Here is a 72,089-nt window from a genome sequence, read left to right as displayed (position 1 = left end):
AGTTTAGAACTTGGCTATAGATTTTTTTAGTCAGACACAATTATTCAGACATTAACATTCTTCCCATGATCCTGAAAGTTCATATCCTTCAAGTAGGAAAATTGAATTCTCTTCCCAATCCGTTAAGTCTCAATTTATTATATCATTACCTCTAAGATCCATAATGCAAAGACCTCCTAAATAGGAGGTTTGTCTTCTTATCTTAAGGTACAATTCCTCACTCTTGATCACCTGTACAAGCCAGTAAGTAACACGCTTCCCATTAGACATCTCTTTCTGAAGGAGATTAGAAACTAAGGAAATGGCTGTTTCTAAATAGACCCTAAGCCTAGTAGGAGAAATACCTTCAGATCTTAGGGCTTTGTAATAATTCTTTGATTTTCACCGCAAAACTGCACTGAACGGCACCAATCATCATTCTGAGTTATGGAGGGCACCTGCCTCCAAGTACACAACCACTAAAGACGGGGATTTCCCCTTAGGAATTGAGGAGTGCTAATGCCATCACCAGGTGATGTGTGTGCACAGCCCTAATGATCTCCAAGTGATCTGTAGAAGGGCCTGTCCTCTTCTTGCAAGGCAAAGCAGAGTTTTATCTGATTAGATTTGTTGCCCTATCCTGTAGACTAGACGTCTGATTGATTGTGTGTAACCTCTCTAGTTCTCTCCAGTTCAAACTCGCAGTGGTAAAACCCAGTCTCCACCCTTTAATTCTAATTGTTTGGCTGGTTAAATCATGGAGACAATCCATGGACCCTTTATGTAATGGTGATTCTGCTACATTCTGATTCCTCTATTCAGTTCTTTCTCTCTCTCTCTCTCTCTCTCTCTCTCTCTCTCTCTCTCTCTCTCTCTCTGTGTGTGTGTGTGTGTGTGTGTGTGTGTGTGTGTGTGTGTCTGTCTGTTTGTATGTATGTATGTATGTATGTGGTCTTATGTGTGTTTATGTGTGGACAAAAATATTTTCCACATCGATAAGGTAGAAATACTTCCAGCTATACTGACTCTCATCGAATTTTCTGGATCACCTCATGCCTTCCTACAAGTTGGGAGAAAACACAAATCTGCTTCTGCAGAGCTGGTTTAGAAATTCCTGAAACTAGATACTTAATTCCATCACTCATGTGCCTTGCCTTCTACAGAGCAACAGGACATAGCACAGCCATGTTTTCCAACTGTATCCTGATATTAGAGGTCACCCTGTCCTGGAGGATCCGGTCATCTGTTCTTCTTTGCTGGTTCCATCTGAACCATGGCATTTCCACTTGGCTGTCCATATTCCGAGATGTCTCAGGCTTCTTACAGCATATGCCTAAGCCTTTACCGTTCACTCAGTTCTCAAACCACTTCTAATTATTTTTAGGTATTTAATATAGCAGCAGCCTGCTTCTCATACTAATCTTTGCTTTTCTAAGACTTTTCCAGAGAAACTACATGCGTAAGACCCTCAGGTTTTGTTTCTTATACCTCTCCTCAGTAAACCTGTTCCACATAATTTTTTATTAGAACAACTAGACTCTGGGCCGTGACAGGATTTCTGGAATCCAGGGGGTACATAGTCTGGAATGACCAGGCCTTCATTTGTGTTTGTCTATTGCAGGATATTTCAGTACAGATTATACTCAGTGAATATGCAAAATTGTCTGCAAGTGTTACTAAGTTTTAGTTCCCTTGGTTCTTGTCTTGTCAAAGAAAAGATTTGGCCAAGAGACATAGTACTTGAGCTGAAGTGTTTTATTATTATTATTATTTTTAGATATTTTCTTCATTTACATTTCAAACACTATCCCGAAAGTCCCCTATACCCTCCCCCCACCCTGCTCCCCTACCCACCCACTCCCACTTCTTGGCTCTGGCATTTACCTGTACTGGGGTATATAAAGTTTGCAAGACCAAGGGGGCTCTTCCCAATGATGGCCAACTAGGCCATCTTCTGCTCCACATGCAGCTAGAGACATAAGCTCTGGGGGTACTGGTTAGTTCATATTGTTGTTCCACCTATAGGGTTGCAGACTCCATCAGCTCCTTGGGTACTTTCTCTAGCTCCTCCATTGGGGGCCCTGTGTTCCAGCCAATAGATGACTGTGAGCATCCACTTCTGTATTTGCCAGGCACAGCTATATCAGGGTCCTTTCAGCAAAATCTTGTTGGCATATGCAATAGTGTCTGCGTTTGGTGGCTGATTATGTGATGGATCCCCAGGTGGGGTAGTCTCTGGATGGTCCATCCTTTCATCTTAGCTCCAATTGGTCATCGTACTTCCGGAAGATCCAGCAATATCTCTCCTGAGTATATACCCAGAAGATGTTCCAACTGGTAATAAGGACACATGTTCCACTATGTTCACAGCAGCCTTATTTATAATAGCCAGAAGCTGTAAAGAGCCCAGATGTCTCTCAACAGAGGCATGGATACAGAAAATGTGGTACATTTACACAATGGAGTACTACTCAGCTATTAAAAACAATGAATTTATGAAATTCTTGGGCAAATGGATGTATCTGGAAGATATCATCCTGAGTGAGGTAACCCAATCATAAAGAACTCACATGATGTACTCACTGATAAGTGGATATTAGCCCAGAAACTTAGAAGAGCCAAGATACAATTTGCAAAACACAAGAAAATGAAGAAGGAAGACCAATGTGTGGATACTTTATTCCTCCTTAGAATATGGAACAAAATACCCATGGAAGGAGTAACAGAGCTGAAGTTTTATTTATCAAAGTGATGATTTTCTTCAAAGCGAACAAGAGCACTTACTCAGGGTTGCTTGTTGTATGATACCTAAGCTTTGTTATCTTTGTAAGACTTTTGAATTAATATTGTGAGGTGGGTTGAGTACTCACGACATAGTGTGACCTTTTTCTCCTTCTAAATTAGGGTGGACTGGATCTCCATTTTAGGCTATATTCCCCCATGATCCTTTTGAAATACCAGTGAAAGAGTGAGTCAAAACTACCATGTAAATAATACTACTATAAAGCTGACACCTTTTGAGAATTCACACTCTTCCTTAGTCCATACCCACGGTAATTAGTACCATTCTTTGGTGCCTTAATTTCTGTTTTAGTGAAAAGGACCTAATTATAACTTCAAGCATGCTGAACCCTAGGCATTTGCACCATCGGGGGAAACAGGTACCATGTTACTGACACCTTTTCTGGTTACCTGGCTTCTAACTCCATGCCTGCTGGGTTGTGACATCACTTCAAGCTGCATGGATAAAGATGTTACACTTGTGCTTGAAGTATGCCATCATTGCCTTGACTGGATGAGGGTGCGGGTGGCCTCAATTCATCTCCTGACTCTTAGGTAAATGGTACAAGAGATTTCAAGTCCTGAATGGAAGGTCCTGTGTGTGAACATTGCTTTCTGGCTACTAGAATTTGTTAGACATTGAGCAGATGGGAAGACTGCAGAGGACGCTAGTTGACGATGACAGTCCCCACTGTGCTGGTAACAGATAAGATGACCCTGTGGATGCAGGCTAAGCAGTAAAGAGGTCGCTTTCCCCAGGGCTCGAGGATGCTCAGTAGGAACTAAATGTGTTCTGGGGTGGAGAGATGAACATGGCAGATTTCTTTTTTCTTTTTTTTTTTTTTCTCATTGTAGAGAGCTTTATTTATTTATTTTTTAAGGCATGTTTTATTAGATATTTTCTTCCTTTACATTTCAAATGCTATCCCCAAAGCACCCTATACCTTCCCCTACCCTGCTCCCCAACCGATCTACTCCCGCTTCCTGGCCCTGGCATTTTCCCTGTACTGGGGCATATGATCTTCACAATACCAAGGGCCTCTCCTCCCATTGATGGCCGACTAGGCCATCCTCTGCTACACATGCAACTAGAGCCAGAGCTTTTTTTTAGGGGGGGGGGCTGTACTAGTTAGTTCATATTGGTGTTCCTCCTATAGGGTTGCACACCAAGAACCCAAGGAGCTAAAGGGGTCTGCAACCTTATAGGAGGCAGATTTCTGATAGTCATCTTGGGGTTTATTTCTGAAGATGGTCTCATTTAGTGGAACACAGGACAGGTTGGGGGATCATACCTGAAGGGTAACAGTGAGTGGGCATTAGAGTAATGTGGAATTGGTTTCTATGATGGTTGCTTGACTAAATTTAGGATCACCTAGGGACACATTTGAAATTTCTAGGAGGGCATTCCATGGAGGTTTAACTGAGTAACCTACACATAGGCTGAGTGTCAAGGCTAAATGAGGAGGGAGAAGACAGCTGAAGGATCAGAATTCCTTTCTCTCTGCTTCTTGAGTGCCCACACAGTGCCATTTATCACTGGAGTAGGCTGGAGATTTTCCAGCTTGCTCTCCCTGCTTTATTCTTCCTGTAAAAGGTGTGATGCCACCATTTCCTGTGCTTGCCTGTTGCTTGCTCCCATGCTTCTCTACCAGGATGGACTCATTCCCCTTCAACTATAAGCTAAAGCAAACTCTCATTTCTATAAGTCACCTTGAGCCTGGTGTTGCCATGGCAGTCAGAAAAGTATCTGATAGAGTGCTTGTGCAGTAGACCTTAGAAGCACACCAATGGTGGTGACCAGGCTTCTAAATCAGCTGAAGAGCTTAAAAATTATGTTTGCTTTTCAAAACTATCATTCCTTATTATAGGCTAAGTGTATGGTAGAGATATTCAGGCAATCACAAGTTCTGCTGCAACTGCCATAAAATGCTCCTTTGGACTGTGTCTCTGGGCTAGAAGCTTTTCTAAATGCTTCCTTACAGAGAAGCTCATGACCAGGGTCTAATAGGCTAAAATTGACACAATTATTTTCAACTTAGAACTACTATAGTAAAATAAAAGGAAAGTGAAACATTTATATGCATATACTCCAACACTGATGGTGCAGTGGTGCTAGCTGTCTCTATCTACAGTCTACATGAGCCTCCATCACAAGGAGGACCATCCTATTTTGAGGATCAATACTTGATCCTCTTTGGGTTCTTGGAAGCTGGCATCAAATGGCCTCTGGAGCTGTTATCAAGTGAAGAAGTCCTTCTCAGGCTGGGGAGGTAGACTGATCAGTTCCACTTGCTTAAATCCTACCTGGAAGCAAAGGTTTATGTAAGTCTTCCTGAGCTGTCTTCTAAAGCTCAGGACCCAGAGGGAAGAACAACTGTGTCATTGGTCAGTCCAAAGACCTGGATTTATACCAATCAGCCTCAAAGTCTGTATTTGCCAATCTTTGTGTGAAAGCTACACATCTCAAAAAGAGCTCTGGAAAAATAGGGCAGCCTCTTTCTGTCATACAAAGAGAACCCGTTCACTTGAATTAGACCTCTACAGAGTGACACAGAGCAGGGCACCATTTTTCTGCAGCTAAACCAAGATGTGCTCCAAGGACACATGCTGATCTCAAGGTGCTGATGCGATAGTCAGGACCATTGACCACAGGATGCAGGTAAAGGCACATCCACGTCAGCACCTCTTCCTCTTTGTCTCGCCTTCGTGATGCCTTTGAATCTCCATTTCACACACTGACTGGTGAAATGATCTGCGCCCATCAATCATAATTATCACTCAGCCTTGACTTTCCATTTGGATGAGTGAGAGAGCAATATGAAGAGTGCTTTGACAAAGCACACAGACTCCTTTATTTAAAACCTTTCTAACTCACTCAAGAAAATCACTTGCAATATAGAAACCTGATATTAATAAGCTTTTGGTGGCAAGGAATTAAAAAAAGAAACAGATTCACTTTAGGAATGCCTTTCTTGTTTTAAATGGAAAGAGTATAATATCAACAATAATTCCTTCAGATATTTCTTAGTGGGACAGGGTTGGGAAGCCAGAAGAGCGCACCTTACTGATTCTGTATGCAGAACACTTGACAACTCTAAAAGGCGCTTTCTGTCCCTACTGCCATCTGGGGCAAGGGCTGCATTTTATAACTGTGCTGATATCTTCCCATCCAGTCACCTCTACAGGTTATGACTTTTTGAGGTGAGAGAACCCTGGGTTTTGCCTCAAGCTGGTCATTAACTGTTGCTAATGATAGACCTCCTGAGGAAATTGGAAATAACAGGAAGTGATTTGGTATAAATACAAGATGTCAGAGGCTGTCCCCCCACAATGTCACCGTTGAGGTGGGATACATTGTGCGTCTTGCCCTATTTTCAAACAGAGTGGAAGAGAACTGTGAAGCCCGAGAGCACCTTCCCCCTGTCACATGTGGTCAGTGTCCTTCAGTGAAGCTGCGGGCTGTATTTCACTCTGGCTTTGGGCTGGGACCCTGTGATTAAGCTACATGGCCCCCCTCATGCTGGCCTAGGACACATATCAGGCTAAAGTGGCATCCTAATCAGAATCCAGCCCCTTCTCACAGGAAATCAAATCCACCAGCAAGCAGGTAAAAACATGAATCAAAGCTTTTCAGAGGTTAATATTTTAGGCTATATTAGAGTGGGATTTGGGGTTGATGACTTCTGTTTCCTGGTCACAGAGAGTATATATTCTCTGAACCAGAACTCTGCCTCCCAAATAAAAGTCCCTAATCAACTCATGTATGTATGTATGTATGTATTATATATATTACATATATAATATATATATATATAAAATTTATTATGATTTAAAATTTTAACAGTGATGATGTTGATATGTGTATGTGTATAATTTCTATGTTTGTCTCTTAGGTGATATGCATAAACTGGTGACAGAAATCACTTCCAGGTAAACAAAGCCATTGATTTGTATGGACAGCTTCCTGGGGTCTCCACCCCTCAGCAAACTCCACACTCAGTTACTTCTGTGCACACGTATGCATGATAGATTGACAGCCTTACCCAATTCACATGCTCTTCCTTCAATTTATAAAGTTGTACTATTAACAGCCACTTGCAAAGACCAAATTCAGTAATATCTGAAGCTCAGTACATGGTGAATATTCCTAATGAATGTTAATTAAATATGGATTGAGACAGCTCGGTTTTGCTTAAGGGCTTGCTGGATTTACTGAAGTGTGAACCAATCTATCTGAACTCTCCGGCATATAGAAAATGTAGCATCCTCTGACTAAATGGCCTTTAAATACTTACGAACTTGTTCGTGATCCTCAGACACCAGTGGGCCAATGAAATTAGGGTGTTGGGTCACCCCGTGTGTCAGCACATCTCCATTCCCTGCTTCATCTGTACTTCATCAAACTGTCACATAAGAGAATACAGTATCCCACAATTCCCTCTTTCTTATTTGTTCATCACTCTGCAATAGAATGTCATGAGTTGAAAGGTTATAGTTGTTTACATGTTTGCTTTCCAAAGTTCTGGTTAAATTGGAGGCACCCTGCATAGGTTGGCAGGGTGCAGCCACCAGGGACTTGATGCTCCCCAAGCTGAGGGAGGTGAGGAAGATTTTTGATCATAGTCCTTGGAGGAGGAACAGACAAGAGCCAAACAATAAACAAACTGAAACAAGTCTCAGGATCTGTGGAACACTTTATCAACTATATATGTACATCAACTGTATATGTTTTTTTTTTTTTTTGTATCAGACACTGATATATAGATCACTCCTGGGTTCTGATTACACGATAAAAACTCTATAAAAACCATTTTTATGAGACCAAATGGAACGGTATCTTTGATGATTTCTCTAAGACATTTAGTAAAGCCACAATTTCAACTAGTCCTGCCACTTTTGAACTGTAGTTTATGTGCACTGGCATCCAAAGTGTTTGAAAAAAAATCACACATGTGATTTCTGATACCTGAGATATGGGAAAGAACTGCTCACACACAGATACATAGTAGCTTGGGATTTGAAGTGGGGTGGAAATTTACCTTGTTGTTCTGGGAATACTACTGCATTGTTAAAATGTAACCCTGGCTGATCATGCTGGAGCCAGCATCCAGGGTGTACAAGTATCTCATCCCTGTCTCCATACTTTGCAAGTTTTGAAGCAAGGTGTGTGGGTGAGGAGAGTTGGCTCAGGATGCCCAGGTAGCAGAGGAAGGGAAGGCCTGGTTATATATATCTGTGCTGCAATGCTTCCTACAGCCTTCTCTCTATGGCTTCCTCATCATGGTTTGTTCTCTTACAAGCCCCTTCACCCTAAGCATCCATACTCACCTTTCTATGTCTCTGCCACCTCTTTTTCTAGCTGCTAAGAAAGGAAGTGTCATGCACAGTGCTGGAGGCTGGGGCAAGTGCCAAAAGCCAGTGTCACAGCCAATGTCTTCAGAATGCAAAGAGTTGCCCCAAATAAACAACATGCAGTACCAGCCTCTCCCTCACTCTGAGAAGCTGCAACTCACAAAGTGTTCCTTCATTCCAATCTCAGCTATATCTATATCTATCTATCTAATTTTCTCAAGTCAAAAAAATGCACTGGATTTTGAACATTCTCATCAGATCTCAACCACATCAGCATATACACTGATAAAATTTAATCAAACAGTATATACATTTCTCTAATATGCATTTGGATGACATTTTTCCTGTAGTGTTCTGCAATTTTATATACCTCACCCATAACCAATGTTTCTTCCAAACATATACTAAAATCCATCATTTCGGCTAGTCAAAGACAGATTTTTCTCAAAATCTTTTCTAAGCTCACTTCACGCACTATTCCCTAAAGACATTTACAATATGCACTTGATAATTTACTCCTAGGTCTCTGGTACTTGTTTCAGTGTGTGTATCAATTAACTCTTTATTCCTGTGACTAAAATAACTGACAGAAACAATCTACAGGAGGTAAAGTGTCTTCTGGTCTCTGTTTTAGAGGTTTTTTTTTTTTTTTTTTCCATTTTTTATTAGGTATTTAACTCATTTACATTTCCAATGCTATACCAAAAGTCCCCCATATCCACCCACCCCCACTCCCCTGCCCACCCACTCCCCCTTTTTGGCCCTGGTATTCCCCTGTACTGGGGCATATAAAGTTTGCAAGTCCAATGGGCCTCTCTTTCCAGTGATGGCCGACTAGGCCATCTTTTGATATATATGCAGCTAGAGTCAAGAGCTCCGGGGTACTGGTTTGTATCTGCAGTTGCTTGGCTCTGTGCCCATGGCATCCCCTTGGTATCCCAGTACCACAGCGCTGAGTGTGTAGCAGAGGAGAGCTACTCACCTCATGCATGATGAAGACATAGTAAACAAGACAGGAAGTGACCAGCTAACACAGCCTTGAGAACCCTCTATCAGTGACCTGCTTCTTCCTGTAGGCCTCTATCCTAGAGTCCCCATGACCTCCCCAAATAGTAATGCCACCAGCAGGCCAGACATTCAAAACAGGAGCCTGAAGTGATATTTCATATTCCAACAACAATTGTATAGACTGAAGAAACAGAGAGAGTGTAGCGATTATGCATGCACAAAGAAGAATGCCTGATCTTATTGATCTTATCCTCAGGTCCATTCCCAAATCTGGGATGCCCAAATTACATCGTCTGCCTTTCTGTAACATCGAGAGTCATAGGGCTCTCTGATCCTCCTGCAGCAAGTTGAGTGGACACAGTTTACAGTCTTCTTTGCTGACTGCTCTGTGTTTATTAACAATGTGAGAACTCAGTATTAAAAGGGGAGACACATGAGCATGCTCACTTTCCAAGACACACTGCAAATATTACATCTCTGTTTTTGTGAGAGCCTGTGTCCTAAGCTGGTCAGAGATAGTTAGGACCTAGTAGGCCAGCTGATTAGGTGCCAGGACATGGACCAGCCTGTCAGTCTCAGACAACACTCACTCTGGTACTAAGTTGCCTTCTAAACAGGTCAGAAGATGGCGACTTCTTCTTCTCCTTCTCCTTCTCCTTCTCCTTCTCCTTCTCCTTCTCCTTCTCCTTCTCCTTCTTCCTCTTCCTCTTCCTCTTCCTCTTCCTCTTCCTCTTCCTCTTCCTCTTCCTCTTCCTCTTCCTCTTCTTCTTCTTCTTCTTCTTCTTCTTCTTCTTCTTCTTCTTCTTCTTCTTCTTCTTCTTCTTCTTCTTCTTTTTTCTTACCTGTTTGCTTTTCTGTAGAGGGCCAATTTAGCCTGTGGATTGCTCTATAGGGATCAAAGACACAGTGAAAGCCTCCTGACAAAGGTGCTCTCAGGTCCTTTGCCACCACTCAAGGACAGAGAGAGCAAGTGAGTTAAGACACAATGACCGAACAAAGACTTAAGAACTGGGATGAGAAACCAGGGAAAGAGCTTGCTGACAAGGAGAGTCCTGGAGCACAGAGCAGAGAAAAAGCCATGGCCAGGTAGGAAGAAACAGGCCAGTGGCATTCAGGAAAGCTTCCTCTTCCTGACACAGCAGGAAGGGAAGCCAGAAGAAGCAGGATGGACCAGGGTGTCGAGGGAATCGAGGGCTCAGGATGGGACATGTGTGCTGTAGGCTGTGATGTGGAACTGTCCAGGCAATGCTGAAGACTGCTGATGTTAGAAAACTCCTCGAGACAGCTATGTCAGGGTCCCTTCAGCAAAATCTTGCTGGCATATGCAATAGTGTCTGAGTTTGGTGGCTGATTATGAGATGGATCCCCTGGTGGGGTAATCTCTGGATAGTCCATTCTTTCATCTTAGCTCCAAACTTTGTCTCCCAGAAGTGGATGCTCACAGTCATCTATTGGATGGAACTCAGGGCCCCCAATGGAGGAGCTAGAGAAAGCACCCAAGGAGCTAAAGGGGTCTGCAACCCTAGGTGGAACAACAATATGAACTAACCAGTACCCCCAGAGCTCGTGTCTCTAGCTGCATATGTGGCAGAAAATGGCCTAGTCGGCCATCACTGGGAAGAGAGGCCCCTTAGTGTTGCAAACTTTATATGCCCCATTACAGGGGAATGCCAGGGCCAAGAAGCAGGAGTGGGTGGGTAGGGGAGCAGGGCAGGGGGAGGGTATAGGGACCTTTCAGGATAGCATTTGAAATGTAAATAAAATATCTAATAAAAGAAAGAAAGAAAGAGAGAGAGAGAGAGAGAGAGAGAGAGAGAGAGAGAGAGAGGAAGGAAGGAAGGAAGGAAGGAAGGAAGGAAGAAAGAAGGAAAGAAAGAAAGAAAGAAAGAAAGAAAGAAAGAAAGAAAGGAAGGAAGGAAGAAAGAAGGAAGGAAAGAAAGAAAGAAAGAAAGAAAGAAAGAAAGAAAGAAAGAAAAAAGAAAGAAAGAAAGAAAGAAAGAAAGAAAGAAAGAAAGAAAACTCCTTGAGCCCCTTGACGAAGGAAACAACAAGGCTTAAATGCCTATGTGTTTCCAATAATAAAGTAGACTCAGGAAGAGAGTAACCGTATAACTGATGATTAACCATGGCATTAATAACAGCACACATGACAACAAAATGTCAGGCTTGCTATTGTATATTTGAACCAGTACTAACTGTAGTGCTTAGTTTAACACAATCCCTGTAGTAAGGAACAGGGGATACAATAGCTAAGACAGCCATCTCATTAAGATGGCAGTAAGTTCTAGTGCTGATGGTACTAAGTTGGGTTATAGAAATTGGGTCTGTTGGACTGGTGGAGGGTTTGCGACCATCCAGGATGGAGCAGGACAGACAGAGCTTGGCCAGAAGTATCTGACACTACAACTACACACATACTCTCATGTGCACACTCCCACAGGAGCACAGGCACCCATGTACACACACACACACACACACACTAAAATAAAACCGCATATCGAGGGATGGCTTCTGAACCCAGGCTGGCTTATAGTTGATAAATTCTCAGTGTATCTTCCCAGCAGCAGTCACTACACACATTTCAGAACCATTTTCAGGTTGTAGTGTCCTGGGTTGGGATGCACGTGAACTTGGTCTTCCCGTCAGCACGGTGATGACCTCATAAAGAATCAGTATATTCTGGCCTGGGAGAACCCCTAAATTAGAAGCCAGATGCCCTGACCATTTCCATGGGAAGATGAAAAGTTGAAGCTAGTCTGTAGGGGGTGAGATCTGAGTCTACCTAACTGAGGGAAGAGGCAAGAACACCCATCTCAGGAGCTATTGAAGAGAAAACTAATAGCACAGAATTTTGAGTGTGTGTGTGTGGGGGGGGGGGGGGCTGGATTGAGACAGGGTTTCTCTGTGTAGCCCTGGCTGTCCTGGAACTCACTCTGTAGACCAGGCTGGCCTCAAACTCAGAAATCCTCCTGCCTCTGCTTCCCAAGTGCTGGGATTAAAGGTATGCCCCACCCCTGCCTGCCTAGCACAGATTTATAATGGGAGGGAAAAAAGTGTGCTTGAAAAGGGACTAAGTGGGACTGTGATTTGTGCGATCTAAAAAACAGCAGTAGCTTGCAATTTAAATAAAATAAAAGTTGTTTAGAATTTAGTTTGTTCTTCCTGTCCTGATATAAGATCAAATTCTGACTCTGACATAAAAGAAAAACAAAAAAACAAAAAACAAAACAAAACAAAACAAAAAACCTCAAGGGTCTACACATAGGAGAAAGATTCTGTGAGCCACGTCACTACTTCAAAGGCAGACAAGGCTCCAGACCAGACAAAGCCTTCCATCTTCAGGATGAGGCTCCTAGAGATGACTCATCCTCACTCTCAGCAAGAGAACCAAAGTAAAGCAAGGAGAATCCATAAGAATCTTACAACAAAAGTGTAGGTAGGAAACTGGTTGAACACACCTCGGAGTTACAACAGAACACACAGTCCAGAACAGCAACCGAGAACCAAGAAAATAACAACAGCTACTCAGGTCCTCATGATCAGAGGCAAAGCCACATGACACTCCTTTGAAAGTAGATCCACGGAGCCTATGAAAACTCAGATCACATGATTTGCCTCCGAGTTCCTACTCTGGCACCCACCAGAATCAAAAACACAGCCCGGGAGGAAATCGAATTCTCTGCCTGCTGCTACTGCTGTTAGACGTGACGGGGTAGGTGCTAGGCGAAATACGCTCTTGATGGAAGTTGTGAAGTTAGTCAAGACCAAAGAGGATGGGGACGTACCCTCTGTGGGGTGAACAAAACCCAGTAATTGGCATAATTGCGGATAAAATCCACTGCAGACGGGCTCAAGGTGAAACGTTCTGGAAGGAATAAATTAAATGCCTCATCTAGGCTGAAGGGCTCTGAATTAGTCGGCTCCCCCTGAGAATAAGATCTAAAACTCATCACAGCTCAGTGAGAACATCTGCTCTGTGCACAGTCCCAGTCAGAAGGAGGAACAAGATGTCAGGCCGCATGAAGAAGCAAGATGAAAGACACAAGAGTGCTGTGAGTCACTGCAGTGAGAACGCCTTACATAATCCTTTGTAAAATCCAAGAGAAGAGAACATGAAAGAGGGGGTGGGACGGCAGTAACAGGGGTCAACGGGCTGTGCATATGTTAAGACTTCAAAACAAGGGGGAGAGAAACAAGCCAAAAGCATCCCCGGCTTTCAATTTCTATAAATGGATGACAGAATGTGGTGTATGTGAGAGACCAAAGTAAGCCTGAGCCATCCTCACTCAGGAAGCGATTGCAGGAGACAAAATGTGTCATGAAATTCCGGGGAAGGCATATTTCAGGCGAAGTCAGTGTGCACGTTTCCTTCTAAGGAAAAAGGGTCCCTTTCTGCAGGTGGTGAGCAGCTTCGGCTGAGGCCATGCTTTTGGGGATGGAGATGAGGCTCCAGGGGTTTCTGTCTGCACATCTGGCCCACACTATACTACAAAGTCCATAGAGAGCTTCGGTTCAGGGTGATGTGCTGCATTTTCCAATTCCCCTCAGGGGACAAGCCTTCTTGGGGCCCCCTGCACGCACGCGCACAGATCCTCGGCCCTCCCATCCCCCCTCCCGCCGCTGCCTCGGCAAGTTAGACACAGATGAGCTTGGTGGTTCTTTTTAGGTGGACTCCTTTCCTCAGAAGCCTCTGGGGATTTTATATACCCAAGTCTTGTTACTTGGGTTCTCCCCGGGTGACACCATGTTGATTTTTATTCTGTGCAATGACTCCTCCATGAAGATGTGTCCCCATTTACCAGTGATTGACAAAGCAGAGATTGCCATGGAAGCATTTGACTTACCATAACTGCCTCATTAGAAGCCCAGCGCTCTCAGATATTCTTTTCTGAGATAGGGCCTCTGTGACTGTCATGCTGTGCCTCAGTTGCCAGAACTAAGCTCAGCTCTTGCCTGTGGAAGCTATGAGCACCCATGCCAGTCTTCTGGGGACAAGCTGGTGTTGGTCTAGTTTGGGGAAATTTCGAACCAGATAGTCTATGTGCTAGAATCAAATCTTAATGTCTAATAGCATCAAAACCCACACTCCCTTGGACCATTATATCCTAATACAACAGCAGACATTGCCAACAGATTCTGTTGTTCGCTTGGTCCCTAGATTACTCCCAGCCTGAGCTCCTCTCTTCCCTCTGCACTCAAAAGTTTGCCAGACAACACCCTAAATTTCTGTGGATCTGATGATCTGATTTGTATCTTGTTTTTTTGTTTTGTTTTGTTTTGTTTTTTTTCTGTACACAAAAGCACAGAGGGCATGCTGTGAATTTTAAACCCTTTTAAATAGAGTTGCTAAAAGTCTTGCCTTGCCTTTTAATCTCTGTCTTCATCAAAGACATGGCTTTAGATGGTCATGGCTGAGTATACCTAGTGATCACACAAGGAAACTGATATAACTGACAGGCATATAGTTCATGTGAATCAAAACTATTCTTCTTCGTCCTTCTCCAGCCTTCTATGGTAGCCAAAAGTAACTCGATCCTAGGCTAGTGGGGTCCTGGCACAATCATTGACTTTGGAAAAATCATAAATCAGTATTTTTATACTTATTTGAGTGTGTACATATGCATTCCATGGCACAGATATGGAGAGAGAAGACGACCTGCAGGAATCAATTCTCTCCTGTCTGGGGATTGAACCCAGATCATAAACCTTAGCCACAAGTGCCTTTATCCACTGAGCCACCTCCCTGGCCAGGTGGTATCCTCAAGTACTTCCTGTTTTCCTCTCTCCATGTGAATTCAGTTTTCTCCACAGATTGGCTTGGCCCTTAGTAGAGATTCAGAAAATAGTTTGAATGTCAGGATTAGTAACAGTCAATCAGTTTGGGCTGTCAAATAGCTCTGAGTTTAAATTGTTATGTTTCGATCATTTCAAATTTTGGTTGGATAAAAGCACATATACCCTTACATACACATACATACATGTATGCACATAGCATGTGACCACAAATGACTACATGTGAGTACTCTTTAGAGCTATGTTCTTGGCATGTGGGGAGCAGGGGTGTGGCAAGGATGCTTCTCTCCATGGGATGCAGAAAGAACAGTGGCTGTTACTTTGAGGTTATTTGGCTCTAGCTGTTTTTCACTGCACTGTTGCAGAAACTGCATGTGGAGAGTCCTTTTGCTCTCCTTCTGTGTTCTCAAATAACAAAAGTGCTGATTGTGATCAGGCCAGACCCTCCACAGAAATATGCTGAATTGATTCACCCTTCAACAACTAAATTTTCTGGAAAGGATTGGAACTTTATATCAATAGAAGACCTAGAGGTTAAGCTTTTTTTTTTTTTTTTTTTTTTTAATTTGCCGCTTCCAGAACAGCAAGTTGCAAATTGAAGAAATTGAGAATTAGACATAACTAATCTATTAAAGGCTGGCTATTAGACTATAGACAGTTTTCTCTATAGTCTCGAGCCCAGACCTTCTCCGGACTTGTTCATACTTACTATAAGAGAGCCAAACTATGAAGGAAACCTTCTCATCAAAGTTCTTCCATATTGAACAACCTGCCAGACCATCTCCTAAGTCATACCCAGAGCTGCAGGGCTCACCCAGTCATCACAGTCAAAGTGGGGACCATTGCTCTCCTGGCTCCCCTGTAACATCCAAACCTACTCTTGGACTAGGCACTACTAATGGCTCTGACTAGGACCTGAGACTTTTCTGTTCATTCCTGAGTCTAACTCTGGTCCAAAAGTGTCTGCCTCTGCCAATTATTTTAATAAAATGTGAAGGCAGAGCTTGCAGTTACAATTATTTGCATATAGCCAGTGTGTAGTATGCTTCCTTTAAAAGGAGATTCCACTCTCTGTTCGTTCACCACCAGGAGCCCACTTCCTCCAGAAGTGTTTCTTTGCTTCTAGGTCCATGCCCTGCTCTGTTCAGGAAGGTGTATCACCCTTGGAGGTTCTCTTGCTTCTGGCTTCTCTACCTGCCTGAACAGAAAAGAAAAAGGGAAAACTGGAAGAGAGAGACTAGCCTTCTCCTTCTGCTTCAGTGAGTATGTATTCTCACCCAGAAGATCTGGCTTGATGCTTCTGGGAAACATCATGGCATCCTACCTCCATCTTCAACTTCTGGACCTAGTGGTATACACCTTGTTAGTTTATCCAAGTTGGAGCTTGAGGGCCTTTCTGAAATGCTCAGCCACTAGCTACCCTGCCTGGTACCACCGAGTCCGTCTGCAGCGTCACTCCATAATGCCTTCTGCTTCCTCTTCTCTGCTAGCAACACACCCAGTGTTTTTGTATCCTGGTTTTTCCTGTCTGGCATAAAGCAACTACTTCTTGCCATTAGTCCAGAGGAGATTGGGTGCCAGAAAAATATAAATGTCTCATAGCAATTGGGTGTGAAGGTACAAAGCTGCAATTCCTTGATAGCGTGGAGGGTGAGTAAAGACAGCCATGAGTTTGAGACCAGCTCACACCACACAACAAGACAGCCCAATAAAACCAATGAAAAGGAAACAGAGATGGCATTATCATCCATAACAAAAAGCCCTGGGTGAAGAAGCATGTTCATAGAATGTGGTAGCTGAGGTTTGACGCCATGTTTGTAAACCTCTTGAGACCACTCTGCTATTGCCTTGGCTTATGACCATGATGAAGGCTTTGTCTTCCCCATAGCAAGTGAGGACTACTGTCTGATGCCAGCAGCTGCAGACAAGGAATAAATGTGTTGGCCCTTGTTTCTTGAGGACCGGTAATAATCCCTCTGTAACCATGTTAGATGGGTCAGTGGGCAGCAGTGGACCTGAAAATGGTAACGCACACCCAATTTGGAGATATGCAGCTGGTGTCAGTGACTAATGGAGCTTAAGGCTAAGCAGGCAGGACTTAGAAACATGTCAGGCAAATAGACATTTTTGGGTACTATAACTAATTCAAAATGGAGGACAGTCCATGCTACCAGCTCACTATTTCCCAGTACACATAAATCTATAGTCATGACAATAATTTTGGACAGTTGCAAACTCAGCCAATTTTTATTCCTTTCCCATTCCATCTTACCCTGTGCCCTGCAATTCTTTCGGGATGTTTACTGTTTTAATGAAGCAAGAATGTTAAGACCGGCCATCCCAACATCTACCTCAAGTCTTTCAGACCGTGTCTGAGTATAAGGAATCTATATTGGTTAATAAGCCAGATCAGTGTTATTGGTATTTTTTACAGCTCTGGCATACCTCATTTTATGTACAGATTGCCTATGAAAACTTGGACTTAGGTCTTGTCTAGACAATGCCATACACGGCCACTCAAATTAATAATGTGCCAGAATTATCTTACTCTTAATGCAGCTGGCTCTATATTGACTCTGTAAATTAAATTTACTGCACAGCGCTATTGACAGCTGGGTCTCTGGCTTATGTAATGGATTTGAATGGAGACAGGGTGGTGTCTTACACCTTGAGCAAAATGCTGATAACCTATCATTTTCATAAAAAGTGGGAAAATGCTTTGTCTATCGTTATTCCCTCTCTCAGTAGAGTAAATCAATGTGAGAGGTGGCTGCAATCTGCCGAATTCACCTCTGTGTTGGAAAGAGAAGGAAACTGTCCCAGGCAGCCTGTAAGACGACTGACTGTTGGCGGGCTCATCCATTGTGCAGTTTGAGAATCCCCCTGCATCTCAAGGAAGTGTTCTCATCTCAAGGAGTACAATTGTGCCCTGTGAATTTGATTTGAATGTAATGAAAATTCTCATAAATGTTTATGTCCAAAACCCGGCCTAGACATGATGCCTTCTACGTTTAAACTGCTTTACTTCAGGCATGACCGAATTAGCCAGGAACCTGTTCTGTCACCTGCTTGACTTGGGAGAGAGACCACTTCAGTGCAAACCATATAGACCACCATAATAACAACTGGCTATCCCTCCTGTGGGGCTCATGGGTATGAGTTAACCAAAGAGGCTATTAAGAAAAGAAGCTTTCAGTGGCCTCCTTTTTCTTTTTTGGTTCTTGCTATGAAATGCTTAGAAGACATAACCTTCCTCACTCCTTTGCTATCTACTTGATTTTGAGACATTTCTTCACATATAATCTTTAAAATAATATAACCCAGTTCTTATTGAGGTCCAAGGCCAACTAAAAGCCATGCTGAATATTAAGAGCTAAGACTTGTTGGGAGGGATTTATAGGCAAGAGTGGCCACTCAGGTCACCCGATTACAGAGTATTGTGTCCACGTGATTAGTTACATAGGCATTTGCCTGAAACCTCTGTTCTTGGTTAGTCATGAATAACTTTACAAAAAGGCATTATTCTATTCTTCTGAGTTAATTAGATTCTCAATCATACTAATACTGCATCAACTTATCAGATTGTATAGGAATCGGCAGAAGAGAACAGCATTTGAAAGATAGCTCAGCAGGGGGAATCAGTAGAGGCACAGGTGTCACCTTAGCCAGACGGTAGTTTTACTGGTCTTGTGGGAGTGATTGGCGAGCAAGGAAATAGCCCAAGTGAAATTGAGACTGGCTGAGAGTTGTTCAGACACTGGCAGCAGGCAGGGCCATGAAGTTACAGTGCTCACGTCTGAGCCTGCTACCAACTGTCAGTCCTAACCCTCACATTAGACATTACTTGATACTATCCCTCCACTGTAAACCTCAGGGCAGCTGATATGGACATCAAATTCTAGGCTAATGGGCAAGGGAGTACTATAGGTACGCCGGACTGGAGATCATTATATACAGGACATTAAGACCTTTGTGTTCTCTGATCTAATCTGATCCTTGGGACCTGATAGAGTATGACGAGTGAAGATGTCTGGGACTCTCCCCATTGCTCTTCCTCTGTTAGCTCTCTAAGGGGAAGCATACTGGATGGTGTTGTGTGTCAACTTGACACAAGCTGGAGTTATCATGAAGGAAATGCCTCCAAGAGATCCAGCTGTAAGGCATTTCCTCAATTAGAGATCAAGGATGGGAGAGCCCATTGTGGGTGGTGCCATCCCTGGGCTGGTAGTCTTGGGTTGTATCAGAAAGCAAGCTGAGCAAGCCAGCAGAAGCAATTCAGTAAGCAGCACCCTCCATGGTCTCTTCATCAGCTCCTGCCTCTAGGTTCCTGCCCTGTGTGAGTTCCTGTCCTGACATCAAGATAAACAGCAATGTGGAAGTAAAAGCTACAACTTGCTTCTCAGCCATGTTTTGTTCAGGAATAGAAACCCTGACGAAGACAGAGAGTCACAAAGCACAAGAAACTAGTGGTTTGGGACAAACAGAAGAGTGTCCTATTATACTTCTGAAGCCCCTAATTTGGGATCACTATGCCAGCCAATTCAGTCTAGGAACTCTCTAAAAGGCCTAAAGGAGGTTCATCCTTGACTCCTAGCTACTAGTAGTAGTCTGTGGCTCTCGAGATGTCCTTGGCTTGTGACAGCACTTTATGGACTTCTGTACTTTGAAATCTAGATTTCCACTCTGATATGACCCTAGGTTGAAGACATCTGCAAAGGGGCCTGTAGCCTTGGCTTGCATGTGGGGACAGCCGTTAGCCTCTACTGTAGTCTTTCCACACAGGACGGCCATGAATATCCCTGCTGTACTTCCCAGAACTGAGCAGCAGCAGTATGAATGAGAGGAGCCCAAAGCCAGGCTTCTCCCTTGTGGATCAGGCAGGTCATCTCAGTAAAGGAAACTGTGCACAGAAAGCTGGGGTGAGTGAGTTCACTAGGAAAGAACACACACACACACACACACACACACACACAGGTTTCCAGATTCCCCTCCAGCCACTCTGTGAAGGCATCTCTGCAGAGAACAGAAAACCTAATTAACCAGCATCCTACAGTACAGACCACAGAAAGCATTGTAACGACACTGTCCACACCCACACCCAGTTCTCTGACATGTCATGGACAGCTCTGTTATCCCTGATGATGAGTCATGCCCCCTCCACGAGGATGAACCCCTTGTTAAGCCCACAGAGGACAAATCAGGTAACTCAAGAGAAGCAAAGTGACACTATGGCGTCACTTACAGAAGTCAGTCAATCTGCTAACATCGAGACAGGAAAACATTCTGAACAATAATGTTTTATTTTGATACCAGGAGAAGGTTTTCCTATGTCAAGCCTAGCACTGGCAGTCTTTCCTCCCTTGCAACGACAGAAATCTAGATCTCTGTTGTATTAGAAACATGATTGTTCTACCACAGTATCCCTTTCAGTAGGTTTTACCTCTCTAGAGCCGGGGACAGTTTCCTCTTACAGGAATTTCCATATCGTTACTATCAAAGGATCTTCAAGAAAAATGGTCTTTTGCATGTAAAGTTGCAACATTTAACAATTAAGAGTTTCAAGGAGGACTTTTTTTCTTCAGAGCACCCATTGTTTCTTTCTTTTACCTATGTTGAACAATTACACACCTGTAGTTTGACTATCAGCACTGTGTGCAAATCAAGATGCAGTCTCACGCAAACCTTGCTCTGATTCTCCAGCAAACATTTGAAGGAAGCAGCACAGGGTGGATAGAGCTTATACGTGCCTGAGGGGTGTGTGTGTGTGTGTGTGTGTGTGTGTGTGCACGGTGATGGATGCCAAAGCCACTGGAGACCTCAGGAAACCACATTTCTGGAGCAAAGGTAGAATCAGGCTGTGAGCAAGGAAGCACTCGGGGACCTGAGAAAACAGACAGCATCAGTTCCACCACCTGTGGCCACAGCATCTCACAGTCATCTGCTTACCTGAAAGGTCAGTCATCCCTGAGATGGGATGGGCACTGCTGGTGCAGAACAGGAAGTCCACAATAGTGAGCCAAGATCATCTATATAGGACATTACTGATGTCATCTGTGGTTGGTTGGTTGTCTGTGTAGAGTTTTGCTTTGTTTTGAGTATTGTTGTTCAAGAAAATAAAAAAGGAAGATGTTTAAAGAAAGAGAAAAATTGAATTCTGTTTTCCATTTCTTCTTGTCAAATTTCCGATGATTCATAAAACCAAGTATGTCTAGTGACATTTGGAACTATCAGTTGGAGTGTGTAAACGAAGACATTTCAGTGTGTAAATAACCGTTAAGAAGGCCAGGTCAGGAATCCTGACTACATTGTCAGGTCAAAAGCACAAGGACCTGGATTGGAAAGGTCTCATTGGCTGAAAACTGGGTTTCCAAGTCAGCACTTAGAGTTGGGTTTCTGGGAGATCACTGTGTAAGAAGAACTTCTTTGTCAAAGAAACAATTATTGCCAGGCTAGTTTAATGATGACATTGTCAGGGTAGGATCTAGGAGGTGGTGCCTGTTTAAAGCATGTTGGTCACAGGAATGTTTGTTTCTTGCCCCTTGCTTATGATTGTCTCTGTCTCTGTCTCTCTGTCTCTGTCTCTCTCTCTATCTCTCTCTCTGTCTCTCTTTCTGTCTTTCTCTCTGTCTCTCTATCTGTCTCTCTCTGTCTCTCTCTGTCTCTCTCTCTGTCTCTCTATCTGTCTCTCTCTCTGCTTCCTGACATGCCCTTCTGCCATAATGACTATAATTTGCCTTGGGCCCATAACAATCAATTCATCTGGCCATGTACCAAGATGTCTGACCGTCTCTCATTAACCCATTCGTGGCTGGTGCTTTGTCACTGCAATAGTATTGGACTAACACAGATTCCCTGAGTCCTGTGTTGTAGATTCCCAGGACTTAAATTAAGAGCAAAAGAGAGGTTTGGGCTTATTTGCATCTGCTCAGTTTCCTTTAAAAAAGTAGTTCAGCCGCTTTTCTGTGCAGTCTCTTGGCACTATGCTTTCTTTAGTGGGTCCCATAGCTTGGTGCTTCCCCTTTTACTCATCGCTTTCGGGCTAACCTGCTTCCCACCCCTAAATAACCAGTACTTTAAGAGTCTGATACTTTTAGACTTTCTTGTAAGAATTGTAACCAAAGCAATATAGGCTGATTCATGCTTAATAAACTTTACACTTTTGTATGAAACACATTGTACTATAGTTCTATATCCCTTCAAACACAGAATTAAAAAAAAAAGCTTACACATGTGTACCTCATTTTTCTTTCATGGAGAAAAATAACAGCTGTGTAGGACCTCAAATTACAGAAGTATCTAGATGATTACGGGGAACGAATCAGTGGATACTGCTCACGTCCTCTTCACTCTCAACAATCTTTCTATAATTTTGCACACTTTTACAAGATTGTGTTGGGGCTGAGATCTTCAAGTGAGATAACACTGAGCAATTAATAGTTCATCTCTAAGGCAAGTTATATTTTTTTTGTTTGTTTGTTTTTTCCCTAATCAAGGGCTTTACTACTGAGGCACACTCCCAATACAACTAATGCTTTTGTATGAAAAAAAACTCACATATTATAATACTGGAAAAGATTATTAAAATTTATGCAAGACATCAAAATTATATTGTTTAAGGGTCTTGCTCAAACTCTGCATAAAACCCATGTAAAGTTACAGGGTGGAAATGCAAGGATCCCAGCTGAGACACAGAGCTACTGTCCACACCACAATGGACCTTTCATCTTTTCCTCTTTGTCTTTCCTTTGCATAAGTTGATCCAGCAGAAGCAGCCTGGGTGATTAAAGTCTTCCTCTTGGTTCACTGGGAAATACCCATCACTGCCTCATGACAGATAATAAAGGACCATGTCTCACAAGCTAGAGTTGAAACATGCCTTTCTAAGTATGTCATACCTCCACATCGAAAATGCCTCCTGCCTGGTACATTGGCTTCAGGACAAACTGGTGTGTGCTATCCCACCAAGCTCCTGTAGCATCCTTGCACGACTCTCCTAATGGGAGTAACTCAGTGTGAGGCTGCATTAAATGAAGCGTTGGTGGTTAGAATACTGGGAGGGTGCTCTAGGCATAGGCTTGACCTATTCAGATGCATCACTTCCAGTTGGGAGTCTGAGCACACATCAACCCCCATACTCCCATGATGCTTATCCTAAGGTAAGATGGTCCACGGGTCCAGGGAGAATGTTTGAACATTGCCACAGTCTCACACACAAAGGTGGTGTGTTTAATTGGATGGGGATGCTGCTGAGGTCACGTGCTCTTTGTGAGCAAACAAGGGGCAGGAGAGACTCTCTTTTATCTTCTGTATGAGAGAGGCAGGACTGTGGCACCTGACAGACAAAATGGAAGCACAGTGACAGCTCCTTTCAAAGGTGCCTGGGGTAGATCAAAGTTCTCTCCTCCTGGAGTTGCAGGCATCCCCCTTCATCTCAGGGGCTTTCCATACAACCCCACAGCTAGCCATACCCATGGATAGGCTCCATGCTCCTCGATATGTCAGCATACCAGCACAGTTGACTCAGTTCCATCGGCCATGTGTTAGTGGTATGTACCAGAGAACTATTCTTACTACTAGAGGGTCATACATCAAGAGTTCTGGAAAACGTACAAGAGAAGAGGGGTTTCAAAGGGCATGCTTCAGTGAATGTGCATTCCTGCCGCTCGTCTATAAAAAGACTCACAGGCACGCAGGCAGCACTTGGTCTCAATTTCCCGTTGATTTCTAAGCTCTAGCAAACCGCAAGCAGTTCTGTGGGCTTCTGCTCCAATCTGCCTTGACAGATGTGAGGCAGAGGCAGAGTCTGTCCTAAATCAGAATTGCATGTGGAAAAGAAGAAAAGAAGATGTCACAGCTCTGGAGTGTCACACGTCACCCTAAGAAGCCATTCGGAAGGTTCATCAAGCACAAGCATCCAAAGACACATCACGGTTGACACTAGGCTCAGTACAGTATTGCTTGTATTTCTAATTTCTAATGAATTTCTTTCAGTTAAAAACATCTTCTTGGTTGTCCATGAGAAGAAAGACTATGCTTTTCTTCTTTGTTAAACAAGGATTGTAGCAGTGAGGCATGAGCTGTTTCTTTATTAATTAATTCAATTTTATTAATTTAATTCATTAGTAAATTAATTTATTATTTATTAAATTGTTAATTCAATTAATGCAAATGAGATTGGAATATCATGAATCACATGATAGATATACTATTGGCTTCTAATAGAGTCAATGAGCATTCCCTGCCCACCCTGGCCCCCGGAGTACACTGCTATGTTCCAGTAACTTCTAAGAAATCCACAGGCAAGCCAGCTTTGTTGGTCCAGACCCTGACCCCTGATTCACTGGAAGTAGCTCTGGAATCGGGGCTCAGGCCTTCAGTGACAGGAAAAGTGAGTGCAATGCTCTGAAGAAGCAGGTGAGACTAGGAAGTGCCAGGCTCCCTCTCTGCATGCTTTCTGAGCCTAGACATTGGACAGGACTCTACAGCCTGTGGAATTAGCTCACTGTAAGCACCAGACTCTTGCTCTTGCACTGTGCTGTGGGAAATTGGGATCCAAAGAGAACACTTTGGTAGTACACAGCTGCTTCTTATATATAAATAAAACGCATATAGCAAGCCAAAAGAATAATCCAATTTGTCTCTGAACACAAACAGGGACGTGTTTGCAGTGTAGTTTTGTAAAATTTGAGAGTTTGCTTTATCTTCTGGAGTGATTTATACTTTCTGATTTTAGTCATAATGTCAGCTTCTCAAATGTAACAGCAGGCCATTCTCTTTAACAGAGTCTTCCTCCGGATTCAAAGATTTCTCACAGGGGCCACTTTGTTGTCATTTTAGTGAGACTACACCTAAACCCTTACTTTTAAGTGTTAAAAGCTAAACAACCTAAGAGCTTCCCTCCTCCCTCTTTTCCTCAACCCATCCCTCACTCCCTTCTCTTTTTTACTTTATAGTCTATGTTCTCCTCACTGTCCTTTCTTTTCCCTTCCTTCCTTCCTTCCTTCCTTCCTTCCTTCCTTTGTTTCTTTCTTCCTTTGTTTCTTTCCTTTCATTTCTTTTATTATGTAGCCCAGGTTAGCCCAAAACTCATAATCCTCCTTGAATTGAGATTTCAGGCAAAAGGTACCATACTTGCTTTCCTTTGTCTCTCCTTCATGTCTGAGAAGAGCCCAGGTGAGGAGCAGAGGTGCCTTTTCACATTGAGTAGGAAGGATGTAAATGTTGACCACATGGTTGAAGATCAATATTAACTCACTGGTCAGACTTGCACACTATAGTTTCAAAATAGAAGGAGGAGGAGGAGGGGAAGGAGGAGAGGGAGGGGTGAGGAGGGGTGAGGAAGAAGGAGGAGAAAGGGGAGGAGGAGGGAGAAAGGGAAGAAGAAGAAGAGGAAGAAGAAGAAGAGGAAGAGGAAGAAGAGGAAGAAGGAGGAGGAGGAGGAGGAGGAAGAAGAAGGAGGAGGAGGAGGAGGAGGAAGTTCTTATATTGAATAAAGGTTTCCATAAGGAATGCCATGAAGGTGGCCAACCTAAAGGCCTCATATGAAAAGGACAGGGGAATTGTTTGCCTAGTGCATGTTCCCACGGACACTGGTCCTTTCTGGTTTCTGGGAAAGCCTATCACATGGAGTGTTCACGTAAGTGATTTCTAGATTTGATTTTGTCATAAAAAGAGAAAGCAAACAAGACACCCTTGGCTCTTTAAGATAGAAAGCAGAAGAACTACCAACTCCTGTGTGAGTTATTTACTGGGAGAGAGACCATTGGGAGCAAGACAGATCTAATTTATCTGTTGTATTTCATCTATTAATTAGAACAGTGCTGGTGTTTGCTGGCCAGTGTCTGAAGTCCCACACTGTCCCTGCACAGGTGCCACAGACTCTGTCCACCCTCTGCAATGTCAGAGAATAAGACAGTTTTATTTAGTCGCAGATTTTAAGGTCTTCTTAATCTTTCTGTCTTTCTTTTTCTCAGTTCTCATCAGTCAAAGAGAGCACTGGCGGAGCTATTATTGGATACTCTATAATTTTACTGGCATCTCAAAGACTGAAATGTCTCAGTGTGTCCGGGGATGTGTAAATCTCCAGGTTTTATCTCCGTGTTTCCCTTTTTCTTTGCCCTTTTCTTGGTGAATTAAATCCAGCCCTGAATGTGAGCTCCAACTATTGATCCACCTGTAATACAACCTGCAATACCAATTAGAAAACAATCCATTATGTGTTCTTTCGTATTTGCATTGAAATATAGGTAGACGTGCAGGTGTAAATAAACCTTTGTGTATGCGTGCATGCAGCACATATGAGTGTATATGCATGTGTAAGCCTGTATGTGCAAGTGTATGCATGTGTGCATTTGTGTGCGTGTGTGTGTGTGTGTGTGTGTGTGTGTGTGTGTGTGTGTATGAATCTGAGTGTATGAGTTAGGGCCAGTATGTATGCATGGAAGGATGTGTATGTGTATACGAGTATGTATGTGTTCATACATATATGCCCATGTATGAACCAGAATATCCCATTTCCCTGATACTACCAAGGGAAAGAATAGACTGAGAAACTACTACTCTAGGTGATTAGCAGAGCTGTTTATTTAGCATTGGACCTGGTGTGAATCTGGGATTTGTAGAACTCATATGTTTTTTAATCCAATCAAGAAAAATCATCTAGAGAAAGCTGGGCCTCAGAAATATCTATTCTAAAGGAGCTCAGAAAGTAAACAAGAATAAATAAATGAAAGTAAAAGCCTTTGCTTTGTGTGCCCACATAAACTCCGATCCTTATTCTCCTGGTCAATCAAATCCACTTTATCATGAAACAGAAAATACAGGCTTACATTCTCTGTAGAAGGCCAAGCCCCTTTCCACCAAGCCAAAAATACATAGTCTGTTCACACATCCTTGTGTTTGTTTTTTAGACATTACATAGCCCTGTGTAGCTCATTATGTAGCCAAGGCAAGCCTTGAACTCCTGATCTTTCTGTTCTTGCCCCTGTGTCCTGGGATCACCTCCTATGCAATCTTCATGGTTCTTTATGAAGATTTTTTTTTTTTTGCTGTAGCAGATATTGGTGTACCAAGTAGCTTTTGGTGAGATGAAACACTTCCTGAGCAGAGAGGACCACTGGACCATCCTGACCCCAGGTCCCTCTTGTACAAACAGCTCTTATCAATTTCACTTACAATAGGAAATCTTTGTCTTTGGGAAAGAAAAAAATCCTTCTCCTATTAAATTGAAGTGAATTTGACAAGAAAGAATGGTCTCTGGAAGTTGTTACAAAGGATCTTTTCCCTTTCCTGTGACTTGCACTGTGCCCTGGACACGAGATGGCCCCAGTTGGTACCCACAGCCCACAGAGTCAGTGACTCACACTTGGACGCCCTTTCTAAGTGGTCACCACAGCAGTGTCTTGCCTGCTAGATCACTATTCCTTCAGAATAGCAGCCCCATTAAGATGCCCTGACCATGGGAATTTCTGGGTAAACTATCTTCTGCATTTGGACAGGAGCTCAGATTTAAACACAACCACGAATCAACATGCAAGCAGAGGACTGAAGCAGCATTGTCTTCACAATTTTGAGACTTTATTATTGGCTTTTCACTTCTAAAAGAAGGCGTGAAGAGTTTTCAATGAAGTAAAATTCTCCCAAGATAAAAATTTTGATGACAAGATTAAAAATGAATCTGTCCAGGGCGATAGTTTTGTTTATAAGCAATTTCCCACTGCAAACTCAATATTATCTATAATTACTGTACTTAATTTAACATTATTGCTCTTTAGCTAATCACTATCTATACACAATTATGTTAAATACCCATGAAATATTGGCTTATTTTACAAAAAAAAGTTATTTCATGTATGACTCTGGCACAGACCCAGGGAAACTACAAATAATTAAAACATTACTTACCTCATTTTCAATATTCAATTTGCCTATTAAAACATTCATTGCCCCAGAAGTAACTGGGGATTCATTAATAAATATTTTGATATCTAAGGAGCACTCAATAGGCAAGGATTTTGTTTGTTTGTTTGCTATGGCTTCTCCATATCAACATCCCCTTTGTTTCCTGTAAGGATGTGATGGATCTACGTGTGGACACACACATGTGTTGCTTACAGCCTCTACATGCAAAATGCAACTGGGCACCTCGGTATCCAGACAAACATGCCATCTCAGTTTCTTCCCTGTTGTTGTTACAAAATATGGTGGTGAAATCATCTTGAAGGTGAGAAGGGTAGTTGGGGCTCCAGGTTTCCATCCATCATGGTAAGAAGGTTGCAGCTGCATAAGTTTGTGGGAATTGTTCACATTGTGTCTTCAGTCAGGAAGCAGAACATGATGCTTGCCCTCAGGTTGCTTTCTCCGTATAGTTCAGAATCCTTCCTCATGATGGACATATCTTCTTACCCCACTCAAAGTAAATAAGGTCACCTCCCAAGTGATTCCAGATCTTACTAAGTTGACAGCTGAGATTAACCTTTACACAAGCCAATAAAGCAAACAAACTCCGGGACCATTGATGTTGTCTCTTCAGTATGCATTCCTTGTTTGCTCAAGGATTTGAGGGCAATCTGGAAGCATCATCTGCCTCTACGTTGATTTACAGTGTTGACTCTGTTGACCTGCCAGCCATGCAAATGTCCCTGTCCTCACTCATCCCTCCACACGCACCCCTTCACAAACCACACTCTCCACCAAGACACCTTTCCTTTTCTTTGGTCTTTGGTGACTCGTACACCAGTATCACACTACTCTGTTAGAACCTCCAAATAAGCTCTTGAGGTCAATGTTTGCCCCTACTTTGAAAAGGATTTTTTATTTCTTTCTGATTATATCAATAATGACAATGTGCATTCTGCAGGCCTGTGGTCCTGCTCTAAGGATGCCACATATAAACTACACCTGACAGCTGAAGCCCACTGTGTACCAAGACACCAGAAAGACCCTGAGTGTCATCAACAATTCAGACATCCAGATAATAGTCAGTTCTCCCTTTCCTCCCTCTCCCTCATGTTTTCTGTCTAATCCTCTGAGAGTGTGGAGCCCCTGGATCTGCCTCACCCTCTCTACATTGTCTGTACAGGGTCTTGTACTCTCCTCCCAAGACTTGGCTAAATGGCTGGTGATCCCTCCTCCTTATCTTTGGACAGTGTTTAGTTCCTATCTCTAAAATGCCAGTTGATGCCCATGCCTAACCACTAGTACTCAAACCCTTTAACAGATTTCAGTGTGTAGACACCTGGGTAGCCCTGACTTTGACATAGAGACAATAGACATAGAGAGCTCTGACATAGACAGAGACAATGCTGTTTGAAGAGTGAAAAAGAGACATTTGCAGGGATGGTCAGGTCAACATACACATGTGGATCCATGTGTATGTATATTGTTCACATGTGTGTATCCATGTATGCATGTGTGTATGTGCACATATATGTATGTGTATAAGTATGCGTACTTGTATGTATATGTAAGTTTTTCATGTAAGTGTGTGTTCATATGTGTGTAACATGTATGTATGCTTAGCAGCCAAGCCTTGTCCCACCCTTGTTGGCTCATCATTCTGGGGTTTCTCTTCTTTGGCCTCCTGAGTTATCATCCTCAGCACCTGTGTACACAAAACCCAGACTATCTCTCATTATCATTCTCTAAAGCACTGGCAATTTGGATTTTGATTTTCAGACATTCCTTGTATTTTTACAAACATGCTTACTTAAATGGTAATGCAGCTTTTCTTTTTTTTTTTTAATTAGGTATTTTCTTTATTTACATTTCTTTTTTTTAATTTTTTATTAGGTATTTAGCTCATTTACATTTCCAATGCTATACCAAAAGTCCCCCATACCCACCCACCCCCAACCCCCTACCCAACCACTCCCCCTTTTTGGCCCTGGCGTTCCCCTGTACTGGGGCATATAAAGTTTGCGTGTCCAATGGGCCTCTCTTTCCAGTGATGGCCGACTAGGCCATCTTTTGATACATATGCAGCTAGAGTCAAGAGCTCTGGGGTACTGGTTAGTTCATAATGTTGTTCCACCTATAGGGTTGCAGATCCCTTTAGCTCCTTGGGTACTTTCTCTAGCTCCTCCATTGGGAGCCCTGTGATCCATCCATTAGCTGACTGTGAGCATCCACTTCTGTGTTTGCTAGGCCCCGGCATAGTCTCACAAGAGACAGCTACATCTGGGTCCTTTCGATAATATCTTGCTAGTGTATGCAATGGTGTCAGCGTTTGGATGCTGATTATGGGATGGATCCCTGGATATGGCAGTCTCTACATGGTCCATCCTTTCATCTCAGCTCCAAACTTTGTCTCTGTAACTCCTTCCAAGGGTGTTTTGTTCCCACTTCTAAGGAGGGGCATAGTGTCCACACTTCAGTCTTCATTCTTCTTGAGTTTCATGTGTTTAGCAAATTGTATCTTATATCTTGGGTATCCTAGGTTTTGGGCTAATATCCACTTATCAGTGAGTACATATTGTGTGAGTTCCTTTGTGAATGTGTTACCTCACTCAGGATGATGCCCTCCAGGTCCATCCATTTGGCTAGGAATTTCATAAATTCATTCTTTTTAATAGCTGAGTAGTACTCCATTGTGTAGATGTACCACATTTTCTGTATCTATTGCTCTGTTGAGGGACATCTGGGTTCTTTCCAGTTTCTGGCTATTATAAATAAGGCTGCTATGAACATAGTGGAGCATGTGTCCTTCTTACCAGTTGGGGCATCTTCTGGATATATGCCCAGGAGAGGTATTGCTGGATCCTCCGGTAGTACTATGTCCAATTTTCTGAGGAACTGCCAGACTGATTTCCAGAGTGGTTGTACAAGCCTGCAATCCCACCAACAATGGAGGAGTGTTCCTCTTTCTCCACATCCACGCCAGCATCTGCTGTCACCTGAATTTTTGATCTTAGCCATTCTGACTGGTGTGAGGTGGAATCTCAGGGTTGTTTTGATTTGCATTTCCCTGATGATTAAGGATGTTGAACATTTTTTCAGGTGCTTCTCTGCCATTCGGTATTCCTCAGGTGAGAATTCTTTGTTCAGTTCTGAGCCCCATTTTTAATGGGGTTATTTGATTTTCTGAAGTCCACCTTCTTGAGTTCTTTATATATGTTGGATATTAGTCCCCTATCTGATTTAGGATAGGTAAAGATCCTTTCCCAATCTGTTGGTGGTCATTTTGTCTTATTGACGGTGTCTTTTGCCTTGCAGAAACTTTGGAGTTTCATTAGGTCCCATTTGTCAATTCTCAATCTTACAGCACAAGCCATTGCTGTTCTGTTCAGGAATTTTTCCCCTGTGCCCATATCTTCAAGGCTTTTCCCCACTTTCTCCTCTATAAGTTTCAGTGTCTCTGGTTTTAAGTGAAGTTCCTTGATCCACTTAGATTTGACCTTAGTACAAGGAGATAAGTATGGATCGATTCGCATTCTTCTACATGATAACAACCAGTTGTGCCAGCACCAATTGTTGAAAATGCTGTCTTTCTTCCACTGGATGGTTTTAGCTCCCTTGTCAAAGATCAAGTGACCATAGGTGTGTGGGTTCATTTCTGGGTCTTCAATTCTATTCCATTGGTCTACTTGTCTGTCTCTATACCAGTACCATGCAGTTTTTATCACAATTGCTCTGTAGTAAAGCTTTAGGTCAGGCATGGTGATTCCACCAGAGGTTCTTTTATCCTTGAGAAGAGTTTTTGCTATCCTAGGTTTTTTGTTATTCCAGATGAATTTGAAAATTGCTCCTTCTAATTCGTTGAAGAATTGAGTTGGAATTTTGATGGGGATTGCATTGAATCTGTAGATTGCTTTTGGCAAGATAGCCATTTTTACAATGTTGATCCTGCCAATCCATGAGCATGGGAGATCCTTCCATCTTTTGAGATCTTCTTTAATTTCTTTCTTCAGAGACTTGAAGTTTTTATCATACAGATCTTTCACTTCCTTAGTTAGAGTCACGCCGAGATATTTTATATTATTTGTGACTATTGAGAAGGGTGTTGTTTCCATAATTTCTTTCTCAGCCTGTTTATTCTTTGTATAGAGAAAGGCCATTGACTTGTTTGAGTTTATTTTATATCCAGCTACTTCACCCAAGCTGTTTATCAGGTTTAGGAGTTCTCTGGTGGAATTTTTGGGGTCACTTATATATACTATCATATCATCTGCAAAAAGTGATATTTTGACTTCCTCTTTTCCAATTTGTATCCCCTTGATCTCCTTTTGTTGTCGAATTGCTCTGGCTAATACTTCAAGTACTATGTTGAAAAGGTAGGGAGAAAGTAGGCAGCCTTGTCTAGTCCCTGATTTTAGTGGGATTGCTTCCAGCTTCTCTCCATTTACGTTGATGTTGGCTACTGGTTTGCTGTAGATTGCTTTTATCATGTTTAGGTATGGGCCTTGAATTCCTGATCTTTCCAGAACTTTTATCATGAATGGGTGTTGGATCTTGTCAAATGCTTTTTCTGCATCTAACGAGATGATCATGTGGTTTTTGTCTTTGAGTTTGTTTATATAATGGATTACATTGATGGATTTTCGTATATTAAACCATCCCTGCATCCCTGGAATAAAACCTACTTGGTCAGGATGGATGATTGCTTTAATGTGTTCTTGGATTCAGTTACCGAGAATTTTATTGAGGATTTTTTGCATCGATATTCATAAGAGAAATTGGTCTGAAATTCTCTATCTTTGTTGGATCTTTCTGTGGTTTAGGTATCAGAGTAATAGTGGCTTCATAAAATGAGTTGGGTAGAGTACCTTCTACTTCTATCTTGTGAAAAAGTTTGTGCAGAACTGGAGTTAGATCTTCTTTGAAGGTCTGATAGAACTCTGCACTAAACCCGTCTGGTCCTGGCCTTTTTTTGGCTGGGAGACTATTTATAACTGCTTCTATTTCTTTAGGGGATATGGGACTGTTTAGAAGGTCAACTTGATCCTGATTCAACTTTGGTCCCTGGTATCTGTCCAGAAATTTGTCCATTTCGTCCAGGTTTTCCAGTTTTGTTGAGTATAGCCTTTTGTAGAAGGATCTGATGGTGTTTTGGATTTCTTCAGGATCTGTTGTTATGTCTCCCTTTTCAGTTCTGATTTTGTTAATTAAGATTTTGTCCCTGTGCCCTCTAGTGAGTCTAGCTAAGGGTTTATCTATCTTGTTGATTTTCTCAAAGAACCAACTCCTCGTTTGGTTAATTCTTTGAATAGTTCTTCTTGTTTCCACTTGGTTGATTTCACCCCTGAGTTTGATTATTTCCTGCCGTCTACTCCTCTTGGGTGAATTTGCTTCCTTTTTTTCTAGAGCTTTTAGATGTGTTGTCAAGCTGCTAGTATGTGCTCTCTCCCGTTTCTTCTTGGAGGCACTCAGAGCTATGAGTTTCCCTCTTAGAAATGCTTTCATTGTGTCCCAAAGGTTTGGGTATGTTGTGGCTTCATTTTCATTAAACTCTAAAAAGTCTTTAATTTCTTTCTTTATTCCTTCCTTGACCAAGGTATCATTGAGAAGAGTGTTGTTCAGTTTCCACGTGAGTGTTGGCTTTCTATTATTTTTTTTGTTGTTGAAGATCAGCCTTAGTGCATGGTGATCTGGTAGGATACATGGGACAATTTCAATATTTTTGAATTTGTTGAGGCCTGTTTTGTGACCTATTATGTGGTCAATTTTGGAGAAGGTACCATGAGGTGCTGAGAAGAAGGTATATCCTTTTGTTTTAGGATAAAATGTTCTGTAGATATCTTTCAGATCCATTTGTTTCATCACTTCTGTTAGTTTCAGTGTGTCCCTGTTTAGTTTCTGTTTCCATGATCTGTCCATTGGTGAAAGTGGTGTGTTGAAGTCTCCCACTATTATTGTGTGAGTTGCAATGTGTGCTTTGAGCTTTACTAAAGTTTCTTTAATGAATGTGGCTGCCCTTGTATTTGGAGCATAGATATTCAGAATTGAGAGTTCCTCTTGGAGGATTTTACCTTTGATGAGAACGAAGTGCTCCTCCTTGTCTTTTTTGATGACTTTGGGTTGGAAGTCAATCTTATCAGATATTAGGATGGCTACTCCAGCTTGTTTCTTCATACCATTTGCTTGGAAAATTGTTTTCCAGCCTTTCATTCTGAGGTAGTGTCTATCTTTTTCTCTGAGATGTGTTTCCTGTAAGCAGCAAAATGTTGGGTCTTGTTTGTGTAGCCAGTGTGTTAGTCTATGTCTTTTTATTTGGGAGTTGAGACCATTGATGTTAAGAGATATTAAGGAAATGTAATTGTTGCTTCCTGTTATTTTTGTTGTTAAAGTTGACATTCTGTTCTTGTGGCTGTCTTCTTTTAGGTTTGTTGAGGGATTACCTTCCTGTTTCTTCTAGGGCGTTGTTCCCGTTCTTGTATTGGTTTTTTTCTGTTATTATCCTTTGAAGGGCTGGATTCGTGGAGAGATAATGTGTGAATTTGGTTTTGTCGTGGAATACTTTGGTTTCTCCATCTATGGTAATTGAGAGTTTGGCTGGGTATAGTAGCCTGGGCTGGAATTTGTGTTCTCTTAGTGTCTGTGTAACATCTGTCCAGGCTCTTCTGGCTTTCATAGTCTCTGGTGTAATTCTGATAGGCTTGCCTTTATATGTTACTTGACCTTTTTCCCTTACTGCTTTTAGTATTCTATCTTTATTTAGTGCATTTGTTGTTCTGATTATTATGTCGGGAGGAATTTCTTTTCTGGTCCAGTCTATTTGGAGTTCTGTAGGCTTCTTGTATGTTCATAGGCATCTCTTTCTTTAGATTTGGGAAGTTTTCTTCAATAATTTTGTTGAAGATGTTTGCTGGTCCTTTGAGTTGAAAATCTTCATTCTCATCCACTCCTATTATCCGTAGGTTTGGTCTTCTCATTGTGTCCTGGATTTCCTGGATATTTTGAGTTAGGATCTTTTTGCATTTTCCATTTTCTTTGATTGTTGTGCCGATGTTCTCTATGGAATCTTCTGCACCTGAGATTCTCTCTTCCATCTCTTGTATTCTGTTGCTGATGCTCAAATCTATGGTTCCAGATTTCTTTCCTAGGGTTTCTATCTCCAGTGTTGCCTCACTTTGAGTTTTCTTTATTGTGTCTACTTCCCTTTTTAGGTGTAGTATGGTTTTGTTCATTTCCATCACCTGTTTGTATGTTTTTTCCTCTTTTTCTGTAAGGACTTCTACCTGTTTGATTGTGTTTTCCTGTTTTTCTTTAAGGACTTGTAACTCTTTAGCAGTGTTCTCCTGTATTTCTTTAAGTGATTTATTAAAGTCCTTCTTGATGTCCTCTACCATCATCCTGAGATATGCTTTTAAATCTAGGTCTAGGTTTTCAGGTGTGTTGGGGTGTCCTGGACTGGACGAAGTGGGAGTGCTGGGTTCTGATGATGGTGAGTGGTCTTGGTTCCTGTTAGTAAGATTCCTATGTTTACCTTTCGCCATCTGGTAATCTCTGGAGTTAGTAGTTATAGTTGACTCTGTTTAGAGATTGTTCTTCTGGTGATTCTGTTACCGTCTATCAGCAGACCTGGGAGACAGATTCTCTCCTCTGAGTTTCAGTGCTCAGAGCACTCTCTGCTGGCAAGCTCTCTTACAGGGAAGGTGTGCCGAAGAAGAAGGCCCAAAACAGGGCCTTTCTCAGAAGCTGTGTTGCTTTGGCAGTTCCCAGAAGCTGTCAGCTTCTGTGGTGCAGACTCTCACCTGTGCAGACTAAATTCCTAAGTTCCAGGGAGTCCCGGAACCAAGATGGCGACCGCTGCTCCTGAGGCTGAGGCTGCCTCCCAAGCCAGGCGACACCTGTCCTCTGGTCCGGACGGTGGCCGGCTGTCTGCGGCCCGCCAAGGGTGCTGCCTCAGCGGCTCTGTGCTTCCGCCTGTCCCAGAAGCTGTCTGGTTCTCTGGCGCACCCTCTCACCTGTTCAGACTAATTTCCTAAGTTCTGCTGAGTCCCGGAACCAGGATGGCGACCGCTGCTGCTGAGGCTGAGGCCGCCTCCCAAGCCAAGCGGACACCTGTCCTCTGGTCCGGACGGTGGCTGGCTGGCTGTGGCCCGCCAAGGGTGCTGCCTCAGTGGCTCTGTGCTTCCGCCTGTCCCAGAAGCTGTCCGGTTCTCTGGCGCACCCTCTCACCTGTTCAGACTAATTTCCTAAGTTCTGCTGAGTCCCGGAACCAAGATGGTGACCGCTGCTGCTGAGGCTGAGGCCGCCTCCCCGCAGCTTTTCTTAAGATCTTAAGTTTTACAAAAATCTCCCATGATTTTATTTTCTTATTTAAGAAGCATTTGCAGTGCAGGGGGAAATCTCATCTTCTGGAACAACTGGGTAGTACTTCTCATTTTAATCTTTCCTGAGCATGAGTGGATGTGGGTGTGTTCATGTGTGTGTTTATATGTGTATGTGTGTGTTGTTTGTGTTTGTGTATGTGTTCATATGTGTATATATGCATGTATGTGTTCAACTATGAAGGTGTGCATGTGCCTGTGGATCTATGTGTGCATGTGTTTACATGTTTGCACATATGTATCCGTGTATGCATGTATGTATGTGTATGTATATATGTATGTGTGTAAGTATGCATGTGAGTATGTATATGTATGTATTTTCATGTGAGTGTGTTCACATGTGCATAACATGCATGGATGCATGTATTTGTGCATTCAATTAAGTGTACATGTGTATAGTATGTATGTCTGTATGTGAGTGTATGTATGTGTATATGAATTCATGTGTGTATGCATGTTTATATGTATGTGTTTAGCTGGGTATGTGTGGACATGTATATGTGTGTATATGTATACATGTATGCATGTATGTATGCCTATCAATCTGTGTTTGTGTGTACTTGTGTGAGTGCATGTGCATAGGTGCTACAGTGTGTCAGGTCTTGCTTTATATCATACCAGAGTCATGATCTTACTGTCTGTTGCTTCATACACCAGGCTCCCTACCCTTGAGATTCTGGAGACTTTATTCTCTCCATCTCATCTCCATATAAGAACTCTGAGATTGTACACATGACCATATCCATGTTTACATGGCTTCTGGAGATCTGAACACAAGTCCTCATGCTGGAACAAACACTTTCTCTACTAAACTAGTTCTCTGGCCCAGTGTCTGCTGCTTCTCTTCTTTCTGTCAGAGCCTTGGGAAATAAAGACTCCAGATGAACAGACTGGATTGTTCACACTTGACTTGTGTCAGCGACTGCAGCTTTTAGAATTTCTGTACCCACCTGCCATTTTGACAAATGGGCTAGTGGTTATTGTACACTATATTGTTGTGCTATATTTTAATACCAACAGTCTTTAGGGATCCACTGCAGACTTGCCTGCACTTTTCTGGACAGTGTCTGCTCTCTGTGATTTTTAATCAGTTCCTGAAATAAAACATTTTGGGTTCGAGCAATCCCAAGAGTCTTTATATTTGGTGTCTGTGTGGCCCATCTCTTTAAGGTTCTGAGCAGTGCACACATGAAGAGCCACCCTTTAACATAAGTGCCGCTCATAGAGTTTGATTTCAGAGTTCAGTCTCACTGGGGAATCTTGCTTCTAAGGCCAAGAGCCTCCACATCTCTGTGGAGGGATACAGTTTCAAAGAAGCCACTTCTTCAAAGGGAATGTGGGAATCATTCTTCTAAATACAACCTGATGGGGGAAGTTGAAGGTGAGGCTCAATTCCACCAAAACTGCTTCTGTGTGCTCACTCAGAGGCCTGCTCTGACACTCAGAGGCAGAAGCTGAGCCAGCCCTCCTGAAACATCCAATGGGACAGAATGGTGAAGCTGTATCTTTGTTAACAAGGGAGAATTGGAAAGCACACTTACCTGTTATAAATACAAGAGTAGGTGAGTGGGGTGCAAACACAATTTATACAGAACTGTGATGAGGACAGTAAGATTGCTATGGAGATAACTATGCTGAGAACTGCTACATATATGTTTAAAGGATTCCTATCTGATCTTGAAGCTAAAGTAAATCACTTCCAAATAGCACAAATTGATGAAATCCTTAAGAATATCAAGAGATGTTTGAAATTAAATACATTGCACTCTGGTCCTGTGAAAACATCATCACTGCTCTCCAGTCTACTAACCTGCAAGAGTTGAAGTGTCTAGACTCAATACATACCCCATGTCTAGGTCTAAACAAGGACCACATGTAGTTTAGGGACATAGGATTCAGATTTCTATCAACTGAGTCATATAAAGTAGATAGTAAGTTTTCCAGAAAACAAAACAAAACCAAATATTACAGTCTGGGAAATCCTAGTGATGTGTATAATATTTTCCATAAAAATTATAGCCATTCTTAGGTCTCGCTGGGAACAGCAGACACCTTGCATTAGGGTTCCACTCTACCTATGCTGTCTGCTAGTGGCTGACAAGGGTGGTGCTCCAGCTTTGCTGTCTCAGGGGCTAGGGCTCTTGATTTCCTCCAGGATTAATGCTTAGGTTTTGTTGTTTTGACACACAGTTGACTAGAATATTCCACGAGTGTTATTTTGGATGTGATTGTGTTGACCAACAAAAGCTAAGAATAGTATTGTCCTTCATAAATGGGGCAGGACATTCTGAAGACCTCCAGCCATAAATGTCACAGGGAGATAAAAGAAGCCACTCATTATACAAAAACAGAAAGGTGAAAGCATATGCTTGTATTAAAAGTCAGAGAGCAAGACATGGGACTTCCAAGTAAAAGTGAGCTGTGGCCTCCAGTCAGCAGAGAGGCTGGGTTCACAGGGGAACAATGGGAGTCTGTTTGGTGTCCACACAATATGGTCCATTCTCTTCCTCAAAACAAAGGCGTTTCAACCTCATTCACGAAACATTCAGAGAAAGAAAATTCTAAATGTTGTTTTTGGGAGATGAAAGAGTATCCCCTTAGGCTCCTCAGATCATCAATGCTGGGGTCAGGGAAGGAGCAGGACAACAGTGGGCCATTGTCACCAAGAACTTGATGGCAGGGCAGCACTCAGAGCAAGGTGTGCAGCCAACAGACGTGGGGTTGAAGGATCTAACCTCCTCTTTTCTTTCCTTTTTCTTCACTACGATGAGTGTTCAACTGGTACTTTTAACTTCTGTTTAAGACCCATACTTTACTCAAATGGATAAATCCTCAGACCTCTTCCAATAACACTGTAGTGTTAGGAAAGAAATCAACCCCAACCCTAGTTCTCTGTCAATCATGGGGATGTGGCCGAGGACAAGAGGGTCCAAAGACCAGCAAAGATAGATGAAGTTGGTTCCTTGGGTTGGCAGTGAAAATGACTTCTCTATATTCAGCAGCTTCTTTGTTGATTTATGCATAGATTGAAATAAAAATAACCATATCATAGTTACCTTCCAAAGCCTGCATAAAATTTAATTCGTATGTTTGTCAAGATGAAGACCGAGATCTTTGTCCCTGTTATAGTCACCATTTAATACTTAAAAATGACTGTAGTTTCACAGAAGAGTTATTAGGGCCTCCACCTATGAAACACTGGTAAAAGAAAAACAATAAAATAAATTTTAAAATAACAAAAGGTCACAGAATCATATAATTCAAAATATTAGCGAATGCTACCTACCCATAAACTGTTTGAGAATTAGCTTTTAAGGTCTAGTTTACTGTTGGAAGAGTTTTCTGAAGCCTAGAGCACTGTGTAGACTAAAACCATCCAGATTCCAGGGTCCAGCTTCTGTCTAATGCTACTACAAACACTAGTAACATTAGCGTGTCTGGGTTTTCTTGATTTTTACAACCAAAATCATGAGCAGTTGAGGTGGGACCAACATTCAGATCTTACCCACTGAGCACCACACACTTGTTGCCTCTGCTCCTCTTTATCCCTAAGTACTCTTTAAACCTTTCAGTCTGTACTTCTGACCCCTCCCCAATCTAAAATGTTGAACTTTTGTGGAGAAACATCTAGCTTAATGTTCTAATTCCACTTGGCTTTACAAACTGAAACAAGGTGGACTTGTAGAAACATAATCAGAGTGTTTATGGAAATGTAGTGTTCCAGGCTGTGTGTGGATTTCGTAATGTATAGGAAAGGGTCAGTGTTTCACTCTTGCATCATTATTTTTTGTTAAAGACGTAAGGGCGTTACTATGGGATTTAGCAGTCATTGGAACAATTCAATGTTGGAATATCAATCCTTCCTTGCATTGTATCTGATCCTTGCTCCTCTGATATATTTTTTAGACACATATTTCATAAACTCATCAAAAGTTTATTTTGATAAATGTTTTTTTTAAGGCAGTGGCTCAGCAGAAATGCAATTATGAGAAATCTGAGCTTAGTACACAATTCAGGAAACTCTTGGCATTTCTTGCCCTGTCCTCAGAGCTGGGCTTCTTGGATTTTCTTGCCTGACCCTCTAAGAATTTCAAAATGAACTGGTCCGTGAGAAGGATACACCCAGCCCACTGCAGTGATAGAACACTCTCTTGCTTCTCTTATGTGTTCAGTGAATGAAAATATCTGTGTTCAACACTGTCATGGAAGTGATTGCTGTTGGTCATTTGGACATGGGGTGGTCAGAGTAGCTTTGCAAAGGGAATTCTAGGGCATTCTACATGGACCCTTCTGAAAGTTAGTGGCAAAGGGTCCTGTGAGCCTTCTGTGGTTCAAATCTAGACTTCTCATCTAAGTGTGAGAAGCAAATACTCACCCCTAATGCCAAGGTCCATACCTGATTCACTTCAGAAGAAAACAAGACCTCACTCATAGTCTCTGTGAATTATCTTTTCTATGTAAAATCAGTAACATTATAAACATTAGGTTCCTTAAGATGCTGGGATAGTTAGCTTATGAATGTTCAAGAGCTCGGTGCCACATAACACATTTAAAGTCCTGTCCATTTTATTTCCTGGTCTTCTGCTTTCTACCAAATTGTTAAACTCAAAGTTTATACAATCAGAGAAGTAGCAACACAGTTCCAATCAGAATGAAGTGAAGCTTTAATAGCTGCCATTCTCTCTCAACAGAGGGACTCAAATAGAATTATCCAGTCATCCTGTTTCTAGAATCTTTTCAGTGGCAGTCTGAGCCATTTCCCTGACATAGGCCTGAGTCAGCCACTGCTGGAGATCCAAGTCCCAGAGAAGGGGCTGTGCAGATCCCCAGGGCAGAATAAAGAGGACAGTCACCATGGAACAGGGCCAGCTGTTTCCATTCTCAGTGAAGCTGTATGAAACAATTGTTCAGCGAGTTTATGCAATAGGAAGTGTGGGAGTTGAAAAGCATAATATTTACTTGGATTAGATACCGCACATTTTCAATTCGCCCCCAGAAAAAATTACACTGGAACAGAGAAGAGCTGGAATGATTCCTTTAATAGATCCAACGGATAACAATTTTTTTTAAGCCAAAGAGTACAAAAAGGACATTCTTCTGCTTTATTTATTTTTAATTGAAGATGCTATATAAGCATTTGCCAAACTATTCAAGTGAGAGCCGTAATTAGGCACTGCAAGTGGAGAGAGAGAGGCAGTAAGTGCCAACAACCACGCATCTATTTATGGATATTACCCCACATAATGAAAGCAAAACAGTTGTAGCTATGTATTAAATTTAGAGTTTCATTCCCGATACTGTTCCCCATGTGTGAAACAGTTGGCAGGAAGTAGCAACATGAGGCCAAGTCCATGATGGTTGGACGGTTAAGAAACTAATGCAAATAATTAAGGATTAAATAAATAAAGGGACCGAATATGAACCAAAAAAAAAAAGAGTGCAGGCTACAAGGCTTTAGAGTACAAAGTGACACAGCTCTGTCCTGAATTATCTTTTTTTATTGCTTTCAAAAACATTAACCACACAATTGTCAGATAGCTGGTTTGCAGAACAAGGCAGATTTCCCATTTAATATGTACCATATAAAAATAGATGGATTTGGAAATAGTATGTTAAGCAGAGCCCTAGGATTAATGTGTTAAAAATAAATATCACTTTGCAATGTTAAATCCAGTTGTTAAGACTCACATCTCTTCACATAGTTGTGGGATGAATGCACACATCCTTAGAGTCCCAAGGGACAGTCTGTGTGTCCATTCAGATTTCTTGGTTTGATGTTGGTTATTGAATTAATGTTAGTACAGCCTGTAGATTAGTTCATTTATTCATAAGAAGCTCAAGACAAAAAGTTTTATCATCTCAGGAAAGCAAGCACATTGTATAGCAATAATGTATAACAAATTCGCTGCTTCTGTTTGCAGAGACAGACCTTCTACAAGTTAAGAGTACAATAGCCCTTTAGTGATCAGGGAATATGTGTGGGTGTTTACAAAAGTCACTTCAGAAAATTTTATTTTTGGTGGCACTAAATTCTTCATGGTGACACCTTGCCAAATCATTGAGACCACCCAAGGTATCCATCCTAAGTTCATACATAGTCCGGTATGAAGAGTTAGGAAGGAAGGAAGGAAGGAAGGAACTACACACAAATTAAATAACATGTCTGAGACATCAAAAGAGAGCTTTTCTCAAAGTGGACTACAGAGGTAAACTCAAGTGTTGCCTGCACTTAAGAGAGCTACTTGTGTTCTCAGATGGCCCCAAGTCTTGAACAGTTCCTTATAAAACTAAAATTAATGTCATAAGTGGCCTTGTCTGCTAGTCGAATACAATATTTCTCTATTTGCTACCCTTACCAAAATGTCCTGCAGAAACCTCCAATCCCTCCTCTCTGGTTGTTTCCCTTTTTTTCCCAGTTCATGACTGATGGCTACAGAGGGATTTTCCATGCTGAGTCTGAAGTACAGATTGTTTCAGGCTGTCGCAGTAAGTGTCTTCTGCTACTGTCAGAGCCTAGTGAGACCAGGACACAAGCATGCTTAGCTCCAACAGCTTTCTTCTCCTGAAGGGAGAGCCCATGTGATAGAGAGTTCTTTCCCTCATCATTTTAGCTGGGTCATGAGACTTTGAGCAACTCTACCCACCCTGTGTAGAACTTACCCCAATTCACTGTCATTTTTTCCTGTGAAATACTGGGAATCAGGTCCTCAGCCTTGTATACATGGGGCATGTGCCTTACTACTAAGCTCATGGCTGCCTAGTGGTGACTGGCTTGATACTGATATTTCTTCATGGACTGCTTCCCTTCATACCCAGACCCAGGTCTCCTACCTATGTGGGTCAAGGAGAGTTCCAGTGTCCCATACAATCCTTAAAAATTATATGCACACACCGAAGTGCCTGGGAAGGTTAGCCAGCTGAGGTGTGGTATACTTATAAAGTAAGGCATGGAGGAATGTGTGCATGGATCATTGTGGTTGAAGGAGAATAGAGGGGGCAGCCATGGAAGTAGTGACTGTGGATGCAATGGCAATGGAAACAGTGGCTGTGGATGCAGTGGCCATGGATGAAGTGGCCGTGGAAGTAGTGACCATGGATGCAGTGGCCAGGAAAGCAGTGGCCATGGATGCAGTGGCTATGGATGCAATGGCCATGAATACAGTGGCCATGGATGAAGTGACTGTGGAAGCAGTGGCTGTGGAAGTAGTGGCTATGGATGCAGTGGCTGTGGATACAGTGACCATGGAAGCAGTGGCCATGGAAGCAATGGCCGTGGATGTAATGATCATGAATACAGTGGCTATGGATGCAGTGTCTGTGGAAGCAGTGGCTGTGGATACAGTGACCATGGATGCAATGGCCATGAATAGAGTGGCTGTGGATGAAGTGGCCATTGAAGTAGTGACCATGGATGCAGTGGCCATGGACACAGTGGGTGTGGAAGCAGTGGCTGTGGATGCAGTGACCAGGGAAGCAGTAGTGAAAGGTGATTCATCCTGTGTGGACTTGTGCTGAATCTTGCAGTAGAGGATGTGCTCTGGCCCAGCTTCAGAGACTGGGTCACTGCTAATTTGCAGAAGGAGAAATCTATCAGGCAAAAGTATGCCCTGACCATAATGACACTGGGTAGGAGAAGTCCCTGAGACTGACTGCCCCTGTCTGGTCAAGAACCTGCTCCAGGGTCAGGCCCTAGTGCCACAGTCTCAGCCTTCCCATGCAGTTGTTGGATTCTAATTGCACATGATATGTCTGGCACATTCAGAAAGGGCACTGTCCCAAGACACATTCCTTTAAGAGAATTAAAGCTACCCAGTCAGTGGCCTCCTGAGACTGCTTTCACAGATTCCTGTAGCTTTTCTATCTTTTAAGTAAAATGAATGGCACCCATTTGTAGCACAGACCTGTGTCCACACATGCTGTGCTGCGATGCAGGCTTTCAACTGTCTGTTTGCTATTTGCTTTGCTGTGTTTTTCTTGTCAGTTTCTTTGACAAGATTCAGCTTAGGGAAGAGGAAGTGACTAACCCACTGCTCCTGAGAAAACATAAAAGGAGCCTGGATTCCAGCACTCTTCAATGTGTCCTGTTCAACTTTAAAAGATTCTTGGCAGCGGGTGTTTGTACAAAGGCCGATAGTTAAATAGAGGGGATTACAAGACTCGTATTATTACACAAGCTCTAAAAAGAGAGAAAGAAAAAGGAACGTACCGAACACTGTGTAAGTTGAAACGTTGAAATCCTTCTTGCAAAATATAAAGGCAAATAAATTATTCTCATAAAATCTTTGGGTCAGCTTTGACAATGGCTAGAATGTGAAAGTAATATATAAATTAGAAGGCTTGGCTGATGCTGTTGTTCTGAATAGTTAGCGTAGGACTGTTTACAGGAAGATGAATCTGATTTGGCAATGTTTTACAGTATAGTTTTATGGACACTGATATCAATGAATCATGGCCAGCAAGGGAGCTGTTACTGTTTGAAATGTTGTTGGAGCTGGCCGGGGGCCTCTGTAGTGGACCCTGAATGGGGAGCTCCCTGAAGAGACGGTGGAGAGAGTACTTAACTACTTCACATGCACAAGGAGGTCCAGCATCCTTTGGTCTTAGTATGGGTTCTCTTCCTGGATTGTATTTCCATGTTGGTGTTTTTGTTTTCTCTTGAAGATGGGGATGACTAGACATGGTGGCTTATACCTGTAATCTGAGTACTGGGTAGGCAGATGCCAGATGAGAAGTTCAAAATTATTCTCATTTATATAGGAGGTTCCAAGCCAGCTTGGGAAACAGGAGACCCCTTCTTAAGGAGAAGAAGAAGAAGAAAAAGAGAGAGAGAGAGAGAGGCATGGAAAGGTAGCATGTACAAATGCAATAATAACCCACATTTAAGTTTTAAAGTCTATTTTTAAGTGTGAAGTCCTGCTGTGTTAGGGGTGGCAATTCACGCCTATACGCCATTGTGATGGTTTGTATATCCTTGAACCAGGGAGTGGCACCATTTGGAGATGTGGCATTGTTGGAATAGGTGTTCCCTGGTTGGTGTGTCACTGTGGGTGTGGGCATAAGATCCTCACCCTAGTTGCCTAGAAGTCAGTCTTCCACTAGCAGCCTTTGGATGAAGACATAGAACTCTCAGCTCCTCCTGCACCATGCCTGCCTGGATGCTGCCATGCTCCCACCTTGATGATAATGGACTGAACCTCTGAACCTGCAAGCCAGCCCCAATTAAATGTTGTTTTTTTTATAAGACTTGCCTTGGTCATGGTGTCTGTTCACAGCAGTAAAACCCTAACTAAGACAGCCATAGAATTGCAAATGCTGAGGATAGAGAGGTGCCATGAATTTGAGTATATCCTAGGCTACATAATGAGTAACAAGGCAGCCTGGGTCTTCTATGAGACTCCGTGGACCTAGTGATTAGGCAGAAGACTGACTTCTACAACAGGAGACCTAGTGTACCATGTAGAACAATCCACCAGCTTTTCCTTGCATTGTAGCTATCATGTGTAGAAAAGTCTCAGACTACATAAAGATGCCAGGGGGACATTCTCCTTTGGGTCCAATTTCAATCTTGGAGTTAGCAGGAAAAGTTAGGTTTCATTGTGAAGTTGGGATGGAGGCAAATATAATATTCCTCTCTAAACACTACCAGGACATCCTCTGTGAGGTGGGGCATCAAAGGCAACACTTATAGAAGAAGCTGGGTTGGTACCACTGAAGAAAGTTGTGCTGTAACACCTTCTACATTGTCTTTTACACTGCTAGAACCACTGCTCAAGCCAGACACGGACTAAGCATTACAAGCCCAAGGACTTGAACAATAGTACACAGAAGATGAGTACTAGGACCAATCCACTATCCTGAACTTTGGGAAGATGTGGGAATCCAGGCCCTTGTAGGACCAGCCCTGAGTCCTACAAAAGGTGACAAAAAAATGCTAAATGGACAGGCTGGTCTGATTTGTTTAACAGACAGTGAAGAGGAAGAAAGAGGTAAAAATAAAACAAGAAGTGATGGAAGAAAGGAGACTGGGGATACTAAACAGCGCTCACTACCAACAGAGCTATAGAGCAGGTCTTAAGCCGAAGAAAACAATCTTTTCTTTACTTCTTTTCTGTTTTTCTATTTTTCTTTTCTTTTCTTCAACAGACAAAGACCAACCAAGATAGAGCTGTGGAGCTCCATCCTAGTAGACACAGCTACAATCAGCTCCCACTCATGAGGCTCATGGATCCTTGCAGAAGAAAAGACAAAGATTGTAAAAGCAGACAATCAGGAAGTTTGTTGTGGGATTATGTCTTCTTGTAATATCAGAAGTCACTCCCATAAAGTCACACCCAACATAACTGCCTAAAACATGGGCTGAGCAGAAGCAACAATAGACATGCTAAAATGAAAGTGTGAAAAGACCAAGAGGCCACCTTAACCCCACAGGAAGAACTGTAGGTTACTAAAGAATGCTTCGAGAATGAGGAAGAAATAGTCTTCTCCCAGGAAGGGTATACCACTGATTATCCACCACCAAGTAGTCAGCTCAGAAAACATACAAACAAGTAACATTAGACAGAATGAGCAGGCTGTATTTCTGTATTTAGGAATATATATGCATATCATATGCATGTGTGTGTATAAGAACAATTAATAAAAAAGAGATCATAAGTGTGAAAGATAGAAAGGTAATCATGTTTGGTTTAGAAGAAGGAGAGGGAAGGAAGGAAATGATATAATTACAATCTCAAAAAAAAAGAGGAAATATATTTTTAGCAAAAATCAATGTGGATAAAATTAATCCAGAAAAGTAAATTGATATGTTATTAGGGAAATTTACAATTCAGTCACCCAAAGAAGCATGTTTTTAATTTTTCTTACTTCAAGTTTATGTGAAGTATATACACAAATGTGTGTGCATGAAACATGAACACAAGTGTGCACATGAAGGGTGAACACAAAAGTGTGGACATGGAGTGTGAACATGAACTCAGTGATTCTATTAAAATGAAATAATAGGAATCTAGGGAAACATCCATTCATCTATCAGAGAGGGGACTGTGGACACATGGTCATTACTTTATTTACAGTTTCACAATAGAGTTAGCATATCCTGTTAACCCAGCTCCCCAAGAAGGTATTCAAGACCTGGAAGCTGATTCACAAGAGAGAGGCAGGCACCCAGGGGGAACCTGGCAAGGCAAACAGGAGCTCCCTATCATTGATCTGTGAAGAGGAGACTCCTGGGAGACAGCTGGAGAGCTGCTAAGTTACCTGGCATTAGCTTGTCTCTGCCTTTTGTACAGTGCCTTCCCATAGGAACTTCACTCCCGAGTCTTGCTTCATAGCCTCTCTTGGAAGGTCTCCTTGGAAGCTGGACCTGCCTGTGCCTTTCTTTTGGAGTTTTATCTGTGGTCACATGATCAGTCCTATACAGACTCAATCGTTCCAGCCAAGCATCAGATCCTGCAGGCAGGAGATGTTGATGGCCAAGGAGATGGGGTTTGAATTGAACCCAACAGATAAATGTCGAGGACTTAATATTACAATCAGAGAGTTCTCAGATTGAAAGATCCAACCCACAGAAGTTTAAGAAGGAAGCAAACTTCAGCAACACTCAAGACTTATTCCTTTTTGTAACAGGAGTTTTCTCCACTAGTTGTGAGCAGGAATGGGGAGGTAATCTGATTTGTACACAGATATACAGGTAACTTCAATGAAGCAACCCTCTGGCTTAAAACAATTCATTATAAGGTGAGATGGTACAAGGGTTAGGACTGCTGCTTCCCATTCACAGGACCTGAGTTCAGTTCCCAGCACCCATGGCTCATGACTTATAACTACTATAGCTCTAGGGCATCTGAGATCCTTTAGACACACCAGCATAAACAAGAAACACGTTTCTCTCTCTCTCTCTCTCTCTCTCTCTCTCTCTCTATATATATATATATATATATATATATATATATATATATATATATATATATATATATATGGTGATACACACACACACTCACTCACATGCAAAAGTATAAAACACAAGCTTGATTCAAGAAACTCAGTTACTTAACACATCAAATACCCGGTATGGGAATGCCATGCCTTCTGGAGGGCTGCCTGGGAGAGTTAATTCTGAGCTAACAAAGTTCAGACCAACCCCATTCAAAGCCATCCCATGCCCTTCCACCAGGAGTGATGCTGCTTCGAGAAACCAAGGAAGTGAGAGCTTTAAGTGTCTGCTGTGGGGGAAAAAGGCTCTCCTGTCATTGAGAACTTAGTACAGGCACCTCTCAGAATTGATGGCTGCTGGGGACAGCCAACTCTCACGTTGCTCATCAATCCCCAGGCAATGCTCCTGCCCATGGCTGCTTTGTTCAGTTATTTGTGGTACAGGACTCACCTTGTGAGTGTTTTACTGCTCAGCCAGGCTCCTTGATTTTCCCCTCCCCTGCTTAGTACTGTTCCTCTAATATCCATGAGTTTAGGTTTATAGTCAGTCCACATACTCAGAATCTATCTAACTCAAGGGGATGGAAACAGATGCTTCCCAGATGCAAATAGTCCTGCAGACACTTTGAGGGGTTTCATTTTAAAAAAATCAAACAGACACAGCATGCTCTCTCTCTCTCTCTCTCTCTCTCTCTCTCTCTCTCTCTCTCTCTCTCTGTGTGTGTGTGTGTGTGTGTGTGTGTGTGTGTGTGTGTGTGTGATAAATCAAGATTAGTCTTTTTTCCAATGTGTAAATCGAGGTTGGTCTTTTTATTCCAGGGTTTGTTTTTATACTTAAACGAGAGTTAGACACATGCTTGTTACTCTATTGCCCAAAATCTGGAAATCAAAGTTCCTAAAGTTGGGAGTCACTGAATAAGTAGTTAATATTGTTTTTTTATTATTAGGTATTTTCCTCGTTTACATTTCCAATGCTATCCCAAAAGTCCCCCATACCCCCCCAATCACCTACCCACCCACTCCTCCTTTTTGGCCCTGGCGTTCCCCTGTACTGGGGTAGTTAATATTCTTTATGTAGAGTGGTGATTTCAACTTCAGTAGAAAGAAATAGAAAGTAAAGCCTGTGTGTAAATGGTAATAAGAATGTATACCTATGTGACCAGCACTTGTGCTCAGCTGTATTTAAACACCAATGCCCACATTTAAACTCACATAAAGGTACACATGATGCTTAGCACCATGCTTCTTCCATCAGAGATCAGATTTGAACTGCAACCTAAGGCTACTGTGCTTTGAATCAATGGCAGGTGGCTTATGGGCACTGGTGGGATAGTGAAATTCACAATGGACTTGTGGAAGCCACACATAAAGCTGCCTAGAGTTAGCAGCTTGTTGTGATGGGCTCATATCTCAGTAGGTGGGTTACTGAATGTCAACCATGTCTGCTATGCATTGAGCTGTATTGTGATCACTTTAAGTCCAGTCCTGCCGTTGTTTCTGTTCAAAAGGTTATTCTATTGATAGGAGAGTTCATGTAATTGGAATAACACAGCAGTAGAAAATAAACAAATCATATAATCAAATGAAGCATTTTGAAATTTGCTATATTTGGTAAACTTTGTATTTCTGTATACATTCTATATAGGCCCACTCTTATAAGCACCCATATTTCTGGGATGGAAAGTGTTGAACTCTCAGTAGCATAGCTGCTAACGAAAGGGCTTTTCCTAATCACTTGTCCTATAGTTGCAAAGCCATGACCATATCTTAGAACTTCTTTCAATAATTTCTATGATAATTTCCATAAGTGTCATCTTTAAGCTACAGATTCTTTTTTAAATTTTTTTATTAGATATTTTCTTCATTTACATTTCAAATGCTATCCCTAAAATCCCCTATACCCTCAGATTCATTTCAATATCACTTCCCAGGGTAGGACCTCTGGCCCGGGGATTTTCCTGCCTGGTATGACTTGTATCCTTGCCCCCATTCTTCAGTCCCAATCACTGCTTTCTCGTTCTTAGGCTGAGCATTTGTCTCCTTCATGTTCTACACTCAAGTAGAAAAATCCAACCAATTTCCTCATGATGATGAATGTCACACATCTCGCCACTAAAATGTAAGATTTAGGCATTTTGTGAATAGGGATACTCTAGCTGATAGAGGGTCATCTTGGGATGAACATGTAAAATAAAGCACCGTGGAAGCTGTATCTTCAATCATTCAATCATCTATAGCAAGAACCCAGATTAAAGATCAAACCAGACAGTGTAGACAATGAGCACCCAAGTATCGTTGGAAGAATTTTGACTTCCAAGAGAGTGTGACTGTCCAAGAAAGAACACTGTGACGCTTTCCAGTAACGGATCTTGGCTCAAAGCATGAAGGTCTTGGTGTTGTGCTGAGCAGTTTTCCAATATGAAGATGCTTTTTTTTTGCTGTTGGTATGAACGATGGTGTTTTAGATTGAGCTGAAATCGATATGCCACTAGATAGGGTATTAATTTGGAAAAGGTATTAGGGGTTCTTGATACACTTCATTTTTTTTCTATTAGATATGAGAAACCACGTTGAATGTCATCTCTAAATAACACCTGCTACCCATGTGTCTAAACAACTGGGTGGATATACTCTCTTCTGGCTCCGCAAATTCCACCAGAAGAGAATAACAAGTCTTTGGCCTGATGGTTGTTATAATTTATGGAGCTCCTCTTCAGCAAAGCACATGTGTGGTAATTCTGTTTGTGGTCTATAGTGCATCCCAGCAGGAATTCCTAGCTCCAGTATAGAATGAGGATGGAGTTCTGGAGTCAGGCAGACAGTGAGCATGCTCAGCCTATTTATCTCTATACTATTTTGTTCTTCTTGGGGTAAGGTAGAAGAATACCCATAACAGAGGAAGCCAGCGGCATCTACAAACCGAGGAACCTAGAATCCACACCAGCTTTTCCCAGCCTCCTCCATACAACATCCCTATTTGGAGTCTGAGCTTCCTCTTAGAGTAGACAGAATTAGGTTACCACTGTGCTCTCAGGAAGCTTTAGAAAGCTCTGTCCCAGGTCCATGAGCAAGCTCTAGGTGCAATCTTATAAAACACAGTAGCACACATGAGATGCACTGGAAGAAAAGTCTGTCATGTTGGGGTGAAAATACTTAGGAGAAGATTGAATACATGTGGCCAGGATATGAAAGTTACCTGTTATTTTTTTGTGGTGATTTCAGGAGACAGAATTCATTGGAAGTGGCTTTGAATGTACTGCTGTTGATGCTTTCACTTGAAAACATTTCAAAACTCTTTAAGTCCTCTCTGTTGTGGACTGAGTGAGCACAGAATATATTGTGTCAGGTTTTCCACTATAAATGTGATTTATTGCCTTTGCCATAAAGTGTGACCATAGAATTAACTGTCTTCAGCCCGAAACTGATGTTTGTTATGTGTAACTTTTTCATAAACAAATTGAAAAAAAATTAGAAAAGTTGTTCTTTCATTAGACATAATTTCTGAGAGCATAACATGATTGCAAACCTGAATGGCATTCAAGACAATTCAAAAATATCACAATGGAGCAGCTACATATTCCATAATTGGGTATAAAAATATTTTATTTGGAAAAAAAATTAAAACTGGTCTGAATGTTGCTTTTTCTTTTTTGACTGAGAGATGTGAGCCTTAAAACTGTACCCCATCATTTTGCCATATATGTGGCCTTGGCCATCGCACAGAAAATCTTTGTGCATTTCAGGCTTAGGAGAAAAGAAAATGTTGGTATCTTGGAATTCCTTTGAGGAATTAGCTTGGGCTTTGTCCGAAGAAAATATAAATGGATTTGCTTAATGGGACTTCAGGTATTATAGTGATTAATAGTATATTGTGCCATAGTTAGGCCTTTCCATCTGCAGTAATGAATTATAAGCATTAAATGTGTATTTATTCCCAGTTAACCCTATTTCTAATCGGCATGCACTAGCCCAAGGCTTTTAAGATCTTTTAAGATAATTAAGCTAATAGGACAGTATAGATCACAGCCTGGCAAACAAACAGCTGGGCTCTGACATGACAGGTAAGCACAGCAGGCTGTGTAGACTGACTGCCATTACTGCTCTAGGCGCTGGAGAAAAGTGTGTGAAAAGAGAGTGGAAAATTGAGTTAACTTGGTTCTGTCTTTGCACACGCACAGCCAACATTAGGGGTCTTAGTTGGTGGGGATTTCTTTTTTTTTTTAATCGGATATTTGATTTATTTACATTTCAAATGTTATCTGCTTTCCAGGTTTCCCCTCTGCAAATCCCTATTCCCTCCACCTGCTTCTATGAGGGTGTTCTCCCACCCACCCACTCCCACCTCACTGCCCTGGCATTCCCCTACACTGGAGCATCGAACCTTCACAGGACCAATGGCCTCTCCTCCCACTGATGCCAGATAAGACCATCCTGTGCTAAATATGCAGCTGGAGTCATGGGTTCCTCCATGTGTACTCTTTGGTTGGTGGTTTAGTCCCTGGGAGCTCTGGGGGCGGAGGGGGTTAAGGTGGTTGATATTATTCTTCCTATGAACTGCAAACCCCTTCAGCTCCTTCAGTTCGTTCTCTAACTAATTCATTAGGGACCCCATGCTCAGTGAAATGGTAGGAATTTCTTGATGGAAAATTCTCAGTTGGATTAATTCCTTATATCAGTGATATTTTTAACCTCAGCTGAAACATTGATTAAGTGTTCATGGTAACTTGAGGCTTTGGGTCATCAACAAATGTAACAATAAAACTGCAGGTAGGCCAGAAGCAGCTGCCTCCCTTATCTTTATTTTTTTCAAATACGCATTTTTGTCAGTTTGGTACTTGGTGTCAATTCCATTTTTCCCCAGGGAAGCCCACCTGGGCATCATCAGGTGTTTCTTCCAATGATCTGCTTTCCCCTGGAACCTAGCAAAGCTGCTCTCAAACTGCATTGGGGTTGCTCACCAGGGTGCTACAGGATCAATGTCATGATGGCTCACTTCAACCTGGTGAAGGGGATCCCCCAAGAAGCTATTTAAACCATAGAACCAAATCATGGAAGCCCACACCATGCCTCATCCCTCACCACAATATAATCCTTCCTTTTCTCTATGCTGAGTCTGATGGGCACACAGGAGGTGGCCTTGTAGCCATGTCCTGTGAACTGAGCTGTCCTTCTAGGAAGGTGGAGCTAGGCTAAGGAGACTTAGAAAGCTAAGGAAACCAATAAGGCCTGGAATATTCAAGAAGCTGTAAGAGTCACCACATCCTAAAAGTCATATAAATGTAAACAGCAGCTGGAGATAGAGGATGACAGAGTTGCTACGTGAGATGAGAGTTAGGCAGGAAGGCCCTGGAATAAACCTTTCCATGTGGACGTGGACTTTGAGTCAATCAGATGTTTTTTGCTGAGTCACCAACACCCTCTAAAGCAACCTTTTATCCATGGTCCCGTGAGTAACTCCCCAAATCTGTTTGCTCACCAAGCTAGACTGAAAAGAAATATTTCCTGTAGCCTGCTGCTGACTTTCTGTCTGGGGTGATTAGACCTATGTTCACATTGCCCCAAGAAAACTCACACAAATAAACATAGTATATGGACCACCAATGCTCCTGACCTGAACAGGATGAGTAAAACCACGTGGACTGGTGAAACAGCCTTGAATTTGAACTACTGAACAAATAGAAAGTATTAAAACCGAGAAGTTTATTGAAGTTATGGGCCAGGGTAACAGTATTTCTGAAACATGAACAATTCAGAGACTTTAACCAAGTGGCCAATGTCTGTGCTATTCCTTAGTGATCCTTGTTAGGGTGATGTTATCCATTCTATCTTTGTGTATCATACCTAAAAAGAGGAGGGTCAGCACAGCAGAGGAGACTCTTTGAGTGCCATGATTGGCTCTTGAGAGAGAGGACATTCTTGTCTGCAAGGATATATATATATATATATATATATATATATATATATATATATATAATTAAGAATATAGGAAACAATCTTAATTTTGAAAACTTTTCCCAACAATCAGCAGAATGTTCGATTTTCCTCTAAGACTTCTGAAAAAAATTCTGAAAACTTGATGTGAGAGACTGTCAGATCCATCACTAGTGCCAACATCTATACGTTTGAATCTGTTATTTCTTCCCTGTATTTAATATGCCTAAGGGCTTTGAAAATCATCTGTTCTAGATAAGACAGATTTATCTGGGACTTAAATAGGTCATTTAACTTTATTGTGATTCTGCATGATGATTCCAAATCCATTCATTCCTGTGAAACCATTAAAATATATTTTCAAGTTTAGTAACATAATTGGGAATTATAAAGCCAAAAGAGACATTTAATTTGTGCAATTACACTATGTACTGAATGTTATAATTTCTGTGGTTATATTTCAATAAACCTTTAAGTCTTTGAATACCAAGTTTTACTTTGAAAACATGATAAATACATGTGTCTAAAACAATGTAATTACAGATTTTATCCCCATTATTCACTACTTGGTGTAATTATTTTATAAATAATTATTTGGTTCCGGTCAGTTTATAAGAGTCACAGCTGATGATCAAGTGAGTATTTCTCACATAAGTACATTTTAATAATTTTCATTTAGGAAGAACAAATGACACACCCTACCACAATACAATGATATGGCGATGACACTCAATTCAGACTAATGGTCAATTAAACTGGATTGCAAGATTGTAATCAAATACTAAGCTCAGATCACCATCAGTCAGTAAAGTTCCCCTCTGTACTGGAATGGACTTGACTTAGGTTTCTAACATAGCAATGGCTAGGATATTTATTTTGGAATCAGAGTTTGTGTGGGCTGTTTCTTGGCTTTCTCAGCACTGGAGGATGCCATCTCTGAGACGGAGGTGGCTGCGTGGGTGAGCACTAGCCACAGGCATGATCACCTATTCAGTGAGAAGCAACAAATCTTAAACAGCAGATACACAAGGAAGCACAAGAGGTTTTGCGTTCAATGGGTGAATTGTCTTCCTGTGCATCTGTGGTTAGCAGCAGTTGGGACACCGAATATTGTTGAACGTGTGCTTGATTCTTCATTAGTGGGTGATTATCCTGTGGTCAGGAGGGTGGAACTTGAAGCCTCCTGGACACATTGTTAGCATATCTAAGCCACTTTGCTTCCAGATCCATTTTAAAAAGCCACTCAATGAGATGTGTCTAGAACCTGCGAGAGCTTCTGCTTTTCTCTTGTGTTAATCCCTAAACCGAACTGCAATTGTTCCAGTATGCATTTTGGATGCATGGTGTGTGTGTGTGTGTGTGTGTGTGTGTGTGTGTGTGTGTGTACTGCCTAAGCATACTAAAATACTAAAATAGCACAGAAATGAAACTGGTTTAAGCTGGATTGGGCGTTTGGGACGTTTCATAATTTATTTTTAAACTTTAAAGTTGGTTTACTACTTGTTTTAATTAGTATAGACAAGTAAGGCTATGTCCTGGGGGTGTTTTTAAAAAGATTTATTGTGGACTAAGTTCAGAATAGTATGGATAAAAAGGAAAGAAGAAGCTAATTATTACCAGAGTCAGAGGGAGTGTGGGAATATACAGGGCAAAAGTCACAGGGCAGAAAATATGTAGGATGAACACATTCAAAGATTTGCTCTTTCATGAGACATGAGTCCTGCGCTAACAGATGTCTGTGATATTCAGTACCGGTGTCAAATCTGCAGATTTATGCTGCTTTGGCCACAGGAATAAGAATGGTTTTGTTATGTCAGGGTGGACATGTTCATTTCTTCCACAGGGACCATTTTTAGTGCACACACAGATGCTATGATACAGCATAATACAGTTTTATTAAATATGCACAGAAGGTATCCTTAAAATGAGATCCTGTAAATTCAACCACATTGTGTTCCCAACTCACCCAGGTAAAATGGCTCTCACCAAGAAGACAAGCAGTATGGTGGTGCGGATGTGAGGAAAAGAGACCCACGCTATCGTTGGGACTGCAAACTGTCATAGCCACTGTGGAAATCAGTATGGAGGTCCCTTAATAAGAGGAACGTGCAATAATACATGACTCATCTATATGACCCCTGGGTATATATATATATATATATATATATATATATATATATATATATATATATATACACATGAGGCAGTTACCAGAGGTACCTATGTTTATGTTTATCACAGCATTTATTCATAATAGCTAAGAAAAGGAATCAGATGGGATGTCACCGACAGGTAACTAGATGAAGAAAATGTGATTGATATACAGGGAAGAATTCTACTCAGCCATGAAGAAAAAATAAAATCCTGACATTTCCAGAAAATACATTGTGCTGAATGAGACAAGGCCAAATCAGAAATGTAATTACTACATGTTTTTCATATGTTAGAAAAATATATTGGCATTAGACTATATATAATCTAGTGTCCTTGAAATTAGAAGAGATATTTAGGAGGTAGAATGATAGTCTGGGTAGTGGGGTATAAAGGGAGAGTAAGGCAAGAGAAAGATTTATATGAGTCTAGATTGAACCACATATATGATATATGTACACCTGTTATGGTCCAATAAGGAAATGATATGGAATATGTAGGTACTGGTGAGCAGAAACGGGGCATAGGAACAGGAGGCAAACCTAACTGAAGTGCAGTGATATATACAGAAAGTTCCATAATACAATGGATGGCTGTATATTCTTAGTTCAGATGTTCATATGGCTAACATATTGCATAAAGATGTCATATTTGTCAAAAGTAAATAAATAACGTTCGTATAAAACCATTAACTAGACCACAGTGTATATTTAAACTGTGACAGATTTTCACCAAGTGTCCGTTCTTCTCAGTTTCAGACTCTAGTTTGGAATCCCAGATTGCCTTACGCATCCTGTCTCCCTGGTGACCTCTGACCTGTGACAGATGCATATTGCAGGTTGAAATACATCTCTTAGTGTGGGTCTAGTTGACCGTTTTCTATCATGACGATGGAGAAGTGGGCTTTGGGGCAGCAGACCTTCGCCTTTGGACAGGCAGTGCCCTGTTGGGTGCTCTGCACTGCCTGGGTGAAGCTTATCAACTAATCCATCCTGGATGTTGTACCTGCAGGACTTGAACAAGTGGATGCTGGGTGGCCAAGGACCCTCTGCTCTAGTTGGGTGCTTCCATTTGCAAATGAGACTACTATGGAGTCGGCCACTAAGTCTAAGCCATTTCACGATAACCTTTCAGCACTGGTCTGGAAGGACTCTCCCCTCTCTAATTTGTTGGGGGAAAAAACTGAAAATGATTGAGTTACTTCCTGTTCACATGTTGGGTAAAATTACCCCTTAAAATCATCTCATCTCAGCCATCTCTTTGTTGGGACGCTTTTTAATCACTTCTTCTTCAGGCTCCTCTCATTTTGATCAGATTTATTTCTTCATTATTCTATCTTGTCAGATTGTGTTTTTCTAATATAAATGTATTTCTTCTAGGCTGTCCAACCTAATGCTGTGTAGCTACTCATATCCGTCTGGCCGTTTTATTGCCCTGCAGTCTGTTAGAGGACTGTTTACGTCACTTTCACTTATATTTATTTGGACTTTTAATTTCTTTTTTCCTTAGTTGGTTTGCCAATTTGTCTCTTTTCAAAAAAAAAAAATCTTAATTTTTTTTTGGATGGTTTTCTGTTGTCTTTCTGGATGCTATTAATTATGGCTCAGATCTGACTTATTGGTTTAGCTGCCTTTTCTTTTTCTAGTTCATTGGAGTCATATAAAGTTGTTTATTTGAGATGTCTGTTTCCTGTATCTAGGCCTTCTTTTATTACATTTCCTGATAACCGATAACCCCGCGCTTGCCACATCCCATGGTGTTTTTTATCCCCTTACGACTTCCGCGGGCCGACATGCTGCTGCTGAGTGTTGTTCAACCTCCACACACGGTGTTGTCTTTGGTTTTGTTTTCCCTCCCGATATCGATCTCTAGATTCACAACATTGTGGTTGAAAAGGATACTACAGATGCGTGCAGCCTTCTTAAGTCAGTATTTGTCTGTGCCCAGTAGAGATCTTTCCTGGATGCTCATCTGTGTGCTTGAGGGGATCGTGCGCTGCAGCTGTGGGGCGCAGAGCTCGCACGAACCCTTACTTCAGTCCACTCTGCTGTGTCCTTATTGATTTCCTGTCCGGATGATCTAGCCTTTGGTGGGAGTGAGCTACCGAAGTTCCCCACTCTGATTGTATTGCTATCCATTTCTCCCTGTAGCTCTGTTAATATTTGCTTTATACATTTTGGTGAGCTGATGTTGGGTGCATACCTACTGATAATAGCAGTATCCTCTGGATGAATTGATCTCTTCATCATTATATAATGAGCTCCTCCGTCTCTTCTGACAGATTTCAGCTGAGTGCATATATTGTCTAATGCCAGCTTAGCCACTGTGGTCATCTTTCATTTGCCGTTTCCGTGGGATTTCTCTTGTCTTGGTTTCAGTTTCTCTAAACTGTAGAGGCGTCTGTCCCAGAAGTGTATTCTTTAACCTCTCTATCTCTTTATTTTTTTTAATTTTGTTCATTTGTCTGCTTTGTGTGTGTGTTGATTAGCATTTTATTCTGCTTATACTTAAGTAGTTACTGTTTTAAACCTCTCTGTAGAACTGCTCTATCCTCACTTTCCAGCTGTCAAACTTTCTGTTTCTTTGTTCTCTTGGACTGGACATGTTCGAACCCTTTCTCTCTGCTTTTTGTGCATCTCAGGGGATCCCAGGAGGCTTATGTAAAGCATCTAACATTCATCTTCTTTTTCGAGTAAGATCGTGATGAATTCTCTCAGTTCTTTACTTGGTTGTCTGAAGGTCTTTATTTAAAGCCTTCATTTCCAGAGGATACCTTAGCATATATAATATTCTTGTTTGACCAGGGTTTTTTTTTTCAATATTTTGAATATACTATCATACCCCTCTTTTGGGAAATTCCTGCTGAAAATGTCACCAGCACTTTCCGGCCGTGATGGACTTCCTCTAAAACTGCAATCTAATAAAATAAAATAAAATAAAATAAAATAAAATAAAATAAAATAAAATAACGTATCACTTCTCTTACATTGCTTTCTTCAGGTATAATGACACAGCGACATGTAAAGTTATGAATATATGGTCCCGAGATTTGGAGAAATGTCATACATTATTTTGTTAAGGCATAGTTTTTTTTCCCAGGACTTTCTCCCATGGTCATCTGTAAATAGTGCATCCCGGGTCCCCTATAGGCATCTGCAGTTGAGCTTCCAGTTGTGAAACATCACCCACATAAGAGGAAATCAGAATTTTATTTTACCTTCTGGAGATCTCACTTTGTGATTGGTAGGAGAATATTTCAACTGATCTATGAAATCATGAAGATGATGGCGACCACTACAGACAACTACACCCTACTAACACACAGATTGTCCAGCTGAGTTCTCACAGATACATCAACAAAATACTCCCACATCTGAGGCTCAGGAGGCTGCAGAAGAGGGGCTAGAAACATTGTGAGGTCCAGAGGATCAGAGGGAATGCTGTGAGATTGTGTCTCCTAGAAACATCAGAAGCTACAACCGTAAAGTCTCACTAACATAAGCTTCACAGGACTATACCAATAGACATGCCAAAGTAGAAGGAGTGAAGCCCAGGGGTCCTTCAGAGAACTACAGGCACCTGAGTCAGGCTGGGAGCATGAGAGGTGGTCTTCCCCAGGGAGGAGCACACCAACTGGTTGTTGAGTGGCTACAGTCAGCACTGAAGACATTCATTCAGGTAGCATTACATTGCCTAAACCCGTTATATTTAGGAATAAATATGTATGTACATATAGGCATGTGATAAGAGTTACATAAAAAGGGAGTAGAGAGGAATTTATGGGAGAGGTTGGAGAGAGGAGACAGAAGGAAGAGATATAATTAAATTATAACCTCAAAAATAAAATTAAATAAATGTTTAAAAATGCTATGAACCACCAGGAAACATATAAATGTGTACATCTATAGCCATAGGAGCTGTAAAAGTAACTTAAATTAGGCCCTTTAATTAGGAAGTTGTTTTCATGTATAGCTGTACTTTGAAAAAGACTGCATTCTCATTTTTATTTATGGAAATAGAATTTTGGAAGTGGGAGGTTCAAACTGGTTGTAATGGGTTTAAAATAAGAATCTGGTTCTGTCTACTCTTACATAATGATAACCCTGTTGGTACATAGTCCATTTGATTCAGCATGAAGCATTCAGTGTGTAATGAAACATACTGTAAAATGGCTAAAATACCAGGACAGCTTCGAGTGTTTGGACATATTAGTATAACTGCATAAAATGTGCTTGAATTACAGCTTATATTTTGAGAATAATTTTTGATATTCAAAATGATAAAATTGTCTTAATTTATCTTAAATATATTGCTATAATGGTATTTAATCTGTTCTTGGATTATTTTATATATATATATATATATACATATACATATACATATACATATACATATACATATATGCATATGTATATGTATATATGTGTGTGTGTATTATGAAAGTTAAAATTTAATGCATTTCCTCTGAATTTTAACCCCATTTGATACCCATGGTCAATGGGTGGAAGTTCATTGAACTGTGGGAAGTACTTCTTTACATTGCTCCTGACTCCAGGAGCCAACATAAAGAGATTTATCTGTAGCTTTTTCCACATGAGCTTTGTGTTCTAGTCATTGGGGGTCCCGTGGGTGCTATGACCTTCTTGAGGCCTCATCACACTTTGTCTTCTGCAGCCTTTTGCCTGTGTCATGTAGGGAATTTAGAGGAATCTACAGGCTGAATGTCAGCCTCCTCCTTGCTGTCATTTCTTATTATCACCATCTGAGAGCTAAGAAGTGAAGGCACTGTGTCTTGAGCCTCTGTGACATGATTTTCTTGAGGCAAACAGAAGACTGCCTTATACCCCTCACAGAAGCAGAAGCACCTAATTCATCAAGAACTGGAGACTGAGCAGGCTGGGAAGATCAGAGAAGGGCACTTCAGAGGCCACATATGCTATAAACAGCTGGAGGACATTGAGGACTTAAGAGCTAGTTCATACTGATAGTAGTAGTTTTTCTTGTGTTTTCCAGTCTGTAAAACAATCATAAAAATATCTATGCTGCCATAGGCCAGTATACATTGTTCTTCATGCTGGCTAGAAATGTGGCAAATGAGATCATGAGGATGACCTTTGGTGGGACTCAGTAAGGGTCTTCAGAACCAAATCCAACAAGCAAAGGACATAGTCAGGAACAGTAGAGATTAGAGACTTGGGGTGATCATTTTATTGACATATTTCAAATTTCACAAGGGAAGGGGTAAATATTAGTGACCATTATTCCCTTGAAGATGGTGTAGCAGTCTGAGAGACACAAACCTCACCCAAGCACATGAGAATTTGAAGATTAGTTCACACTGTCACTGCACACACAAAAGGGACTTCTGTGTGACTCCAGAAAACACACTTGGGACAAACAACGCAACACAGACAAAATGAAAAGTGTTGACATGAAAATTAGGTTGCAAGAACAGCAAATATTTAACAGCCATACTAAAATGCACACCAGAAGAGAGAATAAAAGGGAAAATGCTCCAGACAGAGGAATGCATGATATAAGGGATACAAATTTGGAAATTCTCTTAGAACAGGGAGGTTAGTGAATCTCCAGAGAGTGGAGACTGGATCCTTGCTCTTCCTTAACAGGGCATCGGTTGAAATAAAAAGATGCAAGCTAGTGCATGAAGATACAGGCTAAGATATTATGGAAGAAAAATTCCATGAACTCAAAATGGCGCATGTGCCCATATTGAAATCATATAATGTGTCTATGGAAAAAATAAAACTACACAAAGGAACATGCCTATACAGCCTTTGAGTTTCAGAGATAGAGATACAAGGTTTAAAAAAATGTATCAGTAGAAACAAAAAGGTTTTACATGTTATTGAGAAGGCCATTTCTGCCCCAAGTTTCCTTACAGTACAAATATTTTTTATTGATCATTTTATTTGTTTACACTTCAAATGATATCCCCCTTCCCATTTACCCATTCATAAACCCTCGTCCAGTCCCCCTCTTCTCCCCTCCCCTTTGCCTCTATGAGGGTGCTAAAACATACTAAATGAAGCTATATATATATATATATATATATATATATATATATATATATATATATATAACTTGAAAATGACCCTTGTAAGTTTTGGTCCAATAAATGTGTGTATTCAGCTAAAAGTGAAGACAAGATAAATATTTTAAGGAATATAATACTTGAGAAAATGTTTTGTCTTTTACAAAATTTAAGTTGGTTCCAAGGGTTTCCAATGAGAGGACGGTTGTCTTAGCTAGGATTTCTATGGCTATGATGAAACACCATGGCCAAAAGGAACTTGGGGAGGAATGGGTTTATTTGCCTGATACATCTACATCACTGTTCATCATCAAAGGAAATCAGGACAGAAACTTAAAGAGGGCAGAAACTTGGAGTCAGATGCTGATGCAGAGGTCCTAGAGGAGTGCTGCTCACTGAATTGCTCCTCATGGCTTGCTCAGTCTGCTTTCTTTTAAAACCCAAGACCACCCACCCAAGGGTAGTACTACCAAGAATGGACTGGGCCCTCCCTTATCAATCAGTAAATAAGAAAATGCTTTACAGAGTTACCTACCATCTGATTTTATGGAGGCATTCTCTTAGTTGAGGTTTCCTCCTCTCAGATGACTTCAGCTTGTGTCAAGTTGACGTAAAACCATCCAGCACAGGGTAGCAACTGGGGAAAATCTAGACTTCTGAGCTCCAATTGCTCTACTTCTCTGTTTAAATGCAGGTTGCAAATTCTAAGCCTGAGCATTCCCATCTTCTGCTTCCTGTGTTCTTGGAGGTTTTTAAGTATCAAGTGAGCCCATATTTGTGTCTTGGTTCTCTGCTCATGTTACTGCTATTGAGAAGTGCTAGAAATATCCAATCTGTTTGGGGGTTTAAAAGTAATGTCTTACATCTGATTGGTAATCCATGGACTCAGGATGGAGCTCCCAAATACAGCCCAGCTTAGTCAGAAAATGTGAATGATAACCATTATATTTGAAGTTTGAATACGAAGTTTCTCTGAAAGGCTCATGTGTAGAGAAAGCTTGGTACTTAACTGGTCAAGTGGCCATTCTACCAAGAACTGATAACTGCCTGAGGGCTTTGACCTAGTTAATGTATTAATAATGTGAGGCCTTTTTGGAGATGTTAGAAAGCGTTAACTAGGGACTCACTGCAGGGAAACAAAACACTGGGGCTGTGGTTGTGATGGCCACATTGGGTCCCTAGCTTCTTGTCTCTCTCAGCTTTCTGCCTATAACAAGGTTAGCAGGTTGGTCACACCATGCTTGCCACTATGATGCTTCTGCTATGATAGGGCCTTTGAAGAAGCCTACGACTCCTGCAATCCAGGGTCCACTGTTCTCACTTTAAGTTGTTGTCCTTAGTATTTTATCACAGATAAAAAAAAATTATTATCCCTATGGAACTGTAAACTGTGCCAAGAAGGGTTGCTATGATTTTGTTTCTCTTGTTATGATAACCCATTCTAACCTAAAACAACTTGGAAAGGAAAAGGTTTATTTCTGCTTGCACTTTCAGGTCACAGTCTATAGTTAAGGAAAGTCAAAAGAAGTCAATGGGAATTTGAATCAGAGATCATGCAGGAACACTAATTGTAGCTGGCTTTCTGGATTGTTCACAGGACTACACTCAGGTACCTTTCTTATACAAGTCAGGACTCTCCCTCCTGGAATGGTGTCAAAGATACCTGGCTGAGTCTTTCCACATCAATTAGTCCTCAAGACAATCCCCCACAGACATGACATAGGGAATTCCTCGATGGCCATTTGATACAGGGAACTGGAACAACGGCGATTCTATATGTATATTCATATGGTCAAAGTAAACCCAGCAGTGGTAGCACACACCTTTAATCCCAGCACTTGGGAGGCAGAGGCAGGCAGATTTCTGAGTTCGAGGCCAGCCTGGTCTACAGAGTGAGTTCCAGGACAGCCAGGGCTACACAGAGAAACCCTCTCTCAACAAAACAAAAACAAAAACAAAAACAAAAACAGAGAAAAATGAAATGGTCAAGATAAAACCAGCTGAATTTAATGATTTTAGGAGCAGAATGGATAGAGCTGAGACTTTCACATCTGGGAGGTAAGAATACAACCACTGAAGCTGATTTAGAACAGGCTGCATGTATCTCAGAGTGCACAGGCCATTTACAAAGGATGCACTACCCTCCCTCAACTACTTACCTGAGAGAAGGCAAAAGGTTCACACAAAGGCACACTTATACCAGAATGTCCCAATAAGCATTACTTGTAATGGTCTCAATATGAAACAAGTCCATAAACTGTGACACACCCACACAGCTGCTTAGTAACAGGGAAGAGAACCCTCTGCTGCTTAGCACAAGAGTATAACGTCACTAGGATTAGGCCAAGCAAATGCCACACAAAGCAGAATATATTCTCTATGATTCCACTTATAAATCCCTGGATGAAGTGAGCTTATTTGTGTTGAGAGATCAAAGCTTAGTAAAGGCTTCTCTGGGGAAGGTGTTCAGAGAAGGGCAGGCAAAGGGGCAACTGAAGGGAGAGATAACACCCCATTTTAATAGTGCTGATGGTTCTGTGGATTTAAAATGTGTCCATGTTTATCATGCCATTCAATTTAATGGTGCTCACTGTGTTGCATGTTAAACATGCCATGATACAGCTATTAAATATGTGTCGCCAATATTTTCCTTCCATGTTTAAAACAGATTTTAAGACAAAGCATTGAAGAACTGAAAAAATGTAAGCACTGTCAAGATATTACCTCCCAGACACTTGGATCATTGAAATGTGAGTTATTTGATGATTTTAGAAAACACAAATAGTAATTTTAAATCTATCATAAAGCCTTTGAAAAGTCAGAGGAATATATGCTGTGCTGTATAAAATGTTAGCAGCTCACCAAAGGCAAGAAAACTCAAATAGGCAGGTCAGTCATGGTTGTGAATAGAGTCACAAAGCATAAGATTCAAAACTACTGGGTCAAATTCATCAGACTTTAAAAATACCCCCGAGCAAGTATGCTACTGCAATAGACTGTTTACTCCAGGGAAAACTGATGATTTAGGACACCAAGTGGGTCTCATGAGAGCTAGTGCTAGCACCACAAAAACAGAAGGGAAATTGCCCCAATTGTACCAGCTATTCCCAGTTTTAAAAAGTGAAAATAAATATCTTAATGATTTACATTAAAATTGCTAGTTACAAATGTGACAGGGAGAAAGGCATAAAAGTCATTAGCTTACTAAGGAACAATGCCTCGGGCTGTTCTGCTACCAGGAGAATATAATATCCTGTTTGCATAAGTCTATACTCAGAAAAAAAAGGAAAATATTAAACCACACATGCTGTGCATAAATAGAAGAAGTTGTTGTGGATTGATCATTTGACTTTCTGTTTGTGAAATGCAAGGGGATCAGCTGGCAGGATTAAGATCCCTGGTGGCAAGATAAATATGTTCGATACTAGGAAGAGAATTCTGTTCCAGGAGCGGATACTGTGTGTGCTGCATAGAACTCAGCCTAACTACAGATGTGTAGGACCCGTACAAACAGGATCAGAGGGACTTAGAGTGGTTCAGTATTATAGCCCTTACCTAGGCACACAAGGGTGAGGTTCTGTGTTCCAGGTATGAAAGCTCTTACCTCCCCTAAAAAGGCTAGAATTCTTTCTTGAGTCACATAAAAGATGTGATGTATAACATTGAAGGGATGCATTCTCAATAGGAAAACCAAAGTAATTAATATGTATAAACTGTTAATCATCCCCAAATTAAACTCTGATGTAGTAAAAAATCCAAAGCCAATATAGGATGTTTGGGTGGAGATAGTCGATAGACATAAATTATCCACTTGAAAGGTAAGTAGATAGATAACAGAGATCTAATTTCTGTAGATGACCTGTCTCCATCCAGAAGAATCAGGCTGGACACTGGGTTATGTTGTGTGGTCCAGTCATGCAGATTACTTTCCTATTTTCAACTCTAATGAAAAGAATAATTATGACTTATTTTGTCTGGAGAAAAAAAATGACACAAATCCCAAATTCTACCAAAGAAAATCATAGAGTAGCTTGCAAATCACAAATGCTTCGAAAAGCAAGACACAAATGTGCGGCGGTTTGGGTTTGTGATCAACCACCGGGAAGGATTTAGCACCCCACTTCGCCAAATGAGCATCACTTAATCTTATTAAGAGGTGAGAAGATATTTGATAAACTGCAGCTATTATATCTAATCACTGTGTTAAGGAAAAGAGACACGGGCGCTTATTCACAGAAACACTGAGCCCATTAGAATTCAGTCTGAAACACCATAATTACCAGGAGAATCTGGTGAAAATGTAATTAGTGCTAAGAGCAGGTGAGCTGTGCCAACTCCCAGCCAATATTGTTCCTGGGGTCTCAGCCAGAACAGTGCAAAGAAAAAAGAAAGTAAGGACCTCGGAGAATGAATCTCAAAGCAGCCATCACCGTTAGTGAGCTGGCTACAATGGGGGTTCCAGAGAGGCTACGGAGAGCTTCTGGAAGTGGGGTGCTCAGTGGTACTTCTGTGTTTTCTGTATTAGCAACTCTTCCATGTATTCCTAAGGTTTGGGGGATGACTGAGAAAATGACCGCTGATGTCCCTGCAGTCCAACTGAACAAGGAAAGTAAAATGTGGAGAAGGTAGAAGGAGCAATTGGTAGCTGATAAAACCCTTAATTCAACAGAAATCCACACAGTGTAGATGTGCAGGAAATCTGGCTCCTTACTGAAAGAAAAGGAAGCTAAGGCAGGGAAATGAAATCAGAAATTCATGATCAACCTAGGAGTCCATTACTGCATCCCTGTGTTCACATGAAAATGTCCCTGGTCGAAGTCCCTTCCGCTCGACTCGAGACTCGAGCCCCGGGCTACCTTGCCAGCAGAGTCTTGCCCAACACCCGCAAGGGTCCACACGGGACTCCCCACGGGACCCTAAGACCTCTGGTGAGTGGATCACAGTGCCTGCCCCAATCCAATCGCGCAGAACTTGAGACTGCGGTACATAGGGAAGCAGGCTACCCGGACCTGATCTGGGGCACAAGTCCCTTCCGCTCGACTCGAGACTCGAGCCCCGGGCTACCTTGCCAGCAGAGTCTTGCCCAACACCCGCAAGGGTCCACACGGGACTCCCCACGGGACCCTAAGACCTCTGGTGAGTGGACCACAGTGCCTGCCCCAATCCAATCGCGCGGAACTTGAGACTGCGGTACATAGGGAAGCAGGCTACCCGGGCCTGATCTGGGGCACAAGTCCCTTCCGCTCGACTCGAGACTCGAGCCCCGGGCTACCTTGCCAACAGAGTCTTGCCCAACACCCGCAAGGGTCCACACGGGACTCCCCACGGGACCCTAAGACCTCTGGTGAGTGGATCACAGTGCCTGCCCCAATCCAATCGCGCGGAACTTGAGACTGCGGTACATAGGGAAGCAGGCTACCCGGGCCTGATCTGGGGCACAAGTCCCTTCCGCTCGACTCGAGACTCGAGCCCCGGGCTACCTTGACAGCAGAGTCTTGCCCAACACCCGCAAGGGTCCACACGGGACTCCCCACGGGACCCTAAGACCTCTGGTGAGTGGATCACAGTGCCTGCCCCAATCCAATCGCGCGGAACTTGAGACTGCGGTACATAGGGAAGCAGGCTACCCGGGCTTGATCTGGGGCACAAACCCCTTCCACTCCACTCGAGCCCCGGCTACCTTGCCAGCTGAGTCGCCTGACACCCGCAAGGGCCCACACAGGATTCCACACGTGATCCTAAGACCTCTAGTGAGTGGAACACAACTTCTGCCAGGAGTCTGGTTCGAACACCAGATATCTGGGTACCTGCCTTGCAAGAAGAGAGCTTGCCTGCAGAGAATACTCTGCCCACTGAAACTAAGGAGAGTGCTACCCTCCAGGTCTGCTCATAGAGGCTAACAGAGTCACCTGAAGAACAAGCTCTTAACAGTGACAACTAAAACAGCTAGCTTCAGAGATTACCAGATGGCGAAAGGCAAACGTAAGAATCCTACTAACAGAAATCAAGACCACTCACCATCATCAGAACGCAGCACTCCCACCCCACCTAGTCCTGGGCACCCCAACACAACCGAAAATCTAGACCCAGATTTAAAAACATTTCTCATGATGATGATAGAGGACATCAAGAAGGACTTTCATAAGTCACTTAAAGATTTACAGGAGAGCACTGCTAAAGAGTTACAGGCTCTTAAAGAAAAGCAGGAAAACACAGCCAAACAGGTGATGGAAATGAACAAAACCATACTAGAACTAAAAGGGGAAGTAGACACAATAAAGAAAACCCAAAGCGAGGCAACGCTGGAGATAGAAACCCTAGGAAAGAGATCTGGAACCATAGATGCGAGCATCAGCAACAGAATACAAGAAATGGAAGAGAGAATCTCAGGTGCAGAAGATTCCATAGAGAACATCGACACAACAGTCAAAGAAAATACAAAATGCAAAAGGATCCTAACTCAAAACATCCAGGTAATCCAGGACACAATGAGAAGACCAAACCTACGGATAATAGGAATTGATGAGAATGAAGATTTTCAACTTAAAGGGCCAGCTAATATCTTCAACAAAATAATAGAAGAAAACTTCCCAAACATAAAAAAAGAGATGCCCATGATCATACAAGAAGCATACAGAACTCCAAATAGACTGGACCAGAAAAGAAATTCCTCCCGACACATAATAATCAGAACAACAAATGCACTAAATAAAGATAGAATATTAAAAGCAGTAAGGGAGAAAGGTCAAGTAACATATAAAGAAGGCCTATCAGAATTACACCAGACTTTTCACCAGAGACTATGAAAGCCAGAAGAGCCTGGACAGATGTTATACAGACACTAAGAGAACACAAATGCCAGCCCAGGCTACTATACCCGGCCAAACTCTCAATTACCATAGATGGAGAAACCAAAGTATTCCACGACAAAACCAAGTTCACACAATATCTTTCCACGAATCCAGCCCTTCAAAGGATAATAACAGAAAAGAAGCAATACAAGGACGGAAATCACACCCTAGAACAACCAAGAAAGTAATCATTCAACAAACCAAAAAGAAGACAGCCACAAGAACAGAATGCCAACTCTAACAACAAAAATAAAAGGGAGCAACAATTACTTTTCCTTAATATCTCTTAATATCAATGGACTCAATTCCCCAATAAAAAGACATAGACTAACAGACTGGCTACACAAACAGGACCCAACATTCTGCTGCTTACAGGAAACCCATCTCAGGGAAAAAGACAGACACTACCTCAGAGTGAAAGGCTGGAAAACAATTTTCCAAGCAAATGGACTGAAGAAACAAGCTGGAGTAGCCATTTTAATATCGGATAAAATCGACTTCCAACCCAAAGTTATCAAAAAAGACAAGGAGGGACACTTCATACTCATCAAAGGTAAAATCCTCCAAGAGGAACTCTCAATTCTGAATATCTACGCACCAAATGCAAGGGCAGCCACATTCATTAGAGACACTTTAGTAAAGCTCAAAGCATACATTGCACCTCACACAATAATAGTGGGAGACTTCAACACACCACTTTCTTCAAAGGACAGATCGTGGAAACAGAAACTAAACAGGGACACAGTGAAACTAACAGAAGTTATGAAACAAATGGACCTGACAGATATCTACAGAACATTTTATCCTAAAACAAAAGGATATACCTTCTTCTCAGCACCTCACGGGACCTTCTCCAAAATTGACCATATAATTGGTCACAAAACAGGCCTCAATAGATACAAAAATATTGAAATTGTCCCATGTATCCTATCAGACCACCATGGCCTAAGACTGATCTTCAATAACAACATAAATAATGGAAAGCCAACATTCACGTGGAAACTGAATAACACTCTTCTCAATGATACCTTGGTCAAGGAAGGAATAAAGAAAGAAATTAAAGACTTTTTAGAGTTTAATGAAAATGAAGCCACAACGTACCCAAACCTATGGGACACAATGAAAGCATTTCTAAGAGGGAAACTCATAGCGCTGAGTGCCTCCAAGAAGAAACGGGAGACAGCACATACTAGCAGCTTGACAACACATCTAAAAGCCCTAGAAAAAAAGGAAGCAAATTCACCCAAGAGGAGTAGACGGCAGGAAATAATCAAACTCAGGGGTGAAATCAACCAAGTGGAAACAAGAAGAACTATTCAAAGAATTAACCAAACGAGGAGTTGGTTCTTTGAGAAAATCAACAAGATAGATAAACCCTTAGCTAGACTCACTAAAGGGCACAGGGACAAAATCCTAATTAACAAAATCAGAAATGAAAAGGGAGACATAACAACAGATCCTGAAGAAATCCAAAACACCATCAGATCCTTCTACAAAAGGCTATACTCAACAAAACTGGAAAACCTGGACGAAATGGACAAATTTCTGGACAGATACCAGGTACCAAAGTTGAATCAGGATCAAGTTGACCATCTAAACAGTCCCATATCACCTAAAGAAATAGAAGCAGTTATTAATAGTCTCCCAACCAAAAAAAGCCCAGGACCAGATGGGTTTAGTGCAGAGTTCTATCAGACCTTCAAAGAAGATCTAATTCCAATTCTGCACAAACTATTTCACAAAATAGAAGTAGAAGGTACTCTACCCAACTCATTTTATGAAGCCACTATTACTCTGATACCTAAACCACAGAAAGATCCAACAAAGATAGAGAACTTCAGACCAATTTCTCTTATGAATATCGATGCAAAAATCCTCAATAAAATTCTCGCTAACCGAATCCAAGAACACATTAAAGCAATCATCCATCCTGACCAAGTAGGTTTTATTCCAGGGATGCAGGGATGGTTTAATATACGAAAATCCATCAATGTAATCCATTATATAAACAAACTCAAAGACAAAAACCACATGATCATCTCGTTAGATGCAGAAAAAGCATTTGACAAGATCCAACACCCATTCATGATAAAAGTTTTGGAAAGATCAGGAATTCAAGGCCCATACCTAAACATGATAAAAGCAATCTACAGCAAACCAGTAGCCAACATCAAAGTAAATGGAGAGAAGCTGGAAGCAATCCCACTAAAATCAGGGACTAGACAAGGCTGCCCACTTTCTCCCTACCTTTTCAACATAGTACTTGAAGTATTAGCCAGAGCAATTCGACAACAAAAGGAGATCAAGGGGATACAAATTGGAAAAGAGGAAGTCAAAATATCACTTTTTGCAGATGATATGATAGTATATATAAGTGACCCTAAAAATTCTACCAGAGAACTCCTAAACCTGATAAACAGCTTCGGTGAAGTAGCTGGATATAAAATAAACTCAAACAAGTCAATGGCCTTTCTCTATACAAAGAATAAACAGGCTGAGAAAGAAATTAGGGAAACAACACCCTTCTCAATAGTCACAAATAATATAAAATACCTTGGCGTGACTCTAACTAAGGAGGTGAAAGATCTGTATGATAAAAACTTCAAATCTCTGAAGAAAGAAATTAAAGAAGATCTCAGAAGATGGAAAGATCTCCCATGCTCATGGATTGGCAGGATCAACATTGTAAAAATGGCTATCTTGCCAAAAGCAATCTACAGATTCAATGCAATCCCCATCAAAATTCCAACTCAATTCTTCAACGAATTAGAAGGAGCAATTTGCAATTTCATCTGGAATAACAAAAAACCTAGGATAGCAAAAAGTCTTCTCAAGCATAAAAGAACTTCTGGTGGAATCACCATGCCTGACCTAAAGCTTTACTACAGAGCAATTGTGATAAAAACTGCATGGTACTGGTATAGAGACAGACAAGTAGACCAATGGAATAGAATTGAAGACGCAGAAATGAACCAACACACCTATGGTCAC

The 72,089-nt window shown here is 41.6% G+C and overlaps 1 long non-coding RNA gene across 1 annotated transcript; it reads left to right on the top strand.

Moving 5' to 3' along the window:
- The first annotated feature begins 23,231 nt into the window (after positions 1 to 23,231).
- On the top strand, positions 23,232 to 44,995 carry Gm40998. The gene is made up of 4 exons (XR_873656.1): positions 23,232 to 23,459; positions 27,984 to 28,135; positions 42,599 to 42,668; positions 44,940 to 44,995. It is a non-coding gene; the product is annotated as a predicted gene, 40998 (long non-coding RNA).
- The last annotated feature ends 27,094 nt before the right edge of the window (positions 44,996 to 72,089 follow it).

Source organism: Mus musculus, chromosome 13 (genome assembly GCF_000001635.26).
Source record: "Mus musculus strain C57BL/6J chromosome 13, GRCm38.p6 C57BL/6J".
NCBI classification, from domain to species: domain Eukaryota; kingdom Metazoa; phylum Chordata; class Mammalia; order Rodentia; family Muridae; genus Mus; species Mus musculus.
This window is presented reverse-complemented; position numbering and strand designations above follow the sequence as displayed.